The sequence below is a fragment of the Spinacia oleracea genome, chromosome 1 (genome assembly GCF_020520425.1).
Source record: "Spinacia oleracea cultivar Varoflay chromosome 1, BTI_SOV_V1, whole genome shotgun sequence".
NCBI lineage: Eukaryota > Viridiplantae > Streptophyta > Magnoliopsida > Caryophyllales > Amaranthaceae > Spinacia > Spinacia oleracea.
This window is the reverse complement of record NC_079487.1, coordinates 85,277,419-85,349,507: the sequence shown is the minus strand read 5'-3', so window position 1 is coordinate 85,349,507 and position 72,089 is coordinate 85,277,419. Positions and strand designations below refer to the sequence as shown.

General features: G+C 37.0%; 2 protein-coding genes and 1 pseudogene across 5 annotated transcripts; 1 reads left to right on the top strand and 2 right to left on the bottom strand.

Annotated features, from left to right (window-relative positions):
• Positions 1-19,610: 19,610 nt before the first annotated feature.
• On the bottom strand, positions 19,611-43,504 carry LOC110776746 (putative protease Do-like 14). 4 transcript variants are annotated; one of them, XM_056835371.1, is made up of 12 exons: positions 43,461-43,504; positions 43,069-43,151; positions 42,804-42,953; positions 42,574-42,716; positions 39,875-40,194; positions 39,637-39,697; positions 39,251-39,381; positions 38,173-38,293; positions 37,131-37,223; positions 35,084-35,202; positions 34,906-34,972; positions 19,611-19,987 (listed from the first exon to the last, which is right to left on the bottom strand). In XM_056835371.1, the coding sequence occupies exons 2-11, from the start codon at positions 43,139-43,141 to the stop codon at positions 34,954-34,956; spliced, it is 1,230 nt and encodes a 409-aa protein (XP_056691349.1). In that variant the 5' UTR covers positions 43,142-43,151; positions 43,461-43,504; the 3' UTR covers positions 19,611-19,987; positions 34,906-34,953. The 4 variants fall into 4 exon arrangements, with proteins under 4 accessions (XP_056691349.1, XP_056691348.1, XP_056691352.1 ...); XM_056835370.1 differs by having other exon boundaries at positions 43,433-43,478; XM_056835374.1 differs by lacking the exon at positions 43,461-43,504 and adding an exon at positions 43,377-43,449.
• LOC110775035 (uncharacterized) lies at positions 22,132-22,911 on the top strand. Its single transcript, XM_021979638.1, has one exon. The coding sequence runs from the start codon at positions 22,132-22,134 to the stop codon at positions 22,909-22,911; it is 780 nt and encodes a 259-aa protein (XP_021835330.1).
• A 6,172-nt stretch (positions 43,505-49,676) lies between the features above and the next one.
• LOC110776747 (putative protease Do-like 14) lies at positions 49,677-59,299 on the bottom strand (annotated as a pseudogene).
• Positions 59,300-72,089: the final 12,790 nt, after the last annotated feature.

The window sequence follows — 72,089 nt, the reverse complement described above, 5'->3', positions numbered from 1 at the left end:
CGAAAAGCGGATCAAGCGGCAAGGAGCCATTCTTGCAGCTGAGAAATTGGGCCTTCCTCCTCTCGTCTTTGAGGACTCCAATACTGATAGAGAGGAAGTAAACTCGCTAGTTCAGGACAGGGAGACGTCCACTCAGCCAGTGCCGAAGGCTGCCGGTGGTACCAGTCTAGATGGTGTGGACGTACTGGCCTCTGCCAATTCTCCCTCTGCCCAAACTTAAATTCTGCGTCCACTCTTCAAAATATATTTTTATTTAGCGCCATGAGCTCTTGTAATGGATAATTTATTTTCGCGTCATTTGCGCGCTTGTTGGTTTTTTAACGCCGTGGTCGTTTGTAACAGATACTTTTTAAATTTATGCACTATTTTGTCATTTTGATCAACAGTTTGAGCTTTGGCGCTTTTATTTATGTTAGGTACCTTATAGGTGTCTTTTGTTCGCCGTTCTTTTCGCTTAAAATCTTGGATGTCTTCATTGTTTGTTTGTATGATTTTGTTGCCGTCTTCGGCCCTAGAGAAGATATCAAAAAGTTTTATGTGGAGCTCCCATTTCCAGGTTTATTTAGTATTATCGATTGACACAAGTCAATCAATCAGTATGATTGCCGCTGAACTTGAACATGAGACAAGACGGAAGCTTATTTTCCTTTAATATCGTATATGGTATCCTGAGTTTGAGGAGGCGTCATAAAGAATGACGTGGCACATGTTAGAAGTAAAGGATGCTTCTCGTCCGTAAGTATACCACGGCCAATTTTTGTAGAAAACTAACATGAGAATTCAAGTGAATTTATAGTTAATTGACGACCGTCAATTAACTAGTATAATTGCCCCTCACTTGGAATTCTCGAATGTGTTATTGTTCCAATGTCCAAGTTTATTCATAGGTTTGATTTTCGTAAGTCAATCAATCAGTATGATTTTCGCTGAACTTGGACATTGAATGACAAGCACTAGCTTTATTTGAGACGTTTAATTAGAAGAACAAAAGATTGGGGATTTTCCCCCGTCGAATCTCTTAAGCGTCATATTTTTCCAATCGGGGTTCTTAAGTGTCAATGTTTCAATGTTCAATTTTACTTATACGATTGATTGACGCAAGTCAATCAATCAGTATGATTTCCGCTGAACTTGGACATTCGGTGAAGATTGCTCGTTTTAAGTTGTTCGATAAGAAGAACGAAAGAATGGGGGTTTGCCCCCGTCAAAATGTGGAAGTCGGATATTTTTTGCCGCAAAACATGTTAGAAGTACTTCCTAAGTGCTCGATTTATGACGTTCGTTTAGAAGAACGAAAGAATGGTGGTTTGCCCCCGTCAAAAGGTGAAAGCGGCATATTTTTTGCCGCAGCACATATTAGGAGTACTTCCTAAGTGCTCGATTTATAACGTTCGATAAGAACGAGAGAATGGGGGTTTGTCCCCATCAAAATGTGGAAGCGGCAAATATTTTGCCGCAACACATAATTGGAGTACTTTCTAAGAGCTTTATTTATGACGTTCAATAAGAAGAATGAAAGAATGGGGGTTTGCCCCAGTCAAAAGGTGAAAGCGACATATATTTTTCCGCAACACATATTTGGAGTACTTCCTAAGTGCTCGATTTATGACGTTCGAAAAGATGAAAGGAAGAATGGGGGTTTGCCCCCCTCAAAAGGCGAAAGCGGCATATATTTTGCCGCATCACATATTAGGAGGACTTCCTAGGTGCTTGATTTATGACGTTCGTTAAGAAGAACGAAAGAATGGGGGTTTGCCCCCTTCAAAAGGTGAAAGCGACATATTTTTTGTCGCAGCACATATTAGGAGTACTTCCTAAGTGCTCAATTTATGACGTTCGATAAGAAGAACGCAAGAATTGGGGTTTTCCCCCGTCAAAAGGTGAAAGCGGCATATTTCTTGCCGTAACACATATTAGGAGTAATTCCTAAGTGCTCCACTATGAAGTCCGATAATAAAAATGAGAGAATGGGGTTTTTCCCCGTCAAAAGGTGGAAGCAACATATATTTTTCCGCAGCACATATTAGGAGTATTTCCTAAGACATTCACCATTAGGGTGTTAATAGGTGATCAACCTATGTTGGTGCTAATCTGGGCCACTTCTTAGGCTTCAAACAATTAGGCTTTAATTTCATTTTCAAACTCAATCATTTTGCTATTCTAGGCCATTCCTCAGGCCATTAACCAATTAGGCTTTATTTCATTATGTATGAGTTAGTCATGTTAGATTTAGTGCGTATAAAACAAGAATAATATGAGATAATTAGAGTAGTGTTATTTATAACTTTGTAAGGAGAATTTAGCCAAGTACAAGAGAAATTACTATTCTACAAGGACCATAAGAGGCCTTTTTAGTAAGTTAGGAGATCTATGAGATTCTCATGAAGGACCTCTAGAGGCCGAGTGCTATTTTGAAGAAATATTTCTTTAGGTTGTCTGCATTCCAAGTACGTAGGTGTACACACCTAATTCGTGTCTCCTCTAATGGGATGATGATGATACTATTATCCTTGCTAGGTGGTTGGTGCAACTCCGTGCGGAAGTCCCAATTGCTAAAGTGTATTCTAAAATCCAAAGTACAATTCCCGAGCCCATTCCCATCATGGAACTCGGTACAAAATTCAATTTCCAAAAATCAATTTTAATATCCAAACACAATCTCACCAATGGACCTCTCCATTGGTTTTACAAGGTCCTTTCCAGTCAAAATGACATTAAGCAATCCAAATTCGGGCGCCGACCCACAAAACCGAGTATGCCGGGCCCCGTCCCATAAAACCGAGTCCAAACACGAAATCGGAATTCAAAAACGGCTTGTTTTTAGACGCAACCCAAGCTTTAACCTCCAAGAAAACACTACGTGCCAAATTCGTACAAATCGTAAAAAGGTACATCAATATAAAACAAATCAAGGACGGTGTCATCGTCCTTGTTTTGGCGGATTCTGGGCCACGTCACCAGCGCTGGGCCTGCGCCAGGCGCAGGTGGTTCTTGGATTTTAGCCGCTTAATCCCCTATATAAAGCCTCATTTCCTAAGCATATGGGGGAGGCAGATTTCTGATACAACGTCGTAATCTCAAATTTTTCTCTCAAAATCAAATACAAAATTCAAGTTCAAATCTACAATTTCCATTACAATTCCAAAATATTTAAGCAATTGGGAGCACTAATCGGAAAACTAACCTAGTCCTAAAAGGTAATTCCGAATCCCTAATCAAATCATTATGATGTTTTCTATTCTTCTACATTTCTAAATACAATTCCAAGGATGTTGTCATTTGAGTTCATGCTCATGACTAACTAGGAAAACATGTCAAAAGTGCCATCTTTGGGGAGATTTCATTCTTGAAATTCTTCCCAAATGATTGTCCAAGAACCTTTTCAATATTACCATGCAAGATTCAAGCTTTGATTTCAAAAATGATTAGTAGGTTGATGCTTTTATTCTTAAAAGTATTCCTTACAACAATCCCACAATTTTACAAAATCCAAACCTTTTCAAAAGTTCAAGGATGTTTATGAAAAGTGCAATTCCTTTTCTAAACTAGAACACATGAACATTCATCTTTTATGTTCAAATACAAGTCTCATTTTTAAGATTCTATGATGTTTAAGGTTGTTTGTAATCACTCCTTAAACTAGAGTCAACTTCAAACATTATGGAGCATATTAAAGGTGAGACCTTTTTAACATTAAAAGTTTTAAACTTTAAGAATTAAGTCTCCTAATTTCAATATTCAATTCCAATATTCAAGTTCAATATTCAAGCTTTATTTCAATAACCAAAATCAAAGATACTTATGATGAGCAACTCATCTAAAGTGGAGATTTTTAGAAAATTGAATCTGTGTCGGACGCACTTATCATTAAGTAGTCGTTTGGCGTTCGCATTTCAATATCGCACTTTCAATACCGCAATTTCAATACCGCATTTCAATAACGCACTTTCAATATCGCACCTTTATTTTTGCAATTTCAATTCCGCACTCTTTACTCACCTTTTTTAAGGTGATGTGGTTTTGTACGCATTTCAATAATTCCTTTATTTCTTGTGATGATGCTTTACATGTTTATTGCTTTCTCACCTCACATGCTAAATTCAACAACATACAAAAGGTTACATCACGCTTAACAAAGATAATTCTTGGACAAACCGACCTTAGGTTCCTTTAATTAACTTTAAAGCAAAGTGACCACATACAAGTAGCAATTTCTATGTTCTAAAATGCATGCTCCAACCAACTTATTGTCATAATTAGGATTATTCGAAAACGATCCTTGTCTTGCATTCGAATGCACTTTTAAAGATCGCCAAATAAGCGGTCCGTTCCCGTGCCCGAATCTCACCCATTCGGTTTCGAAGATTCAATGCCTTATCCACAAGGGTCAATTTTGGTCCTTCCGAACCGGACCTTTAAATATTGTTTGGTGGCGACTCCTTCGAAATTCAAAATCTAAACCCGTAGGGGAAAACAAAACCACGATGCGGGAAAAACAACCCCCTACAGTAGGATAGGCCGACCATGCATGTCCTGAATGCAATAGGTTCCGTCCTTGACTTCATTATATATATCATATGGTCCTTCCCAGGTGGGGGTCTATTTTCCTTGTTCGTTGGCCCGGCCTACAGATTCCATCTTCCAAAGATCAAAGTCCCCGACCATTAGCACTTGTCTTGATACTTTTTTTTTATTGTACTCCCTCGCCATCCTTAGCTTGTACAACTGTTGTCTCAAAGCAGTGTTTCCCCTGACCTCGGGTAAAAATTCTAGAGCGGCTTTCATCATCTCCCAAATATCATTTTCATCATAGAACATGACTCGAAGGGTTGGTTCACACATTTCTATGGGGAGGAATTCCTCGGCACCGTAAGCTAGTAGGAATGGAGTTTCTCCAGTGGAATTCTTAGTTGTTGTGCGAATTGACCATAAGACATTTGGCAGCTCATCGGCCCATAAGCCTTTGTCTTAGTCCAATTTCTTCTTCATTCCTTCAGAGATGATTTTGTTAAATGCTTCTACCTGGCCGTTTTCTTGTGGCCGTCCCACAGATGCAAAACAACCTTGAATCCCATGTTCGGCCAGCCAATCTTTCAGCTTGGCCGTCTCAAACTGCGGCCAGTTATCAAATACTATGGATTGCGGCACGCCAAACCTTGTAATGAAATTTCTCCAAATGAAGGCTTTCACATCATATATTTTGATGTTCTTGAGGGCTTCACCCTCAACCCATTTGGTGAAGTAGTCGACCGCCACAATTACATAACGCCTGCCTCCAGGGGTCGTCGTGTATGGTCCAAGCAATTCCATTCCCCATTTAGCAAATGGTATGGGACTAGAGATAGGGGTGAGCTGCTCAGTTGTCCTGTGAATGAGATGGGAAAATCACTGGCACTTGTCGTATTTTTGAACCATGACCAGAGCGTCTTCCCTCAGGGTAGGCAAATAATAGCCAGTTCTCAATGCCTTCTCGGCTAGAGCTCATCCTCCAATATGAGAACTGCATAACCCTTGATGCGAATCGGTAATAATCTCATGTACTTTTTCATGTGTCATACACCGCAAAAGAGGACGGGAAAAAGACTTCTTGTACAAGATACCGTTCTATAATTCAAACCAAGCATATCTCTTCTTCAGTTTGGCCACAAGGCGCTGATCATCTGGGAGAATCCCATTGGTTGTGTAGTCGACGATGACATCCATCCATGTTGACGTTCAATCAAGCACGACCACGCTAGGGACGAGGGGAAAGGATTCTTGGCCAATGCTCCTCCTTTCTTTGACCTCACAGAATACATTTCGAGGGGTGTCACAAGAGGCCGAACTGGCTAGCTTAGACAAGGCACGACTTGATTGTTCTGGGATCTTGGGATCTTCTTTACTTTGAATATTTTTAATTGTTCAATATCTTGATGCACAACCTACATATATTTGATCATGTTGGGGTCTCTAGCCTCATAATCTCCTCGAAAGAAATTGTCAAAAGCTACTCCATCCGGAAGATCTGGAATCTTCCCTGACTCTAAGTTGAAACGTCGCACGTAACTGCGAAGAGACTCGCCTTTGCCTTGTTGGATGCGTCCCAGATGCATGCTTGTCTTCTTTTCTTCTTTGTAAGCCATGAATCTAGCAGAGAACATCATTTCCAATTCGGCGAAAGTATTGATTGTTCCAGCCTTCAATTTTTCAAACCATTTTGAGGCAACTCCTTTCAAAGTGGTCAGGAAGTACTTACACCAAGTAGATTCAGTAGTTCCTTGAGCATACATATGATGCCGGTAGATGCACATTTGGATATGAAGTACTGTTATAAGCGTCTATAGCTGTCGGCTTTACCTTAGGTGAAGGAAATAGTGCCCTTGGTCCAAGTATGCATATAATATTAAGTCTAATAAATGCGGTTCAGTATTAATTAACAAGTTAATAATTCAGTGAGATCAAGTGAGCTGAATGCCTAGCTAGAGGTCGCTTCAGTTCAAGTGGAATTAATGATATTAATCCACAGCTTACTCTTGACTGAACCCGTAGGGTCACACAAATAGTACGTAAACGGATCAAGTATTTAATGGCATTAAATACTCCATCTATGGATATTCGGAATCGACGGATCTTGGTTTCAGTGGGAGCTGAGATCGTCACAAGGCAAGAAATGAATATTCCGGAAACGATGATATTGCCGGAAACGGAAATATGGATCGTATCGGAAATATAAATATTATCCAAGTCGTAGATGTTGCCGGAAACGGAAACATGGTACGTATCGGAAAATATTATCGGAAATGGAAATATTGCCGGAATCGGAAATATTGCCGGAAACGGAAATATTGTCAGAATCGGAAATATTATCGGAATCGGAAAAAAATTCCGGAAACGGAAATATTAAATATTTGTTCGAAACGGAAATTAATTCCGGAATAGGAAATATTAAATATTGTTCGTATCGAAAATGAATTCCGGAATCGGGAAATTAATCGGAAGCGTATCGTACGAATTAGCATCGGACGAGGCCTGCCAGACGAAGGCCCAGCACGAAGCCGGGCCATCGCCCAGCAAGCCAGTGCGCCACAACGCACCAGCCAAGGCTGCGCCAGGCCCACCGCAAGGCAGGCCCAGCGCGCGCCAAGGCTGCTGCAGCGTGTGGGCCTCGTGGCAATGGGCTGCGAGCTCGCGGGCTGCGCGCGCGCATGGCGCCCCTCGTGGGCTGTTGTGCGTGCGTGTGTGTGTTTGTGTGCTATACGAATCCTAAAGCTATCAGGTTTCGACATATGATTAAATTCCTAAACCTAAAAGGATGAATTTATTAAATAAGAATTCTATTAGGATTCTAGTTTAATTAATTCATATCCTAATAGGATTCCAGTTCCTTTTCCATACCTCAATAAATAGGTGCCTAGGGTCATAATTTATAGACACAATTCAAGTATTCAAAGTGATTTTTGAGAGCAAAAATTCAGTCATACAATTGCCTACAATAGCCGAAAATTCTAAGTACCTTAAGGGCGATCCTAGTTGGTCAAGCTTAAGGCGGATCCGGACGTGCTGTGGACTATCTACGGAGGGACGACATTTGGAGTCCTAAAGACTTGTTCTTGTTCGGTTCGGGCGCAGCTAGTGAAGGCACGCAACAAAGTGTATGCATCTAAACTATGCTAAATGATTATGTGTAAATAATATGCTTTCCTGGATTTATGGTTTTTCCGCATGATTTATGTTTTGTCATATGAATCATAAACCAACAGTGGTATCACGAGCCTCTTATTATTTTCATAATCTAAATTGCATAAACATGGTTAAATATTACAAATTTGCAAGAATTAAAAGGGGTGATTGATTTTCGTAATTGTTAATTAATTGCAAATTGCGTTTATTTAATTATACGTACGCAGTTTTTCGGCAGTTTCTTCGTTACTCATCCAAATCGAGTGATTTTTGTGTCAATTCAGCATGTAAAAGGCATTCTAAAATTTTGACAAAAATAGTCTTTTTCGGCCGAACCCAGAATTCTCAAATTCAAAGCCTAACTATGACTTTTCGGAGGTTTTAGTTTTTCGAATGCAAAATTTCGTAAATTTAAGATGTTAAATTAAATATTTGCGATTCTTGTTGATAAATCTTGAATTTTTGATTGACCTACTGTATATGTTTAACAAGTTTGAATGCCTAGCCTTGTTAATTATGCAATCTAATTTGTAATTATGATTAATTTGTTGAAAATTGGAATAATTTAGAATTAATTTGATTTTCATAATTAGTTATAATTTAATTAGATACCTATGATTAAAAACCACCATAAAAATTGTAAATTTATGTTAAATTTTAAATTTTTATGACCTAGACTTGAATCCATGTTAATCGGAAATCAATTAAATAATAAATTTTCGATTTTTCGCCCTAAAATTATGAAATTAATATTATTTATTAATTTGTCATTAATTTTGAATATAAAATTTTAATTTTTATGCGACTCGCTCATATAACTTGCACGCACAAAGCAATGGACGCTACGTGTAACCCTTAAGGGGTGTTGTATAGTGCGGGCATGCGACGACGAGCAAGGGAGCTTGTCGCCCATGCGGTACGAATGCAGCGAGCAAGGGCATGGTGCACGAGCACAAGGCAGCAGCCCTGCCTTGTGTCGTGGGCTGTGAGCAATGGGCGTGTGGGCAGGGGCGAGAGCAAGGCACGAGCAGTCGCGTGTGGGCAGCAAGCGTGCTGCGCCACAACGCGCACTGCCTCGCGCAAGCATGCGGAGCCTCGCGCGCAGCGAGCGCAAGCTCGCGTGCCACGAGCGCTACGCACAGCGTCGATGCCTCGCGCGCAGCGAGCGCCAGCTCGCATACTGCTGCCTCGTGCGATGAGCGCAAGCTCGCGTGCGGGAAAGGCAGGCGCGCAGCGAGCGATGGCTCGCATGGATCGAGTGCTGGCAAGCGAGCGCAGCGAGCGATGTCTCGCGTGCATCGAGCGCTGGCGCGCGCAGCGAGCACCAGCTCGCGTGATGCCTTGCGATGGTGAGCAGCAGCGATGCGACGCAGCGCATGGGCTGCGCGCACATGGCCAGCGATGGTTGTGTGCGTGTGGCCCATGGGCGTGCGTTGCGTGGGGTTGTTGCGTTGCGATTAGATCGTTTTGAAATTTTAATTTGAGATTTTCAGTTTACGTAATTTTAATTAATTTTAAAATTAATAATTTAAATTATTTTCTTGGATTTTAATTTTGAATATTGTAATTATAATAAATTTTATTTATTCTAATTATTTTACTAAAATTAAAATCATGAATTAATTTAAATACGACTGAAATTAAATTAAATTTATGGATTCAATTATAAATTTAAATGAGCTTTAAATTTTAATTAAATTTGTATGTTTCCGGTTAGACTAGAAATACATTTTTATGTTTAAAATTAGTAAAGCATATGAATTTATTGGTTTAAGTGGGAGCCCATTTTAGTCATAAACTCTTGATTAGGTCTACAAATCCTTAAGGTTAAAACAACTTGATTAGAATTAATAAGGACTGAATAATTTGTAGATTATTGGTGCCCTTGATTAATTGCTGCAAATGTTTATGTGATGCATAATGTGTTTTACTAACCAGCTATGTGGGCCATTCATGATAATGAATGGGTGAATGGTATATATTGTATATGTACTGTTTTGCAGGTTATGAAGTGACTAGTATGGCCCAAATAGGATAGAAAATATGGTCTGCGTACCATTAATTTGAATGTAATTGGTCTAAAGTACCAAAGTTGTTTTTCAATTCAAATATGGTCTGCGTACCATCAAATAGTTGTAATTAGTTTTAATTATAGCTTATCCTATTTGAAGAAAATGGTGCCTCCCACGGAGATTTTCAAGACGGACTTTGAAGTTAAAGCTTCAAGATGAAGTCGGGCCATACTAGATCACATTTATCTTATGCATGTTTTAAGTTATTTATTGCTTTTAAATATGTCTTAAAATACATGAGATCAAAGCTTGATTATGTTGCATGATTAAGGATTTTAGTTCACTTAAAATCTAACCAACATAGTAAGAGCCTTAAGTTCCAAACTTAAAAATTGAGTTAAAAGGTGTCATGCCAAAATATACACTTGTTTGGATATCCTTTACATCAATCTAGTAATAGTTTTCGCTCAGCGAGGTGTTACTTATTGGTCCTAAAGGGGCAAGGTACACAAATAATTGTGAGTACATGTTAGTTTTGGTGAAACTCAACGATATAAGTAAGGAGTCCTTTTATGTCGTGGCAAAATCGATAGGTTTACCTAATAAGTTCTTAGACGTACCTATCAACCAAGAATAGTTTCTAGACTATTAGCAAAAGGCTTTTGCTTACCTAAGATGTTTTAGGATTAAGTCGACAAACTGTGCTTAATTCTTCAATGATTTTAGGATCTTGGAATCATTTTATTCACACCTGCCGGAACAATAAATTCGAATAAAATGCTAATAACTTGTTGAAATTGCATGATTGCTTTAATTTTCAAGTTATTACTCATGATAAATGTTTAGACTTTGCATGCTTCAATGTATGTTTTAATTATTGTTTATAATTAAATATCTTGCACTGCAGTAAATCCTTTTAGAAAGGTAACAGTAAATTTCCTCGATTGGTAATGAATCCAAGAACGATTCACGGAAATGAGAGAAAATGAGCAATTTAAATGTACGTTTCTTTTAGTGACTTTTATGGTTGTTTTCGAGTATCAAAATCGAATGGCGAACCGATTGGTGCTTGTGGATTCAAAATACAATGTAGTTTTGAGATCATAAAGCATTGAGTTTAAACGCTCAGCTTTACCAATGGTTAACAACCTAAAATCTTTGTCCATTTAATTCTCGAATGAGTCTAGTCCCTAGACATTCGAATAGATCGATGCTTAGAGAACTTTAGAAGCTTCTGGTAAGATCATCTAGTTGAAACAAAATAAAGAACCTTGTTGGTCACATTGGACATGTCTAACAAAGTATAAAAGTCAACACTAAAGAATTCAATTCTTAAGACTATAAGAAAGGGTACAAGAAATAGGAAAACGAGGAACATATGAAAGGAATTTACGATTTCGTTTCTACCTATAAGTTTATGTTTAAAGAGAAGTGACCTAGCAATCAAACTTCCTTGGTATCATATACCGCTTGAGGTTCTTACTTCGGTAATAACTCAAACAATGGAAGCTAGGATACACTAATGACCTACAAGTGGGAAATGAAGCATGGCAATGCTACATTAGTTGTAGGGTCATCTAGGTTGTTTTAAGTCCTTTCAAGGCTGGAACTAAATGGCTATTTTGTTCCATAATCAACATACCTAAATTTCTGCTTCAAACACAGAAAGACTCACATTCAGAAGAACAAAAACAATTCTTGTTTGTTTGTTTATTTGAATGAAATGGTCATTTACGGGTTGAGTCAATTTGCTTGATTAAAACAAACAACTCTTTAACAATAAAAACTTTACTAGGATCAAATCAAACCCTTGATTTGAGTTCCACTAATCTTTGGCATTGTTGCTTAGACCATGTCAACAAGTTAACATTCAAAAGCTCTATTTTGATGGACTTTTGAAAGTTGATTGATTTCTAGATCAATTCAAGGCAAGCTAGTCTTACTTGTTGAAAGTAACAAAGGATATGAACTATTGTTAGAACGCCTAGACAATAGAGTTCAAAGCTAAAGAAATATTTTATGACTTTATTATTTCACATGGATTTGAGTGAATATAGGTTTATTTACTCAAAGTGATATAAACTTGAATCTGTTTGGCTAGTTCAAAGATTCAGAAGTATAAAATCCACTTGGCAAGAAATCATAAAGATCTAGGTTAGATCATGTTGATGATTACTTGAGACCAAATATGATCATCAATGATTATGTGTTGTAATTTCACAATCTAGGTCCATAAGATATGGCATATCTTAGTTGGAATAATCGAAGTCAATTAGTACTTGATTCGATCAATGATGGATCATAAAGACTTTTCCTATAATTTCTAAAACAAAATGCTCAACTACCACCAAACTAAACCAAATTCGTCAAAGCTATTGAAAAGTAATTTCAAAATATCTTTTCATAATATATCTAAAGAGTTCCTAAACTCAGTGGGAGCTTAGTGTTTGTTATTCAACAAACTAAGGCCCCAAGTATAGATATATGTTTCATTGTGATTTATTCAAATGAGACACATGGGTATTGTTTCTACCACGAATTTTTGAGAACATAATGTTTGTTTGCTCGAAATGATGTCCTTTTGGAGATTCGTTTCCAAAATGACAAGTGGGAGAAAATAGACCTCGAAAGTCTTCGAGGCGAACAACAAACATAGACGGACATTCCGGAGGCTTTTCGAAGTTCTGTAGAAAATCCGAACACGTATTCTTTAAGGACTTTAGAAGTGGCTTTAAAGAATAAATATCTCTTAGAAGACTTTACAAGTGCTTCAAGGAGAACAGAATATTCAAAGGACTTTCAAGTGGCTATTGATATTCTATTTGTTTGATGTTCTATACCCAAAGTAGGCATAGAGTTCAAGTCACTGGAACTATGATATTCTTCTATTGGATAGTGAAGAAACATGGAGTTCAGGTCACTAAAGCTATGCGATTCTTCTATTAGATAGTGAAGAAACCTACAACTTGCAGTCAAACTATTATCATATAGATTAATGAGTTTATAACCTGTGAGAAAGCTATGACGAAACCCAGATTCCCTAAAATGGTTAGAGGCCATATATAGACTCAAATGTTTTAAATGGTTAGAGGCCATAAAACATACTCAATGTTTAGATGACAAAATAAAAATTTTGTTGATTTGCAAGAATAGTTTCACACCTATTGGTTGCAAGTTTGTTTTAAGGATAAAAACCATCAAACATGGAATTGTGTTCACACACAAAGCTAGATTAGTTGCTAAAGGTTACAAGCAAATTCATGGCATGGATTGTGTTGAAACCTCATGCATAATCGTAATGCTCAAGTCTATAACTCAAGCAATGATTGCATATTGGTACATATGACAATTGGATGACAAAACGTATTCCTCAATCAAATGTTGGAAGAAAACTATGTACATGGCATGTCATAGGATTTGTGGATCCAAATAAATGCTTGAAAAGGAATGCTAACTTATGAAATCTAAGTACAGATTTAAGCAAGCAATTGGGAATTGGAACTGTATTTTAGTGAAGCTAATAAGCATTTTAGTTTCATAAAATATACATGATTCTTATAGATATATAAGAAGTTTAGTGGGAGTACGTAAAACTTATTTGGTCCTATGTGTATCACACATATCTCTCTATTGTGAAATAACATTCAAATGCTAATGACTTAGGTTTGAAATTATTCATCAATGATGGACCAAGGCGAAACTTAGTACATACTGGGTATTAAGATCTATTTACAAAGATCTTATGATATTGTTTAGTAATGGCATTTACTAAATCAAACACGAAAGACTCCATTGGAGATATTCGATCCATATGAATAAATCTAAGTAATGAATGTTTGAACTATGTATAAGCATTTACTAAGTTAAACATCAAAGAATCTAATGAGATTCTTCACCTATATTATATGTCAAAGAATTTAGTTGGATTCAGTATCTACTGTAACTGAATGAGCTAAAGTTACATGAATAGAATTCAATTGGGAATTATTCTGCAAAAGAATTTATCATGTATATCATATAATATGAGGATCGCCAAAAACGTATCGTATGACTTTAGGCATGACGAACATATACCAATCTCTATTGATCTAAGTGAAGATCAAGTAGATTGAGATCAAGAACACTTATGGTACTTGAAAAGGTACATAGGAATAGTTCTTGATTCAAGGAAATAAAGATATGCTAAATATTGATGCTACACGCATAAACACTGGCAAAGGATCAAGCAAGACCCTTTGGAGTTAACCATTGACAAGGACGAGCTAAAGAGCATCGTGTTTTGAAATGGCAACATGGATTGAAGACCATGAGTTGTTGCGTGGGAAATTAAAATAATAATTTCTATGTTCTAAGATATAGTTGGAGAGTCTTCCACATATCTGTGAACTGCTTGGATAAGTAGATCCAAACAAAGCATCACTAGCAACCTATACAGTTGAAGTAAAAGTAATTATTGCCTAAGAAGCAATAAAATAGAGTTGTTTATATGTGTTCTTCATTGAACTTGGGAAGATCACATGTCTGTTGACTTAATGGTTCTTCATTGCAAAATGCGTAGAACCACTAATGTAGCAAGAGAGACTAGATCACAAAATAAACATACTCAAAAGTTCTTATCATCATATCTCGAAGAACATTCGATGAAAAGGATGTTAAGATTGGCAAAGCGTGATAACTAAACCTATGCAACAAGTGAGAAGCAACACTCACGTTGTAGCACTGGAAATCAAGCATAGCTTTGAATTCCATGAACTGTTTTAAAGATGGGTTTGAGGCCCATGGTTGTAAAACAATGGGGTTGAACATTTATCATATATGAAATGTATTTTCATATTCCATTTAATCTTGGTTTAGTATTAAATGATGAGTCCCTTCAATTTGACGATATATTCAAGATAGACTGTCAGGACCAGTCCTGTGACTAAGAAATGTCTATCAAGTGAACTTGAATGTCAAAGGTTGAAAATGGTCCCTAGTCGGAGTTTTCTATAAAATTGGACGCATAGAAAACGTTAGACGATTAGAATGCAAGATGACTAGTAGTTCTGTTTCTTGAACTATGTGGACATGGCAATGTCATAATCATTTGCATAGATACTTACTTTGGGAAGACTAGTATCGGACAAGACCTATGAAACTTTACTGTAAGAGATGAAAATCTGTCATAAGTAAATTTCATTAAAATTATTAGACACTAAATCCTCAATACCTGAGTGATTTGAGATTACTTGTTTGAGAACTGGTTGCTTTGACGTTGACCAACCGTCGCACCGTAAAAGGAGGCTATAAAGGCAACGCTCAGGTAATCACCTATCAAACGAAGTCTAATCTCAAGATCGCAAGATTGGGATTGTCCTCCCATAAATCGGGATGAGATGCTTAAAAGTTGTACAAGGCCACTCGCAGAGCTAGAAACTGTGAAATGAATGGCCGTGCTCGGATGAATCATAGCCTATGATTATCTGTTTATTTGATCAGTTGAACTCTGAAACCGAGGAACACCTCTGGACATAATAAGGATGACAACTCTTACCTTATGTTCAAGAGCAAGCATCGAGCGACAAAGGAATTAGGAAATGCACACTTGTCCCTAAGGACAAGTGGGAGACTGAAGGAAATAGTGCCCTTGGTCCAAGTATGCATATAATATTAAGTCTAATAAATGCGGTTCAGTATTAATTAACAAGTTAATAATTCAGTGAGATCAAGTGAGCTGAATGCCTAGCTAGAGGCCGCTTCAGTTCAAGTGGAATTAATGATATTAATCCACAGCTTACTCTTGACTGAACCCGTAGGGTCACACAAATAGTACGTAAACGGATCAAGTATTTAATGGCATTAAATACTACATCTATGGATATTCGGAATCGACGGATCTTGGTTTCAGTGGGAGCTGAGATCGTCACAAGGCAAGAAATGAATATTCCGGAAACGATGATATTGCCGGAAACGGAAATATGGATCGTATCGGAAATATAAATATTATCCAAGTCGTAGATGTTGCCGGAAACGGAAACATGGTACGTATCGGAAAATATTATCGGAAATGGAAATATTGCCGAAATCGAAAATATTGCCGGAAACGGAAATATTGTCAGAATCGGAAATATTATCAGAATCGGAAAATAATTCCGGAAACGGAAATATTAAATATTTGTTCGAAACGGAAATTAATTCCGGAATCGGAAATATTAAATATTGTTCGTATCGGAAATGAATTCCGGAATCGGGAAATTAATCGGAAGCGTATCGTACGAATTAGCATCGGACGAGGCCTGCCAGACGAAGGCCCAGCACGAAGTCGGGCCATCGCCCAGCAAGCCAGCGCCACAACGCACCAGCCAAGGCTGCGCCAGGCCCACCGCAAGGCAGGCCCAGCGCGCGCCAAGGCTGCTGCAGCGTGTGGGCCTCGTGGCAATGGGCTGCGAGCTCACGGGCTGCGCGCGCGCGCATGGCGCCCCTCGTGGGCTGCTGTGCGTGCGTGTGTGTTTTTGTGTGCTATACGAATCCTAAAGCTATCAGGTTTCGACATATGATTAAATTCCTAAACCTAAAAGGATGAATTTATTAAATAAGAATTCTATTAGGATTCTAGTTTAATTAATTCATATCCTAATAGGATTCCAGTTCCTTTTCCATACCTCTATAAATAGGTGCCTAGGGTCATAATTTATAGACACAATTCAAGTATTCAAAGTGATTTTTGAGAGCAAAAATTCAGTCATACAATTGCCTACAATAGCCGAAAATTCTAAGTACCTTAAGGGCAATCCTAGTTGGTCAAGCTTAAGGCGGATCCGGACGTGCTGTGGACTATCTACGGAGGGACGACATTTGGAGTCCTAAAGACTTGTTCTTGTTCGGTTCGGGCGCAGCTAGGGAAGGCACGCAACAAAGTGTATGCATCTAAACTATGCTAAATGATTATGTGTAAATAATATGCTTTCCTGGATTTATGGTTTTTCCGCATGATTTATGTTTTGTCATATGAATCATAAACCAACATTAGGCTCCTTGGGAGCATTCATGATGTTAGCATAGAAGGGGGTAGTATAATCAAGTATCAAACCGGCTACTCCTTGCTGAATGTGATAGACAGGATCTTGCCGACGCGCATGAGAAGTTCTCCGTCGTCCGCTGTCCACTTGGCTCATACTGGTTCTAGCTGGACGTCGCGAATGAGAGATGAGAGGTTCATCATTCACAACTGGGGTGAAGCTGGTTTCTGAGAGTTTAGTTTCATGCGGTTGGTCATTTTGAGCCGGCACTCTTATTGACGGCCCTTGCTCGAGACGAGCTATCACTAAAATTCGACGGGGAGCCAAGGGTTGCTGCAAGGTTCTTGTCCACTCAAAGATTCTATCCCTTTCATTATTCCGGGTCTGGTCCTGTCGCCAAACATTGGACCTGGTGGTTCCATTATGGAATATTGCCCCCGTCTCAGATGACTGGAAGCGAACAACCCTAATTTCGTCCTTTATATTGTCCATTTGTGCCTTGAATCAGGCCAAGATTTCCTTAAGTTGTCCAGTTGACACCGGCAAGTCTGGGTTTTCTTCTATTACCGTATCAGCAGTTCCCTTAGATGTCTGCCGGGTGAAGGTTGGTTTAAGCCAGCATCTTCATCCTCGATCAGAACATGATCGGATGGGGGACTAGGACGAGAGCCCTGACCGGCAGAATGAGTGTTTCTATGGTCTCTCCTTTGAGGAGGATGTTCTTCAGCTGAAGTGTCATAGTCTTGTTCATCTAGATGAGCGCGCAGCGATTTGCCGGACTACTGGATGTGTGCCATGATATCGTACCTCACCACAGACGGCGCCAAATGTTGTGGGAGTTTTTTCCAATTGTCGATGACGAGGAGCTATTCAGTTTCACGTAGAGTTTGGTCTAACTCGCAGCCGGTCACGTCGCCTGCAAAACAAGAATGTTCCCGTGGGAATATTCCCTCCAATGCGTAAGTAAGATTAAGGGTTTTTAAGAGAGAGAAAGTGTAATAAATTTAAAGAGAAGAGAGAGAAATCAATACCATCAATAATGTATTAAATGCATCGAAAATCCAACCCCTTTCCTAGGAAAGAAGGGTATTTATACTGTTTACCTACTAGGGCAAACACTTAAGAAGGAAAAATATGATTGGCTAATTACTGTTAGGAATACATGTGTCCTTGATGAGATGTGCAACATTCCTTTCTTGGACCTTGGGCCAGACAAAATAAAGGAATATTAGTTAATAATTAACCCATTATGAAAGAATTGATTTAACTAAAAGAGAATATACACACATGTGGCAGGTGCCACGGGAGATCCCTTGTTCAGAGTACTTATTTATCTATCTTTGGTTTGTTTATTTTCTTGGAAAATTTGGTAATATTAATCCAACCTTTGGCCGATTTTCTTTTATTAATCCCACCTACGACATATTTTTTAATAATCCCACCTTTACTACCCGACGACTTTTATTGGGCTTAAGTGGCCGGTAATCGGTGAAAAAGTCAACGAGATGGTGATGAATTGATGATGATGACTGAATATATCGAGAGAGAGTACTGCCATGTAGAGAAATAATGCCGCTTACAACAGTTTTATGACCTGTTGGGCCCAATAAAAGTTGTTGGGTAATAAAGGTGGGATTATTAAAAAATATGTCGTAGGTGGGCTTAATAAAAGAAAATCGGTCAAAGGTTGGATTAATATTACCAAATTTTCCTATTTTCTTTTCCAACTTGAAACTAGTTTTCTCGAGATCATACTAGTAAAAGTAGAGTAATACGCTAATACCAAAACAGAAGTAAGAAGCAAATATTGACGTTGTTCTCAGTTTCTCACCATTAAGACAGAGTAGTACTTAGTTTTTTGAACTTATATAATTTCAATAAACTGAAAGTGAAGAAGGCTCACTGCAGCTTGAAACAAAAACCAAACCATCTGCAAGCTACTGGTTACCGTCCATTGATCTTTAATGTGTGGCTCCATGTCTTTTCTTACCTTGGTGATCGTGCCTTGACTTGCTTCTTTGTTGGTAGATGCAGTTTGTTTGTTTAGGTCTTTTAGTTTAGTAGAAGTAGGGATTGGGGCATTAGTGCATGTATTTTAAATTTCCTACTTGCAGCTTCCTGTAATCATGTTACTCATCTTTTGTTGAGGATATCTGATGGTAAATAATGAGGTCTTTTATGTGACTATTTCAAATTGAGAAGTGAATTTACTTTTTGCTATGATCTTTATCCAGTTCCAAGGCCATGAATGAAGATCAGAGGAGATTGCTAATCTTATGGGTTTTCTTAAATACTCAATAACTATATTGAGTAACACTTAATTTCCTTTGGTTGTTTATAAAAAGGCTGTCAAATTGTCATTTTTACAAGTTGATTCTGTTCTTTATTGGTACTCCACGAGAAGTCGGGATTACAAATATAATGAATAATATATATATCTTTGACATGACTAATACTAACTATTCATGCAACAACGGAGACCAAAATAGTTAAGGTAATCATGAAGAGATCTAAACTTGAAAGACAACTAATAGGTAATCATGTGCTACACGATCATACAACGTCAGATTTTTTGTGATTATTGCAGATTAAGAGCAAGATAATGTCGTTATCCAGAATTGCAATATCGTTGATGGAAAAACCTATTAGTATTAGCATAATGCAAGGCTACAAACAGGGGCGCAAGGCCTTGTTAAAGCAATTGAAGATGATAATGAAACAAAACTATAAAACCTACTATTTGAAATTGCATATTCAGAGATTATTAAGCAACACAAGATTAACAGAAGAGAAATAAATTTATGCATTATGCTAATTGTAATAACGTCGAGGATATAATCCTATTTTGCGAAAGAATTCTAGTACAAATATACATACGAAAATTTCATCGTGTTTAAGTGCAACACTTTCCAAACCGTGGAAATACGAAACATTGGCAAACTGAGAAAAAAACACTTATACACTTCATTAAAAATGAGGGCTATTTAACTTAAGGGTTAGTTTCACTAATTAAAAACAATATATTGTTCAGAAATACTACCTACTACCTACTACCAAGTACGAACATCAATATACTGTTCAGGAATACTACCAAAATCAGAGTGTGCCGAAGCTAGAATCCCAATCGGATGGATTATGGTTCGGCTGAATGAACCATGATTTTTATATCCAACGCCAGCAGCAAAGTGACCTCCTCTCTATAATAATTAGCATTAATGTTAAAACCATGTTACATCGGAGTACCAAGTATTATTTACATGTCCTAAGTATTATATTCTGCGGTGAATTCAAAAACTTGACCGCACTAGCATATTTTACCTGCAAATACAAGAACCGAACTTGATGATAAAGCAAACACGCTGCAAAGTGCTAAGTGCATAACAAATAACAGGTAAACAGCATAATATGGAGTAACAAACTCTAAGCTCGAGCCCAATTAAGAAAAAAATCATCGAAAAATACAACTCAGGATTGCCAAATCAAAGGAAAACAAATCCCCTCTAATTTACATCTGAAACCCTCATCAAATATACTCAGAGAGTCAGAGCTAAAAATTTATATCAGTATTATACATGTTTCACATTCAAGTCCAATCTCCGACCAAGGGACGGAATAAAATGGCATCTATCAATTCTAGTCTAGGACCCAAACAAATATTTTAACCAGGAACTAAAATTAAAGAATAAATTTAACCTAGACAACCCACATGTTATGATCCAAGTAATGGAGTGAGCTAAGTTTTAATGGAAATAAAGAGTGACCAAAACGATAGGCAACCCACAAAATGAAAAAAATTGACCAGTACATCCTTGTATTGCTCGAACCTAGCTTGAACCTCTGAAATTAGTAAGAGGTTGCAATTGAAAGGCGAACCTTCATCCACAAGCAAATGCAGAAACTTTCAACCAGAAAGTAGTAACCAGAAACTTTTGTGTGGGATTATTGTCTTTCAACAGAATCAATGGTCGGGTTATCAATTTTAACACTCTTATCTATATGACAAACTAAACCGAGCCTATAAGGGAGTTCCTTCTAAAGATACTAAAGCAAAAGAAATGAAAGTTAAGCATCTCAACATTGGAGGCCAGTGCCTCTATTGTTACTATTTGTCCTTGCTGCTACAAATCCAGTTGTTGCTACAAGGGATGAGCCTAAGGACGTGATGTTGCAAATGATTTCGAGAGAAGACATAAGATGGGAAAGACAAAATCAATGAAGTGCTACAATTTAATATTCCAAGCTTTTAGTCGGATAAGGGAAAGTTCTACAACTGTCTCAGCATATGCATTCTGCTACCCCCATATTTCTATTATCATTCCGACCCATCTTAGCTACCTCTATAAATCATAATTAAGATTGCAAACCCAACTGACTTTCCAACTCTTGTAGTCTCTCAAATTAGAAGCAACAGCTCAGGTTACATCAAACCACTTCTCCTAAACCTGCTTCTCACAAAAGTTATTACATAACTGGAGCTAATGGTGCAAATAAGACAAGATAACCCGCAAAATAGCGAGAAGCTCGAAACTCTTATAATAATTTAATACTTAAGCTTTATATACCCATTAGGCCATCACTGCTCCTAGGCACATTTATACACCTTATTATTTCTCTTGTATCTCACACTCAATATTGGCTCACTAAGAGTAAATAACATAGAATGTATAGTAGGCATGAGTGTTAATAGTGATGGGGAATTGTAAGCACTTTTATATTGAGGACAGAAAAAATAAATTAGATGTAGTCCCAACCCTAAAAAGGGGCTAAATAAGCAATTTGGTAAAAAAAATGGTAGTTTGCGACAATTTGGTAATAAAATATAAAATGCTTCGGCAACAATTTGGTAAACAAAATACAAATTTGGTGAAAATTTGATAATAAAAACAAAACCCAGAGAAAATTGGACCATAAATCTAGATTAAGCTTGTTAAATCTCACATGTGGATTTATAAGTTTTTTTTTATTGAGCTTACTATATGTTCCCTATTTTCTTGCAATCTCACATGTGGATTATTAAAGAAAAAGCATTGAATTTTAACCTTATATCTTAGTATGTAATAAAAGTTTTTTTGTGGGTGCTTAAGCTAGTGTATGATTCTTTTCATGTTTACCCTGTGGTATTTTATTGCCTTAATTCTTGTATGTATTGAACAAGCCATCAATTACTTCAATACTCACTTTCATTTATTTTACTCACTCCGCCTGTGAGTGTCGCGTATGCGGCAGTCCACTGCCGGTCCCAAGCCCGGATAAAGGAGGAGGGTGCGGTAGGTTGGTGGCGCCAGAAGTAAACCTAAGCCACATATCATGACATGAATCGACAATGGAATATCATGGGGGCGTCCCCTTCTCAGCGACGCGCTACACCTCTTAAGCCCGGGTGTAGTGAAAAATATGTGAGGGTTGCTAGGTCGTCGCCCAGAAGCGGCGCGCCACCCCTACACCTGGGGGTGGTGTCAAATATGCACGGGTGCGCTACACTTCCTAGGCCCGGGTGTAGTGGAAAATATGCAAGGGTTGCTAGGCCGTCGCCTGGAAGCGGCACGCCACCCGAGGGTGGTGTTAACTATCCAAGGTTTCATGGAAATGGCAGGGGTAAGGGTAAGGATAAGGGTAGTAGGATGCGTTTTGGGACTTGGAACATTGGCTCTTTGACAGGGAGATCAGTCGAAATAGTAGAGGTTATGAGAAGGAGGAGAATTAACATATTATGTTCGCAGGAGACTAAGCGGGTTGGAAACAAGGCAAGAGAAATAGCTCCGTGGGGTTATAAGCTTTGGTATTCAGGAAAAACTAGGGGTAGGAATGGGGTAGGTATCCTTATTGACCGAGAATATATTGATGATGTAGTGGACGTGTCCCGAAAGAGTGATCGAATTATGAGTATTAAGCTTGTGATAGGGGATGAAGTTGTAACTATTGTGAGTGTCTATGCACCACAAGCAGGACTAGATGCTTCAACTAGACAAGAATTTTGGGAGGATTTAGAAGAAGTGGTGCAACGTGTCCCTAGAAGTGAGAAACTGATCATTGGTGGGGATCTCAACGGACATGTAGGCTCGAGTCGCGATGGATTTGAAAGCATTCATGGTGGTTTTGGGTATGGGGAGCGGAATGAAGCGGGAAATGCTATTTTGGATTTTGCATTGGCATATGACTTGGGTATAATGAACACTTGGTTTGAGAAAAGAGACTTTCACCTAGTAACCTATAGGAGTGGAGATAATACGAGTCTAGATTGACTTCTTTTCAGTAAGGAATGCTTTGAGACAGTGCTACACCAATTATAAGGTGATTCTGGGTGAGAGTACAGCAACCCAACATAGACTTGTAGTACTTGATTTTCGAGGTAGAAGTTATACAAGGAGGAGAAGAACACTAGTGGAGCCTAGGATCAAGTGGTGGAAACTTCAAGTTCGTGGGAAAAGGTGGCAAGTGAAGTTATTTGGGCCAGGGATATGGATTTGGATATAGACTCATTATGGACAAGAATGGAGCACACCATAAAGGAATTGGCGAAAGAGGTCCTAGGGGAATCTACCGGAATCATGCCACCAAGGACACATCTTGGTGGAACGAAACTGTGCAACAAGCAATAAAGAGCAAACGAGAATGCTATAAAGAGTTGGGAAAATGTAGAAGTGATGAGAACTACGAGAAGTACAAGGAGGCTAAAAGGGTAGCAAAGGACGTAAGAGAGGCTAGAGCAAAGGTGAATCAAGATTTTACGCATGATTGGATACAAAAGAAGGGGAAATAGACATCTATAGACTTGCTCGAATGAGAGATAGAAAGACGCGAGACATCGGGAGGATTAAATGTGTGAAAGATGTTAATCAAAAAGTTTTGGTGGGAGATAAGGAAATCAATGATAGATGGAGGTTCTACTTTGATAACTTGTTCATTGGGGATCAAGGGTGCGAATATTGGGGATACAAATATCCCTCGGGATATGGTTAACCTAGACTTTATGCGAAGAATTCAAAAGAGATAAGTCGAAATGGCACTGAAAAAGATGGGACACAAGAGGGTAGTGGGGCGTGATGGTATACCTATCGAAGTCTGGAGATGCTTGGGAGAGAGAGGGGTTGTATAGTTAACAACTCTTTTCAACAAGATTTGGGGAAGTAATAGGATGCCATTAGAGTGGAGGAAAAGTACCTAAGGGTGATGTCCAGGATTGTGCCAACTATCGAGGAATCAAACTAATGAGTCATATTATGAAACTTTGGGAGCGAATTATTGAGCAAACATTGAGGAGAACTGTAAAAATTTTGGAGAACCAGTTTGGATTTATGCCTAGGAGATCGACTATGGAGGCCATTCATCTTATAAGGCAACTGATGGAGAATTATCGGGATAAGAAGAAGGATTTACATATGGTTTTCATTGATTTGGAGAAGGCGTATGATAAGGTACAAGGGAAATTCTTTGGTGGGCATTAAGTAGGAAAGGAATTCCGAGGAAGTATATTGGTATCATAAAGGAAATGTATGAAGGAGTTAGCACGAGTGTGAGAACTAGTGTTGGTAAGACCGAAGAATTCCTCATTACGATTGGAGTGCATCAAGGTTCCGCACTTAGCCTGTTTCTTTTTGCTATAGTCATGGACGAATTGACGAGGTCAATCCAAGATGGTATACCCTGGTGCATGATGTTTGCAGATGATATTGTGTTGATTGATGAAACAAAAGAAGGAGTGGAAATTAAGTTGGAGTTATGGAGACAAACTTTGGAATCTCGGGGTTTTAGGCTGAGAAGAAACAAGACGGAATATATGGAGTGTAAGTTTAGTGGAGTCCAAGATAGAGAGACAGGGGCGATTACCTTAGATGGGAAAATTGTCCAAGGCTCTGAAATGTTCCGTTATTTAGGATCTATTATCCAAAAGGATGGAGAATTGGATGGCGATGTGGCCCATAGAATCAAAGCAGGTTGGTTGAAGTGGAAAGGTGTCACGGGATTCCTATGTGATTCAGGCATGCCCCAAAGATTGAAGGGAAAATTTTACCGCACGGCAATTCGACCGCCTTTGTTATACGGCACAGAATGTTGGGCAGTGAAACATTGTCACGTGCACAAGATGAATGTGGCGGAGATGCGCATGTTACGTTGGATGTGTGGGCATACAAGAAATGATCGTTTGAGGAATGAGATTATTAGGAAGAAAGTAGGGGTTGCACCGATTGAGTTTAAGATGATGGAAAATCGTCTAAGATGGTTTGGACATGTAAGCAAAAGACCAAGTGATGCCCCGGTTAGGAGGATAGATTGCAACTTGCAAGGGGTAGGGGAAGACCTAAAAAAACTTGGATGAAGGTGATTGAGGACGATATGAGCTTTCTTGGGATTGAGGAAAATATGGCGTTGGATAGGACAAAGTCGAGGGAGAGAATATACATGACTTCATTTGACTTATACAGCTTTAATGTAATGTTTCTGGTTCTCTCTATTTTTTTATTTTTTTTTAAATTCTTTCAAATTTTTTTAATTCTACATGCTATTTTGAAATGTACTTATTTTACTTATTCATTTATTTTAAACTTTACTTATTTTTTATTATCTCTTACAATATTTCTTCTATAATATATATATATATATATATATATATATATATATATACACATTTTTCTCTTATTTTACTTTCATTAATTCCACTTTCTCTTCCTTGTTTTTTCTTTTTTACTTCCTGCTCCGTTCTGGTTTGATTGGTGACAATGACGATCTCCTACGACGATTCATGTTAGCCGACCCCAAATCATTTGGGACTAAGGCTTTGTTGTTGTTGTTGTTGAATCATAATTGACAAAAGCAATTGAAGGGAATACAGGAGAAAAATCTGGAAGCCAGTATAAAAACGAAGGGAAAAAAGATAGAGCATAATTGTTAACAACCGGCTGGCTTTTACAAACTTAATCTAAATTTGTATCGGATTTCATTTTTACTACCAAATTGTCGCCTAAGCATTTTGTATTACCAAATTGTCGCTAACCACCATCTATTTTTTTTTAACAATTTGGTCAATTGGCCCCTAAAAAGGAAATGGAGAATGTATTTTGAAATGGGTTCTTGGATTCATCTACCACATAGTGGGAGAACACTGCCATATTTTCAGACTCCAATGTGGCACTTGCATGAAGCACACATACTAACACAACTCAGGGACCCATATTATAACTTAGACCTGATTACAGTAACTAACTGCAAGTTCTTCAGTGTGTGAATAGAGAGATGGTCAAGGAAGCTGATCAGAGGATAAATATGGCAAGCCAGAAGCTAGGAGAACAAGAGAGGTTATGTATCTTAAACTCTGATTCCGTGTAGTAGTAATTGTAATTAATCCTTTAGCATTTTAATGTCCACTGTTGGATTGGAACTTTATTGTAGACTTTGATGAGCAGGCGTCTTTATGCCTGTTGAACAACAATCTGATGTGACCCTAGGCACGATTAACTTGCAGTGATGATGGAACAATCCCTTTATCCAAAATAAAGTATTTTAACCTGAGACATCCCTTAATGGTAAAATGGGTAAAGTATTGAGAGACGTAGGGACTAAAAGATTATAGGTTCCTTGTGAGATCTGGTTCCTCATCATTCACCTAATAGTTAGGGTTTGTACTTTCTTATAATTTTTCAATAAATTGATTATGAGTTTTTGTGTATGGGCTTTCCCACATTAAACTACTAAATGGTCTATTTTATTTTATTTTCTCAATCTCACTGTCTTGCTTCCCCTCTCACTCATAACCATAACAATGACCTACCTAAATTAATCGCCTACCAACAGTTAGTCTCAAATTTTTGATACTTTTTGTATGACATCTATATATATATTTCAATTCTTCCTTTCATTCTTCGTTCTCTATCTTTGACATGACTAAGGGTGCGTTCTGTTCACCTTAAAAAAATAAGTTTCAGTTCCAATAAGTTCAGATAAGTTCAGATAAGTTCCAATAAGTTTCAATAAGTTCCAATAAGTTCTAATAAGTTCTAATAAGTTCAGATAAGTTTCAATAAGTTCCAATATTAATAATAATAATAATATTATTATTTATTATTTATTATTTATTATTAATTATTTATTATTAATTATTAATTATTAATTATTAATTATTAATTATTAATTATTAATTACGGATTTTTCATGAAATACCCCCGAATTTTGGCGTAATTCACCAAATGCCCCTCGACTTTCAGAAATACATAAAATACCCCTGTTTCAATACTTATTACATGAAATACCCCTATTTTAAAACTAAATACACCAAATATACTTAATGACGTCATCAACCCCATAATCAACCCCTTAACGTGTAATTAAAGTACCTAATCCCTAATTAACACCCCTAATCAACCCACCCACTAACAACCCACCCATTAACCCACCAACCCACGTACCCATTTCTTTTTCTTTTCTCTCTCCCTTCCTTCTTCCATTAACTCACTGGTCTCTTCCCCTTCCTTCTTCCATTAACCCCTCAAAAATCAGCAACCTAGATTGCAGATTCCTCCCCACCATGCCCACCGTTTCATTTCTTCTATCTCCTCCTCCTGCCACCGTAACAACCACCACCACTGCTATTAAAATACCCCTCAAACATCAAGCAACCCAGATTCACGAATCAAGCAACCCAGATTCCTCCACCACCTTGCCACCGTTTCATTTTTTCTCTGAATCTCTTCAATTTACTCTTAATTCATTCCATATTTCTCTCAATTTATGTTTGAGCTGTAGTTATTTTTTCAATTCAAGCATTTTCAAGCATTTTTGCCGGACGATTTGGTAGTCTGTGGGATTACTTTTTGGCAGAAAATTAAATTCGGACGATTTGGTAGTTTGTGGGATTTCTTTTTGGCAGAAAATGCAGAGGATTGAAGAAAAATGGTCGGAATCGTTCAATCGAGTGATGATGTCGAAACTCCTTCACCTCTGCTATGAGTTCGACTCGGTGAACTCAACAGAGGTTCTGATTAGCGGCGAAATTACCGGCGGCGCCGTCGTTCCTTCAGTTAACGACGTCGACGGAGATTTCGGCTTCGCTCCGCTTCACACCGCTGCGGAAAACCACACTCTCCACTGCATTGAGTTGCTCCTCCGCAAAAGAGCACGAACGAACGTGAAAACAAAGTGCTGTTGCAGGTGTTATTGCAGGCACATCGGTTGGAAATGGTTGTGTTTGGAGGAGGTGACTTGGTCGTTTCTGGGCTGCGGGTTCGACGAAGACGAAGGGCAGAGTAGCAGCAAAGTAACTTCCATGGAGGGAAGGGAAGAGGAAGGGGGTGAGAGAAACGAAAAAGTAATTAGGGAAAAAAATGGGTTAATGGGTGGGTTAATTGGGTTAATTAGTGTTGATGACGTCATAAGGGTATTTCGTGTAATAAGTATTGAAATAGGGGTATTTTATGTATTTCTGAAAGTCGAGGGGCATTTGGTGAATTACGCCAAAATTCGGGGGTATTTCATGAAAAATCCGTATTAATTATTAATTATTAATTATTAATTATTAATTATTAATTATTAATTATTAATTATAAGTTTCAATAAGTTCAGATAAGTTCAGATAAGTTTCAATAAGTTCCAATAAGTTCAGATAAGTTCAGATCAGATAAGTTCTGATAAGTTCAGAGAAGATCAGATAAGTTCAGATAAGTTCAGGTCAAATAAGTTGAACAGAACGCACCCTAATACTAACTATTCATGCATCAACTGAGACCAAAAACTAGTTAAGGTGTTCATGGGTAAACTAAGCATGTGAATGGCAACTATCGCCTATCAGTATCCTCTAGTTCCAAAATTCTCACTCCAAAATCAAGAGGCAGTCATCTAATAGGGGAGCAAAGATTGGTAATTTACTATGCAGATTTTGAATGTGGCTCAATAGGCAGAAGGGATCTTTTGCCACAATCAGCAGCACTTCACATTTTTGCATTGACACTCTTATATTGACACCATGGTGTAAAAACTAGCCCGAGTTAACTCGTATCGCCCAAGTTAACAAGGTTTTGGAGGCTGGCGATACGAGATATCCCGAGTTGTAAAGGTGTTTTTAAAAACGGCGAGATCTCGACCGGTTCAACCGATCCGAACGAATTTTGTCCGCATTAAACGTTATAAACCTCACATCTACTCGGTTTTCAGCCGAATTCCCCATGTTTTCGACAAAAAGAAAGGGAAAAAGGAAAGAAATGGAGAAACTTCATTGAAATAGAGTAGAGAACTCCATTTCAAATCTAAAACAAGAGAGGAGAGAGAAGGTAGACAAAGGAATTCATTTTAATTATGTCACGTGTACGGTTTAGGGAAGGGGGACTAGGGTAGGTAGTGAATGGGGCTGACATGGGGCTTATTTTTAGATTTCAAATTCCTACGCGACAACCGCGACACGGTCCGCGACTAACGCATCATTTCCGTTACCGAGACTCCGCGACCGATCCCGCGACCGTGACCGATACCGCATTTTTTATCTATGATTGACACACACGCACCATGTACCCCTAAGATTAGCAAAATATTCACCACATGTCCTTGATCACTATGCATGTTAACTCCGTTCATGAAAGTGATCAAACAATCTGTCCCAAAACCACCCAATTAATATCTCTCCTCCACATTACCCTGTCTAATTTCTCTTTACCAAATTCTACAAGCAAATTCTTCTATTCCTAAGCCTATACTTTCAGAAACTGAGAGTCCATGACTCCATGCTTGAGAGGCATCGCAGAGAAGCAGGGTCCATATCTGACCTCTCCTTCAGTCATCAGACTCATCAAAGTGATGTTTAGCTTGCATCCTTATTTGCCCCATGGCTTCGTTTTGGTCTCCCTATGGCTCTTTCCAGAAAAGGCAGCTATTTGCTCCTCTTCTCCGTTTTGGCCAGTTGCTTTTCATTATTTTCATTTAAGTTGTAGGTCGGTAGGTGATTCCGAAAAACACAACGTACGCTTATGGTTCTAGTACAGTTTTCGTGGTTATAGTTTTTCTGGTGACGGGAATTTGGGGCCTCATAGCTCTTTGTTTGGCTGATGATCCAATTCTTCCATTCAATAATTGAACCACAGTTCTTAAGTAGGTAACAGACATGGTACACTAGTAGTCAAAGTACAGTGAATTGCAATGTGAGATCAATTTAAGCTGATTCAACCTCTGGAGTCTTTTTACTCACATGATTAAGATAAAATCAATTAATAAATGGGAAAAAAAAAGTCATTAATTATGAGGCGAATAGCCAAATATAGAGCTTCAGAAAGCAAGCCCTTTGCCACCTGGGTAAACAAGATATACTAAACTACCATTTTCTTTTTATTTCATAGCTCCCCGGAGCTCTTCCCTTTTTTTTCCTTAATGAATACAGCTATGTGCCTATAACATCTCATCCCTCCTGTCCCTTCTCTTGTTCTTCCTTACCCTAAACCTTTGTTCCATCAAAAATCGCAATCCCACTTTGCAGTTTTGCTATCTTTAGCCATCCAGTCAATCAAATAGACACCAAGTTTATACCGGTGTATACAAAAGTGCACCTAGGCACTAATGCCCAAAGCGACAGGGGACAAGAGCTTGAATTGGGGTAGGCAAGGTGCAGATCCGCATATAAGGTGTGCGCTTTGCGGCTTTGCGCTTAGGCTCTAGGATCCTTGTCAACTAAATGCACATTGAGCCTGTTTAAACCATGGCTTATTCATGCAAAACTTGTCACGAATTAAGGGAAAAAAATATGAAAGAAAGGTTAGAAGAAAGAGAGACTTGAGACTTTCAAAGAGCAAGGCGAAAAGGGGATCAAAATTATAATTACGTTAAACTATTTCTCATCTAGGTCAAGCTAAATTAGAAAATTGCTATGTTACTCAGACACGGGTGTCGGTGTCATGTCCGACACGGGTGTCGGAGTATCTGACACTCCGTTCCAAATATTTGAAGACACTCCGACACGGTCAAAGGAGTGTCTTGACTTGTTTTTTAGACACGACTAGTTTGCAAAGTGTCGGAAAAAAATCGACACTTTTAATAAAAACTGCAAAAATAGTGTTAAATAATATAATTTTATATATAAAAAAAAAGGTGAGAATAAAAATATTAATCAAGTTAAAGTTCCAAAGCAGGATAAATTTATTTAAAAGAGTTTAAAAGTACAAGAATTTAAAAGTAAGAAATAAATGAAAATAAAATAAAATGCTGACTTTGTAAAGCTGTCACTCAGTGGGCACGTGGGTTTGTTCCCCACTTCCCACCTTTTCCTTTCTTTTATTTTTTATTATAGTGGTAGGCCTAGGATATTTAAAAAAAGGGTAAAAAAAATAAGTTAGAAAGCTCAGTCCACCATCACCGAAAAATGACCCGAAGGAAACGAAGACAGCCATGGAAGACTCTCAAACAGTCAAATGCCGGTGAAAATCAGAATTGAAGAGTGCAATCTTGGCGTTTTTTCTCCAACAACAAAAGCCCTAATATAATTGTTCTTCTCTTGCTTCCCCCACCTTCAATTTCTAGATCTAGGGTTTCGAATTTTTCTTTCTCCTCCCGATTTCGACACTTCATATCGGACACTTTTTCGACACCGGTGTCGACACCTTCCCGGACACGTGTCGAGTGTCGTGTCACGGGTCGGGTCGTGTCGACACCGACACCCACCGTCAGATGGAGTGTCGGAGTAACATAGGAAAATTGCATGTAATTCCAATTATCTTTTATTTATGGCGAGAAATAGAGAGGGTTAAGGACAAAAAACCTCATGCCCCCGAGTTCAGTAGTTATAAAATCAAGAAAAGTCAAACTGCACTCACAACTCACAAGCTAAAACTTGACTCCAGCTAAACAAAAACCTGACAAACTGGTTTTTCAAGCCTCGAAGGTAGCTCATAGCCTCATACACAAATAACCATTTTCTTTTGTTGAATCAAACTCATTCCCAAAATGTTTCCATACCGTAGTAATTGATAGAAGGCAATAATTTGCAATGTGGAATAAGGAGAAAGAACAAAATTTCAGAAATCCTTTGTCAAACCAAGTAGTATTCAATAAGACACTCCTTCTGCTATTGCTAATAAACAACAGTGAATGCAACGTATCATCTGATTTTCTCCGACAAGGATAGCCAATGTGAGTAGGTCAATTGCCTCTCTCGCAGCCTTAGAAAAGAGACGAGGATTTCTTTATAATCTAAGCTTGCTCTAGTTGCTCCCCAATCGAACTGATGGTAAGCAATTTTAATCTATCCACCACGAAAATACAAAGACCTAAGGGCGCTGTTGAATTGGGGGTATTCAATAAAGGTAAAGAATGTTATTTTACATCGGTGAAGAATGTTTTTTTTGAGATCGGTAAAGAATGTCATGGGTTTTAATTCCCCAGCATTGGTTCTTATTTTGCTCCATTTCTCCTATGAGCTTACTGTAAACCCATTGTTCAAATCATGAGTTCCCAAAACCACCCCTCCCCACAAGGATTTGATTCTCCCCCTCTAGGGTACTGACATCTCAAAGGCTTAAACCCCATCAGGGCCATCACCACCAAGGTACCAACTCTGCTCCAGCATCACCACTTTTCTTCCAACTACCCTAAGCACTACATTATTACCCCAAGCACCACCACAATCAAGGGCTACAATGCCTACCCATCCCACCAAAAAGAAAAATTGACCTCTACCCCCTTCCTCCACCCAAAAGTGAAAGCATCATCGACCTTTGCTCAAATCCGCCACCTAACCTATCCCTCGGGCCAAAGCAACCACCCACCACTCAAAAGCACCATCCACTGACACAATCCCTCTGGCTGACAGTCAGGGCTGAGCAAAACTATCTGAAAATCCGATTATCCGAAAATCCGATCCGTATTTGATCCGATTTTTTGGATATCCGATCCGAAATTAACTTTCGGATCGGATATCCGATCCGAAAAAACGGATATCGGATAGTAATTTGGATATTGAAATTAGCACTTTCGGATATCCGATATCCGAAATATTATCCGAAATAAGTTGTTTTGGGCATATAATTATCCCCAAAGCCCATTATTCGAACAGTCCAACACCCACAAACCATTATCCTCACCTCCTTAGATATCAGCCGCCCAACTTCACTCTACCTACCCAAAACCTAATCACCTTCTCCTCCATATTCATCATTTTTTCACCGAATTCCATTTCCGCCATTAACATTTTCCTATAATTTTGCTTGCAAGGTGCCAAGCCGGCAATCACTCGCATTTTCCTATCATTTTGCTTGCAAGGTGCCAAGTAGGCAAGCACTAGCAGAGTAGCAACAAGATAGGAAGATCTACATTTTTTGTTATTTGTTATTGCTGACATCTTGTTATAATGAATAGAATTTTTGTGGGTTCATTTCTTAAGGTTTTTAGTTGTATTAGCTTGCATATTTTCTCAACATCGATTGTAATTTTTTGAGTTAATCGTCCGATTTAAACGGTAGTTGAATGTAGGGCTAGCCAAAGCATTTTTCAACAGCTTTGTTGGATATCGGATATCCGACAATATCTGATCCGAAAATTTTCGGTTATCGGATATCGGATATCGGATATCCGAAAATTTCGGATCAGATACGGATATCATTTTTTAGGTTTTTCGGATACAGATATCCGATCCGAAATCACATTTCGGATCGGATATCCGATCCGTGCTCAGCCCTAGCTGACACCACCATTACACCCTAAGTACCAAAAGAGACACCTCACCCAGCTCCGAAAAACCAAGTCTTTTCATCTTGAAGGCTATGGCTAAGAGAGATATAGAGGTATCGACGTAGATGACATGAGATAATGAGAGGCAACAACAATTACAAAAAAAGGAAGAAAAAGATGATGGAATACTCATGTGCTATGTTACTCCGACACTCCCTCGGACGGCTGGTGTCGGTGTCGACACGACCCGATCCGCGACACGACGCTCGACACGTGTCCGGGGAGGTGTCGACACCGATGTCGGAAAAGTGTCCGGAATACAGTGCCGGAATCGGTTCGAGAAAAAAAAAAAAAGTAGAACAAATTTTCAGATTTTGCAAAATATACATCCTAGGTGACCCTAACTCATCTTACCCGGAACCAAAAGCATTAGATCTTGATGATTTCGAAACCCTAACTCTAGCAATTGAAGGTGGCGGAAGGCGAGAGAACAAAAATCTTGTTGGGGCTTTTGTTGTGGAAGAAAATTCGAGTTGAATGCACTCTTTAATTCTGTTTTTTGTTGAAATTAGCTCTTGAGAATCAGCCATAGCCATTGATTCCGGCGTTTCTTCCTTCCCGTCCTTTTGTTCTGTTCTGTTTTGTGTTGTCGGTGACTTAATGAGTAGGTGGATTTCTGCGTGGTGGGCTTTAAAACTTCACCCTTTTTTTTCTTATTTTGTTTTAACCTTTTTTCTTTAATTAATTAGGTTTGGGAACTGGGAAGTGGGACAAACCCACGTGATGTCTGTCCCCAAAACTCCAAAAGTCTCATTTATCATTATTCACCCCTAATGTCTCATGTATAAGATTTCTTTTTCTTTTTGGGGAAATGTATAAGATTTCTAATTTCTATTGATCAGTAATGCTAAGCTGCTTTTTCGTAAAAAATGTTCTCATTATTCTTTTTCTTTTTTTTTCTATTTAACAACTTTTTTTATATATAAAAAGTGTTTTTTTTTAAATTTTTTATCCGACACTTCGTATGGAAGCCGTGTCTAAAACACAAGTCAAGACACTCCTTTGACCGTGTCGGAGTGTCTGCAAAAATTTGAATCGGAGTGTCAGACACCGTGTCAGACACGACACCGACACTCGTGTCTGAGTAACATAGCTCATGTGGCTTTGGTAGGAGGGACTTAGATGGCTGAGTGACAGAGCATATTCGAGGTTTAGAGGTTGGCAACCATTTTGACACATGCGTGGTTAGAGAATTTGTGGGTTGCTAATGCACCAACCAAACATAGAGATGAAGAAACGGGATAGTTAAGGGGTTTTGATACCTTTCCTCTCTTTCCACAAGAACAAAATGACCCTAAGATGCATGATCCTGCTTTAGAAAGCAAGAACAGTGAAAGTTTTTGCCTTCCTTTTCAGTGATAAATAAAACCAAGAAAGATAAAGTGCATTCTTTTAGTGCCATTAAGTCTCAAACAACTTAATTATGAAGTAAAGGGCCAATGTCTCTCTCTCTTTCTCTCAATAAAATTTAGGGAAATGACAATAAAGACAAAACTGAAGTTTTATATACAATGCAATAGATTAAAATAAGATGTTCAATTTACCTATAATATTCCCGTTGGTGACACGTTGTAATGATTGAAGTATCACCGTTAATTCCAATAAGGCCAACTGATGAACAAATGAGATCAAAGAAAAATATAAGTCACTTGCAGGTAAGGGAAGTATGAATTTGCGAACTTACCATAACACCGTCTTATGATACAACTAAAAAAAACTTACCTATTATCTGATGCAGACTCAACAATCATCAGTTTAAGAGTTAAAGGGGTAACATGATCGGCTCGTACCACAACCAAATCCACAACATGTCCGACATTATCCCACATTATCTCAAGAAGCTGAAAGCAGTGGGAGAAACAGGAAACAAGTAAGTGGCTATTTCAGTGTCGAAGGATGTGTGGACATAAATGCTCACGACTTATCACTTAAATAAACAAAATACATTTCAGGTCAAATCAGCAAATGATATCAAAGCATGTGCAATATGAGATATTCAGCTAAACTCAATTACATAATATTTTATCATGATGAAAGCAACAACATAACAATAAATCAACTACAGAAAAGTTCAAAGTAAGAGTTAAAGCTGATAATGTGAAAATAAATACACATCATTAGATATCAAACACAAGAAATGTTTCACAGTACAAATAACAATAATAGACTTTCGGAAAATTTGTTAGGAACCACCTTACAAAAGTTCATAAATATATATATACTGATGATGTGTATATATATACATATCTTTTGGCAAGACAAAACCTTAAAGTAACTATTTTTTGTCAAAAGAAACCTTATGCCGGAATCTGATCATTGACTAAAATTTCAGGCGTTGACCAACACATGGCGCGCCCTGACTGCCTACACCACTCTTTTCCTCCTTTTTTCCTCAGTTTTTTCCCTCCAATTATCATTCTCTCTCCTCTAATCCGATTCTCTGTGGCCTTAAGAGCCCATCAACAACATACTTTCTCTCTCCTAAAAATCTACAACTCCACAAATCAGCTAAACCAAATCCATGCTCAAATCTTCATAAGTAGGTTTTCACTTTTCACAGAAAAAGCTCCTCATCATCAACTTAATCTCTCTATACATGGTAAATCATGGAATGCTTCTGAGGTTTTGGACCAAAGGCCTAATGAATACACATATCTTTTGGAATCAAATGATTGAAATTAAAGCTTTGTTACTTCGACACTTTGGTTGATAGAGGGTGTCGGTCTCGGTGTCGGGTCCTTCGACACTTCGACACGACATGACACTCGAATATATAGTGGCCTAGTATGAAATTTATCACATCTAGAGTGTCGGATCCTCTGATCCCTTGTCGAGTTGTCGGACATGACACCCCAATAAGAGTATGAGAAAAATAAGATTAAAGCTTATTCCCAAATTGGAACACCACAAAATCAGTAGAATTGTACTCTAAATGTTATATGAAGGATTATTGCTTGATGAATACGCATATAATTATCTTTTAAGTGCTTGTGGGCAATCTCCGATGTTAACGGAGGAGGGTGCCCAGATTCATTAGGGAACTTTTTATCAATTGGATATTACTAAAACAAATTCATTAGGAGCCTAGGACTAATTCGATTATTTTGTGTAATGGGGGTGGGAGATAAAGTTGGTCATGTGACAAAATGCTTACAAGGTGTTTGAGGAAATACCTGAAAGAAATAGTTTTCTAACTTGGAATATTTGCTATCGAAGCATATTAAGTGTGGGGATTTTGATGGGCGAGTAGAATTTTTGATGGCATGCTGGTGAAGAATGTAAGAGAAGAAGCAATGAAGGGGGAGACATGTAACAGTACAGAGGAGAGAATGAGAAACAGAGGGGAAAAGGTGGTTTTAATTGTCATGTGGGTGGTCAACGTCGGAAAGCTAAAAGAATGGTCGGATTGCGACATATGGTTTGTTTTGACCAAAACAAAAACTACTATAAGGTTCCTTCTTGCCAAAAAAATTATATAAGGTGGTTCTCACAAAGTCGGACTTTTATAAGGTGGTTTCTGACGAATATTCCTAAAATTTTGCAATCAAAACCCCCAAAATAGTGTATTGACTAGATTTTAAAAGGCTAAAGGCACGCAAATGATATATTACACTAAAATGCAATTGGAGAGTTAAGGATGATCACCCAACACTTGTACAAGGTAAATTTCATTACTTTAGATACAATTCATACATTCTCCATTGATACTTCCATCTCAGTTTATGTAGATTTAACAAAAATATAAGGGCCTCGAATAAACAAAATATACCTGCAAGAAACAATTAACCACTTTCCCACCACACTGAACTATAACATCATGCAGACGTAAGCCAGCAGATTCAGCAGAAGAGCCTGATATTACCTATTCAGAGTCGCCAAGGTCACAAAAAATTAACAAGAGTAAATTACATTATATAAATGAATTCTGAAAGCTATCATAAAACAAAGGAAAATTATAAAGACCGCACAAAACAAAATAATCTATCTACAATTATACACATATACATGTGTGCTGGTCATAACTTTTACATGCCATTCAATCCTTTTCTAAGCATCAGTCACAGAAGATACTAAGGATTCCGCAAGTAAATAACCTTTTTCTTCTTTCTATCCCCCTAACAATATTCACACTCCATCTTATTTGGTCTTCCAACTTGGAATTGGCAGATTCCCCAAGAACAAGATTTCACCATTATATTATCTTACACAAGCATGTTATTGGTATAGCTTTTATAAAATAAATTTTCATGGAAGTGGAGACAAATACAATGATGTTATACAATATACATTATTGTAACAGATCTTAGTAGTTAGTATATCATTGGTCAAACATTATAAATTTTGACTGTAAAAAGTCAAACAGGAAGAGCTACCTTTATGGAAATGAAAGATAAAATTATAACACAGCAAACTAACCAATGTGCAAGAACTTTCAACGACTTTCTGATATAGACCATTAACACTCACACGATTAAATACAGAGGCCTGATGTATAATATTATCATAGATAAAAGGGAGCTAAAAGAAGCTGGAAGGTGCCTGTAATGCCTAAAACAATGTTTTTCTGACTGCGTAATATGTATCACTCCACCGCCAGAGGTTGTAATTACAATCGCAGCATGGACATTCCATCCTTTTCATTCAAATCCTAGCACTAGCTGGAACACATGATTGACGCTCATAGAAAATAAAACATTTATACATGATAGTGTGATACAAACATCACAAGCAAGACACGAGCAGTACACATTTCATATGTCAAGAAAAAGGACATTACAAATTTTCCTTTAACCACAACTACACAGATTTACCTTATCGACAATAACACCTTTGGAAATGCTAGGAAATCTCTGAATAACTTTCTCGGCAATACGTAAACGAGCTGCGTGGAAGGAAATTGCCTGCATTCCCAAAGAAGGTCGACGGAGTTCCCTGTTGAGGAAAGGGAAATGAAATTTTTCATTAGGTTATAAATGGTAATACACCTAAGTTATCCACACTACACACACGCAAACGAAAATAATACAATAAACAATACTACTTCCTCCGTCTTTTAATACTCGCAACGTTTGAACTTTTGCCACTATTCATATAATCTACTTTGACTATTCGTAGTGTTTTTTATATAAGATAAAACATAGTCATGTGGGATTTTGTTAGATTCGTCTCAATGTGTATTTTCAAAATATCAACTTTTTATAATTTTTGCATAAAGAGAATTTAAGATATAAATGATCAAAGTTGTGCATCGGCATGCGTGAAACTAACAAACGTTGCGAGTATTAAAAGACGGAGGAAGTACATTTTTCATAAAATAAGGATGTTCAGTACGAAGTCTATAGCTGATAAATATAATTTCGCAAAGTCTATACTCCTAATTCAAAAAAACTAGCTGAGTAAAGTCAGAGAAAAAAAAAGGGAGAATAAAATAATATACATCATAGTATCATCCATCAATAAGATATTCGAGATTTGTTAAATTAAAAAGAAATTTGAAAGAGAGGGAAGAAATTTTAATTAAAAGTACATAGATTACCAAGTTAAAACTTAAAATACATCGATAGTCAAGCTACCACGTAGTATTACGTGGCCTTAAAAACAATTTGAAATGCAACTAACACAATCACCCTCTCAAATGTATTATTACAGTTCACTTAACATCCAACTAAATGAGTCAAAACTAACAAAAAAGTGCACAACCTAAAGCTGCACGGGCTTAAAATATACTCTGTAGCCTGTAGGTGCCAATATAATTGCATACCATACTGTACAAGCAGATACATAATACAAATTACAAATTGCATTGCGGGTAATCTACAAATTACTAAGCCATATATCATCAATGTGATAAAAATTACTAGATTAGATAACATATTAATTTTATCATACCTATAAATCTTGTAGTGCTCCCACCATTTGTAAGCCATGTTTATGGGCATAAAAGGAGTAAAGCTGACGTCATGAAACGCGATGCCGATTACCTCTCCAGAAATATTGATTAGGGGGCTCCCATCACCACACTACATGATATTAGTCACATCATCAAGGATAAGAAACCATGTCTAGAATGATTCATACCATATTTGGCATAAGAAGATATCCGTACATAGACTACATACTGATATACACAATCCTAAGTTCCTAACTATTCGTATATATTCGTACTCTCTAACATAACGAAAAAAGATCAATAAAATTACACAATACATCCATGCATACACAAAAAGAAATTTATATAAGTATGTAGACAAATAAACAAAGAGAAAAGATCATACTCTTGTCATGCGGCAAGTCGACATGAATAGCTCACTACAATCGTATTCGCAACGATCAAGACTGAAAATTAAGAAAGTTTAAGAATGATTAATCAACATAACCATAAACTTTACCTACATGGTAAAAGCATAGATAAATTAATGCAATATATGAAACTAAGACTTAACCTTTGAACAATTGTTAGTTGTTACGTGCACTATAAAAGGTATATGTAAAATCAAATAGTTTTTGTCATACCAATATTCACCGGGAGCTGCCATAAGATCAAAAGGGGTATCAAAGTAACGCCCCACTGCAACAACATCATCTCCGGGAGAAAGGATCATTGATCTTGAATGAAGGATCATTGGATTTGAATGAGGACAGAGTTGAAATGATTTCTCCTCGGAATTTATGAGTTGGCTTGGATTCAAATGAAGACAATCTTCTAATTGTCTCAATGTTGCACTCTGAAGTGGGGAATCCGACTTATAACTTAATACTACAAGGTTGTAATGGAAATGATATGCACAAACTTTTCCATCAAATGATCTACCATCTGAAAGCTTTACAAAAACCTGCAACAATGACAATCATTCACAAACAACTTCCAATTTCTTGAATCTGATACAATCATTAAGTCAAAACACCATCAAATTTTAATTATTTTGATGCATTCCTGTTGAACCAACTATCGATTGTTGAATAAAACCTATACCTTTTTTTGGCAAGCAAGTAAAGAATATATTGCAATCCAAACAACCATTCACAACCAAGGGAAATTGGTGCCTTTTATGGACCAAAACCGGAATCCCAAAAAAAATTAACTAGGCTACCAAGCCTAACAAACTGCCAAAATAAACCAAAAAACAGGAACAAAGCTTAGTGACAAATGCTGTCAAACCAAACTTTGTCCGGATCACTACTCCTAAATTTTAACGCTGTCAATCTATGCTTAATCTCACTCTTTATCTTCTTTACAAACGTATCTATACACATAAATTGTTGCTCCCAGAAGACAGTATTCCTGGTTTTCCATAGCTGATATATCACAGCTAGGAAACATGCTTGCAAGACAGCTTTCCTAAATTTTAAGTACTTCGTTAGTTTCATGCCTCTGATTAAACCACTGAGGTTCTTGAAACAGTATCTAGAACCAGTCCAGTCCTGCACAGCTTTAATGCATCTTCTACTTTACATACAATACAACCGATATGGTTTTGAGACTCATCAGCAGCACAGCACAGAAGGCACAACTGGTCTGAAACCATACCAAACTGTAATAATCTAGCCTTGGTCTTCAATCTCGGCCATAGAGCTAGCCAAGCAATGAATTTATGTTTGGGAATAGCTCAATAGCATTTCTTTCCCAAACAAACTTATCCCAATTACACCTCTCCCCCTTGGGTTTTAAGGCCTCATACATTTCATTAATAGAATACTTGCACCCCTGCCCTAGTTGAACATGAGTACAAATACTTTTCATTATTTTCCTTGACTGTACAAATCTGTTTCCAGTACCAGCTGCAAGTGATCTGCCTGCTTTTTCTCCTCGCGCCCCTGGCAAACCATTCCTTCTCACACTATCAGCATAAGAATCGTTTCTATTTTTGGTGTTGTAACTGTCTCCCAACCTTCTTCAGAGGAATTATCAGTCTGTACAGCTTGATCGTGATTAGAAGGGTAATCATCTCTAGAAGCAATAATATCAACAACCTGAGCTGGTGTTTCAACAAGGGCTGTCATTGCAAGTTGCAACTGCGGCTGATGGTTGACTGATTTCTTTAGCAGGAACAGTGGATGGGGCTTCTAGTTGAATTCATCTTTAAGGTATCCACATCTGAATAAATCTTGATGGCTCTCTAGGTGTTATTTTGGAAGTGGGTCTTCTGTGTTCATTACAGTCATGAGTCATGACCCACGATATTACATGCTTGACAAAAAGGAGGGATCCGGTATAGAGAACCTTTTGTTCAACCACATTATCATGAGGGTTCTCTATTGAAATGTGATCAGGAAGATGTTTAGTAATATCCATTTCAACTAACAGCCTAGCATAAGAAACTCTTAGCTGTTTAGAAATACATTCATCGGCATAGAGAGGAACTCCCAATAAGCTTCCTATTCTACTCAAGGAGTTGGGACTCCAACAATTCAACGTATAGGTAAGTATGAAACCTATACTTACCGATTCATAATCTTCATCAAAACTACAAATTTCTGAAAATTCTCACTTTCAAAGATACTATTTATGTATTTGAGTGCTTTTGAGGAAAACAAGTAAAAAGGTAAAACTTGTCCCAACAAAGACCAAGTGCAATGAGAACAAAGTTTCAATCACAAGTCTAATACAACGCTTGATTAATCACAAAGATAAAAGTTTTTCCATAAAAAACTAATGCTCACAAAGATTGGAGAGAAAAGATCTAATATATTCATAAAATCATCAAAAGTTGCCCATGGAAGTAGATTCTCTCCCATTTAATAATTTATGAGGTTGCTCCAACTTTTTTAGTTACCCTAAGAAATATTTAATAAGTCCTTTGGCTTACGGACGAATAGCCAAGATCATTTCATTTCATTTATGACTATTTGAAGTTGAACTAGTTGCATGACCGGTACTCCGGTAGTGCAAAGTTTGCACAAAGTTTGAAGTTAGATTTTGGTTTATAACCTATCGACGGAAAGCTCTTGAGCCCAACTTTCATATCTAGCTAGAATAACCTTGAGATGATGTCTAGGAGAGATGATAGGAGTCAAAAAAAGTTGGCCAATTAATCAACAAACAACCAAGCACTTGCATTCCCTTTCAAAGTAACCTCATAGGCTTCCAATGCATTCTCTTAGGCCATGATTACCCTTAATACACCTAAACCATGTTATTAAGTTATAAAATCCAATCCAAATAGTTGTTTTGGGATAAAAGAATGAAGTTTACACATGAAACGTTCACCAACCTTAAGTTTGTCTGCAAGAATGTTTTCGGCACATGCACATTCAGTTTGAGGTCTAATAAGATTCGCGGAAGTTATAACTATACCAGTGTAATCATCATAACTCTCAATAATTGTTCCAGAACATTGATACAATTCCTCCTCGCCTACAAAAAAGAATTTCCACCCAAATTTATGGCATGTAATTCTAAACAAACAAACAAACAAAAGAGATAGTATGTGATAAAAAGTACCTGTGAAAGATACAAGAGAAACAACAGATGGGGAAACCGTAAGAGCGGCTCTCTTGAACTGAATATCAAAGTACAGATTCGTCTCTCTCATCGAAAACTTTAGACGAGGCTTAACAGTCGGATGATTTGAGCAACTCTTAACATCCGGAGCTGTATACAAATACAAAACAATTAAACCTCATTCACAAACCAATATTTGACTACATTAATGTAAAAAAAAAAATGTGTGAACTTTTATTGGAAAATGAAAGATAGTAGAGCTCACTGAAAGACTGAGCAGTTAGTCTAGGTACCCTCCTTGTCCAAATATTCCACGTCTCTATCAAGTGTTGTCTCATCACTCTTCACCTGGAAATCAAAAACACTTGTTATAAGAAAAAGGATTATGCGAATGAGGGATGACGATGAACAGCGATTGTGAGAAAATCGGTATCATATGGAAAAGGATTATGCGAATTTCAAGTAGAATTATAAGAAAAACAACACCAAAACAAACTCAATAGTATATTTAACAGCTTGAAACCCATCAAAATGCTAACAAAAAATCCTATCAGAAAAATCGATACAAAATACTTGTAGATAATTATCGAAAATAGCAGCAGCAGCAGAGAAGGAGAGACTAGAGATACAATTGCGGGAAGAGGAGGATGCAATTACGGGAAGAGGAAGGAGATGCGACTATGCGGATTATTATTAGGTTGCAAATTTGACAAAAACAACCTTTTATAACCTTTTTTTTTTTTTTTCAAGAAATAACTTTTAAAAATAATTTTGCTAAATAGGACCTTAAACTAAAAAATATTTGCAAGAGACAACCTTTTTGTCTTTTTCGACGTTGAATACTCCTTTCCGATATTGACTTTGCCGGTTTTGCTAACCTCGCCCTTTTTCCCCTTAAATCAAAAGGTAAATTTGTCAAAAACCTCCTTTTATAACTTATTTTTTGCGAGAAACAACCTTTTAAAAAAATTGCGAAAAATGAGCTTAAATTAAAAAAATGGCGAGAGACAATCATTTTAGATTTTCTGGCATTGACCACTAATTTTCGGCCTTGAGGTTGACCACTAATTTCCGGAATTAAGATTTTTTTTTTTAGTTACTCTACTAAAAACATCAAGGATATTGTTAATTTGATTGGAAAATGGTGGTGAAATTAGGTGTTTTTTCTTGTATGCGAAGGTTATATGTAAAATGCTAAGCAATGTATTTTTGTGTTGTGACAAGTCAATTAGCTTTAGATTATCTCTACCATATGCATGAAGTTTATAAAGGTAAGGGTTTCGAAATAAGGAGATATTTAAGTATACAATTAATCAATTGTAATTTTTTTTTAGGTTTTAATCAACTACTTTTATATGAGAGAATATGGAGGGAAATGGGCGTAAACAAGGAAAAATGAAAACATGTGACTTGCACATGAAGTCAAGGCCGAAAATTAGTGGTCAACGCCAGAAAACCTATAATGGTTCGCAATTTTTTTTTTAGTTTTAAGGTCCTTTCTCGCAAAATAAAAATAATTAAAAAGTTGTTTCTTGCAAAAAATGGGTTAAGGTCGTTTTTGGCAATTTTGCCTTTTGGTTTTAAGGGAAAAAGGGTGAGGTTAGCAAAACCGCGAAATCAATGGCGGAAATGAATAGTCAACGCCGGAAAAGACAAAAAGGTTGTCTCTCGCAAGTTTTTTTTAGTTTAAGGTCTTTTTTAGCAAATTTTTTTTAAAAGGTTGTTTCTCGCAAAAAGTTGGCTATAAAAGGTTGTTTTTGGAAAATTTGCCTTATTATGTGATTAGAAAAAAAAAAAACGATAAATTTATCAAAAACTATCTTATAAAGAAATATTGTAATTAACGGGTATTATAAAAAATTTAGTTTATAAGATATTACCTTTTAGTAGGATTATAAGCACTGATTAAACATTCTGGAGTTGACGTTACTAGGTGTATCTCACATGACATCTCATGAAAAATGTATAATTAAATGGCACGTGAGATATATATGGTAAAGTCAATCCCTAAATTTTGATTCAACATTCTTAATTCGAAAGAAGGTATTATCTCAGAATATTTTTTTATAAGGTAGTTAATTAAAAAATTATTTTATAAGGTAGTTTTTCACACAAAGAAACCTAATATATAAGGTAGTTGTTGACAAATTTGCCAGAAGAAAAAAAAAATGTCAGTTAAAAGTAGAGCTGGCAAAATCTGACTTATCCCAATTTAAACCTTACTTAATAGGGTTAGATCAAGATTTTAACCCTGATTAACTAAATGGTTCAATTTAACTCAAATCGTTTAATTAAATGGGTAGGGTCGGGTTGAAATTTTCAAACCGAAAACAACCTGCCTAATTATATAACTAATTGGATCAGACCCGCATAAAATTTTATTTTTGTGTCTTTTTAGCTATTTTTCAAATTATAAATATTAAAAACTTAACTAACGTCTAGCCACCGTCAACACTTATTTTTCTTTGTCTATCTTCTCTACCTTATATCTATGATCTTTTCCCATGTAACATGAAGAAAGACGAGAAGATAAAGTAAACAATGAGCCCATTTTTAGTCTCTAAGAGCGGCCTCTTCTTAGACTTTGATGACCGATTTTACTCACATGATTTTCCTTCGTTCATTTATTATAAATTATTATTGATAAATTATTTCACCAACTATTCAAGTTCAAGCAAGTATGTAATATAGATATGTAGAATGTTATTTAAAATATTTTATTTCTCATTTTTCCTCCAACATTGAATAATTATTTGAGGTTTTGATTCATTTCAAATACGTATTGGAGTATTATTTTTGCCTCGAAAAAATCACCCCCATAATTATAAAGTCAAGTCAATTTACACTTAAAGAGAAAAAAACATAAACGAGTTAACTTCAGGTCAATCCATTTATAAGCTCGTTGAGTTGGGTTGAGAATCTCAGCCCGTTTAAGTAAACAGGTAGGGTTGGGTCGGGAAAATCTAAACTCGTTTATAAATGGATCGACCTGATTCCGGCACAACTCAACCCAACCTATTGCCAGCTCTAACCGTACATGCTTCAAAATTTGTTTAACTACACCAGTATAATGCTTTATTTTTGTGTTTTTTAAGGCAAAATTGTCAAAATGTACCTTCTTTTTGCCTCACTTTGTGATTTGCGAAGTAGTACCTTATTTTTTCAGCTTTGCCAAATAGTACCTTAAATTAAAAAAGTAGTATAAAAATGACACATTAGAGCAACTTTACTACCAATTTGTCAATTTTCCGACCATTAACTCATGGTTCCCTCCAAAACATTGTGCGTGTGAAACAAACAAACCAAAAAATCACGCGCCTCTCTAACTCTTACAACAATACCAACCAACAATCTCAGATCCAACTCAAGTTTTTTTTTTTGGGGGGGGGGGGAATAAACTGTTTTTTTTGGTGGGAAATTATCTGGTTTCAAGATATATCCAAAGTTATGATATTCCTTCTTTTTATCTCTTGAAGTTTTTGGTGCAAAATTGGAATCAATCACAGCAGCAGAACGAAGATGAAAGAGATAAATGGTGTGCTTGAGGTTTTATATTTTTACTGAAAATGGTGGTTGAGTGAAGTAATGAGAGCAGAGCAGTAAATGGGAAGAAGAAAGGGCGCTGGAAATTCAAGGCAAAACTTTGAATTTGGTTGATTGTTGAGAGAGTGTTCACACGCGTATTTTTCCCACCAAAATTGTGAACAAACAGAGTTAATGGCCGAAAAGTTGATGTGGCAGGATAATTGCTCTAAGGTGTCTTTTTTAATATAACTTTTTAATTTAAGGTACTACTTGGCAAAACTGAACAGATAAGGTATTGATTCACAAAGTGAGGCAAAAACAAGGTACTTTTGACAATTTTGCCTTTATAAAATCTTCCTAAACTTAGTTTTGGTTGTGTCGGTGAAAAATAGTTGATGGGATTAATACGAGGCTCTTAAATGATCTAACAATAAATTCTTGGGGCAATTGTTGCCACTTGCCACCATATTCATAAGTCGTAATGATATCTTTGTTTTGAAATGGATTAGCAGTGGAGGTCTTGACTTCAAAACTACAGCACGGGAATATATATATATATATATATATATATATATATATATATATATATATATATATACCCGTGCAACACACGGATATTAATCAAAGTTAAGTTATAAAATAATTTGTGAAAAATCTAAAAAGCTTAGGATTTAGACAAAAATATTTAAGTTTAAAATAAATACAAAAAAAGCTTATTAGATTTTAACGGGTACCCGTTATTTTTATCTGTACTCGTAACCGACATTCAAATTTTGGATCTAGCACCCCTTGGCCGATTTTATCACGTGACTATATTAAATGCGAAAAAAAGTTCTTATACATTTGATGTAAAATTTTTAATCGACATATTGTACTAAAGAAGGAAAAAAGTAATTAATAGCATAAAAAATTTAGGGTTTTTCTACGTTGTACCCCTGTAGTTCATTGATATTTTCTACGTTGTACCCCTGTAGTAATTTGTCATGGGTTCGAACATGATACTAACAATGTAGTTCATGACAAATTACATTATTTTCTCACATTTTTATGGGCAAATTTGAGGTTTTAATGGTCTAATTCGACCATGAAAACTCTAGATCTGTAGTTTTCTTGGTCGAATTTGACTATTTAAAGCCATGATTAAGAGGGGTTATGATATGATATGATTATGGTTTTGGTGCGTTGCGTGGTGGTTGCGTGAATATGATAATCATCTCCCTCATCGGGGTTTTGGTGGGTTGCGTTGGTGGTTAATGTTGCACGACTTCGAGGCAGTTGCTTCCTCTTCTCCTCTATTTCTTTTCCGCCTCCTCTATTCAGCTACGCCGAAGCGTAGGTTGTGGTGGTGGTGGTCTGGCGGTGGACGACAGAGATGGTATTAGTCTGGTTGTAGAGATGGTGGACGACAACGATGGTGGTACTTCCTGACGGTGGACGGCAGAGGAGGGAGATAGGTGGTGGGGAAGTGAAGGGGGGAAAGGGAATGGGAAAGTCTAGGGGGGTGGTGGGTAATCAACCTAGAGGGTTTTGGGTTAACTCAAAACTGAAAAAGGGATAAAGGGAATGGTGAAATAGACCTAACAAACAACAACAAAGGGAATGAATGAATGATATCATCACATTCACTTTCCCTTAGATTATTACGCCCAACCAAACGCCCCCTAAATCTCCAAGACAATCCATGACATTTCTCACGTGTCACGATGACTTGACAAATGACATGACATCGCCGCCCCATGTCATACGCACAAATGTTTGCTTATTAATTGTGTCCTCACACAAAAAATGTTGTTACCCATCCTTGAACCCAAGAAATCTTATATGTTAATGCTAAATTTTATCCATCACTCAAACGATACAACTTGTGACTTTAGAATAATTAAAAATGAGGAAAATCGTTATTTTCAATGTAAAAAAATTTAATGCCCAAATTTATGTATTTGAGTAACAATGTATGATACAAAAATTGTTCTTCATTTTTATTCTTTTACTTATCAAATCATATATCTTTTCTAGAAATTTATTTAGAAAAAACACACACCCATGAAATTAACAGAGAAAATAATAGGGAAAAAAAGCGTTTTCTTTTAGCTAATCAAATGTGTTTTTTATTCCTCTAAAATGTATTTTGACTTTGTAACTCAATATATACAATTATAACTTAAAACAATTCTTATGAGTTATAAGTAAAGTAGTACAAAACATAAAGTTTTACACAAACAAAGAAAATTTCTCAAAAAAATAGTTCACCAATTTTATTCTTAAACTGCATATTTAATGAAATTCATATGGCCCTGTTCGTCAAAACTAGCGGTAGCGAGTAGCGGGTAGCTGTTAGGGTAGCGGGTAGCAGTCAAGAGTAGCGGGTAGCGGTTCATAGTATGAGTGTTTGGCAAAACTAGCGGTTGAAATTGTAAAATACGTTAAAGATTATTAATTTAAATCAAATACTAATTACACTTTGACAAATTAATAATCATATTTAATGTCGCATTTTAATAACAATAATAAAATAATTATAACATATTAAAAAGGTGCAGAAAAAATTATACTTATACGCATATTTTTTGGAGGACGTATTCAAATTGTGACTTATGATACCTTATCTTCGTATATGTTACTAAATAACCTTTTGTTTCGAATACCCTTTGTAACAAATATATAAGACACGAGGGCAATGTAAATTACAAATGGGGGTAGGGGAATTCGAACCTGAGACCTATTGTATACAGGCCCTCAATCTTAACCACTAGGCCAAGACAGACACAATACTTTCTGGTGGTTTATAAAACTTTAGAGAAAACGATATGAGTTTTAGTAAAAATAACGGTTGAAATTATAATAAAAATGTGATGAATTTTTATTTTTTTAATGATAATAGTTAGTACGGGGTAGTATATATGAATAATATTCAACTTGTGCAATGTTTATGTTACAATTTTATAAAGTACAACAAAACACATATGCGGCCTTTTAAAAAAAAATGATAACTATTAAGTAGAAGTCAAATATTACAATATTAAAGCAAACAAAAAAAAATTGAATGGAAAAATACAACTAAAACGGCAAATCACTCCACCGCTACTGTAATCTTGGAACGCTAATAATTTTAGCGTTCTACATAATCTAACCAACCACTACTTCTCATGCTACCCGCTACTCAGACCGCTAACTTGCCAAACACGCCTATTTTTATCTAGTAGCGTTTTGACTTGGTCAAAACGCTACCTCAATCGCTACAGCCGAACACGTTATTCTCAATTTGTATATACAAAGAAACTTATAAGTAAATTTGAAATAAATTAAAAAAAAAATCAAATTATATGTAACACTACGGAGCATCGCCCGGACCACTAACTAGTTCTTTTATAAAAGGGGTAAGTATCCAACAATCAACATCATATCTAGAAGACTTACAGGGCCATTAAGCTAGCTAGATTTGAATGTGTCTTTTTCATTCATTTCCTTGGCCATATTTGCTCCCTGTACAACTGTAATAACTGTTTGCGATCTTGATACAATGATGGGTTGCACTACTAATGTATGTACCTAATTCTTATCCACGTCCAGCTACTCTACGTTCTAGAAGACTACATCCATGTTCTAGAAGACTACATCTTCTTATCCGTGTGCTTTCAAAATATACATGATCTTCTGCTTAGCATTCCTTTCAAAAATACTCGACTTGGAATTCCTTTCAGAATAAATACCTTCCGCTTGGTATTCACATACTAGCTCCTGATCTTCTACAATTAGCTGCATATTTTACCTGCAAGCACCAGAATTATATCTTGGCAGTACAGAAATCAAACCTCCAACTGAAAAACATTTTCAAGATTATTAGAAAAACAGCGAGCTCAAGACCAAACAAGAAAGCTAACACCCAAAAGCAAACTCAGAAAAAACTTGCAAAAGCCCTAGTTTAATAACCCTACTATGGAATGTATGGATGTCACTTTTCAACCAAAACATAATAAAGTAACACCATAGTAGGCCAAAGGACAAAGAGAATGCCATGAATAACATCATACTCCAATTTAAAGACCCTATGCAACTCTTTTCTCACCAGGAAAACATACTAGCCTTAAAATCACATTCTTTCGCCTATTGACGCTCAGAATTCCTACTCACAGATGAAATTTTATTTTAACAGACAGATTTCCCCCCATGATTTTATCATTTTATCCAACATATTGGAAAAATGTATCCATTGAGCTTACAATGTTGATAATAAGCAGATTTCTGAAACTAGAGTAAACAAAAATAATGATAAACAGACTCACTCACTCCGTTATTGTTCAAGACAACAATGAATCAAAACATCATCTAATTTACTCACATATAAAAACTAGCAACAAATATTTTTGAACTTTCCTTATGCAACTTTGACAATATCATATCAAGTAGAGTGAGTAAGCAATTGGAGTAGAAAATAGATAAACATAGCAGCTTTGCAATTAAAAGGCCTTCTAAAAATGGAGGCATACTACAGTGTATAAAGAACATCTGAGCATTCGGTTGTACTGTTTGTACTTCAACCTGACTTAAAAGAAACGACAAATGGAAATGTGCGAAACTAAATTACCATCTTCAATCAAAACTAGATGTTTTACACAAAACACATTAAATCAAAACGAGATGTGATCATTTACCCAAAATATTTTCCTCTGTGATTCATAGTTGCACTTGAAATTTATCACCATTTCTCTCGACGAGGCCAACTGAAGAGTAAATGAATTAAATACATAAGAGTACAGGAAATAGAAAAGCATGAAAATATATACCGTCTTGTGACATAAGATGATGACACCAAAAATACTTACCGATTAAGTTTATCTGATGTAAGCTCACCAATCATCATCTTAGGATATAAAAGAGTAACACAACCTACTCGAGCCACAACCAGTTCCACAAATTTTCCTACATTATCCAATATTATCTCCAAAAACTGAAAGCAACGAAGAGGTGGGAAATAAGTAAGTGCAATGTGTCCAAAGGTCTATGGATGCAAACAAGTTATAACATACAAGTTTCAAATAAAACATATCTACTAAATGGACGGCGTTTGGTCATATCAGTAAAAAAAAAATGTCAAAATACTTGCAATATGTGATTGTCAACTAACTCAGTTACACTTTCTTATGTAGTTGCAACATGTGATCTTGATAAGCATGAAATTTTATACTTCACTATTTAACCGGAAAAGTTGACTCTAAATATCTCCCTGAAATTTAGTAGAAAGGAGAACCCATACCAAAATGAACCAAATGGATCAATGGGTATAAGTTGTAACCGAGTTTAAATACAACTTCCGTAAGCACCATATATACGCCATATCCAAAAACCAACAGAAAATGACGATTTAGACTTTAAGATCATCACCCAACAACCACATATAAGCCTTAGACACAATTCATACATTGTCAATCGATACTTCTATCTCAGTGTACTTCTCTCATTTTCTATTTTGATTTTTATTATTCTTCCAAAACATATTTGCGATTGTATTTGTGATTGGTTTTCAAAACAACCAAGCCGACCCCAAAATATTTTGGGACTAAGGCTTTGTTGTTGTTGTTGTTGTATTTGCGATTCTTCTTTAAACCGACCTATTCTTGTTTTCGTGTTCCCTATTTTTCGTGACTCGTTACCCTCCCCTTTCACTTTCTCATTTTTGCGTGTTTACTCTCTTTAACATAACCTTTTACTTTCCTTACTTCACGTTCCACAGACGGTTCTTTTATGACGGTTCATGTTAGCCAACCCCAGATCATTTGGGACTAAGGCTTGGTTGTTGCTGTTGTACTTCTATCTCAGTTTACGCGGACTTGTAGAACAAACAACAGCAGTAATAAATGAAATATACCTCCAAGAAACTCGGAACTTCTTTCCCTCCACACTGAATTATAACATCGTTCGGACGTAAACCAGCAGAATAGGCAAAAGAACCTGGTATAACCTATTCAGAGTTGACAAAATCGTATCTTGAGCAAATTAATACAGATAATTCAATCAAGTTGAACAGTTCCAATCTATAAGAAAATAATGGAATAGTTAACAAAGGCAACATAGATTAAACCAAACAGAACTGCATATGCTGTTTGTAACATGGGTCATCTCCTGCCAATCATTGTGTATTGTAACACATCATTTACTAAGTATTAAGTCGTAGGAAGATATAACAACACAACAACCGTTTCCTTAAACCTCACTAGTAATAATAGGTCCTAAATTAAATCATATTCCTTATTGGGGTACAACGAAAGGATTATACTAGACTTAAACATAAGATCACAGGTAGCTCAGGAAAATAGAACCTTAACACGTACTCTGTACCCACTAAAAACAATAGTAGTAATTATAAAAATAGGAAGAACAAAAAACCCACTAGCAATACTTTCTAACACGCATCATTCCATAGTGTTAAGAAATCCAACAAAAAGGACATTGGTTTATAACTATGGTCATATATCAAAATCAAGACAGATGCATAAATCTCAAATGTCAAGAAAAAGACATTGCACTATTGCAAGCATATTCCAAACAAATGTTACTAGACAGACTGACAGAAATTACCTTTTCAACAATAACGCCTTTGGAAATGCTAGGAAATTTCTGAATAATTTTCTCTGTGACGTCTAAATCAGCGACATAAAAAAGTTGCCTCAATTCCCACAGAAGGTCGACGAAATTCCCTATTGAGGAAAAAAAGACAACTCTCTATGAGGTTCATAATTGGTTATACAAGAAATAAACAAGCAGCAGCATATTCTTGTAGAACTTGAAATATTTTGCATTAAGTTTACGCATCATGTAGACAACACCACTCTGCACAATCCATACTCCTATTCATTTAGTCATTAGACTAATGATCCTAATGAAAACCCCAAAGAAAGTGAGGATAAAGGAAGATACTTTAAACACTATATCCCAACGCATGGTAACATATTTCAAGCAATTAATGAGAATCGCTCACTTAAAAAGCGAATGGAAAGTGGGGGGAGGGAGGACATGATTGTACTAGTAGGGACATAATTACCAAGTCAAAACATTAAAGCAACAGCTATAGAAAGCATCATGCATGGACCAAAAAGATAATTCAAAGTTTCAAACTGATAGAATCAACATCTTTAAAGTGAATTTGCTAAATCGCTAAGGTCAATTGATTGATCAAAATATAACCAAAAAAAATTATCCTTAAAAATCCAGTTCAACAACCGAATTATTTTTTCAGCGTGAATAAGGATTTAAGGCAAAGCAGGTGCAAAACATAAAATCTTATAGAAGAAAAAAACAGGCATAACAGCTGCAAAATCAGAGTAGTTTCACATTTCTGAACTCTATACCCTCGGAAGTCGTAAGCTTTTCCTACCACATAGCCCATTGCAAACATCAAAATATAAGAAGTTTAAAGTAAAATTGCATCCTATCACCCAGAATTTAGGGCTCTGGGCCGAACATGATCAGTATAAAATGAAGTAATAGATTAACAAACATTTTTCACTTTCACATTACCCATCTCTCTTGCAGAGCTCCCACCATTTGTAACTTGTAAGCAATGTTTATAGGAAGAAAAGGAGTTAAAAAGTCGTCAAAAAATGCAATTCCAATGACATCTCCAGCAAGATTGACAAGTGGACCTCCATCACCACACTACAACAAAAAGTAAGTATTAGTTAAAATATAAGCTACCCATGACTGGAAGAGTGAGCCATATAATCACAAAATACCACACACTCGCATAGTACAATAATATGCATGTATACCTATTCAACAACACAGACCCGATCATGATAACAGAAGCTCTTTCTATATACTTAGCAATTAAATGGAAGTTCACGAAAATCCCCCATCATAATTTAACAGCAAAAGAGTCCGGAGAACCTAGTCTTGAACAACTAAACAAGGTGAAGTTGTCAAGATTTTCACATTGGAGTACATTACATAAAAGGGTGTAGTATGTCACACAAACACAGTCTACTCACTGTATATACATAGGCTAAATGATCACGTTAGACCTCTTACTCTAGAATGTATATATAAAAGTATACACAAGCAAACATACGTAGGCACATACATAAGTAGAAAGATAGGCAAAGTGATAAATAAAGATAGATAAGGCAAAAAGGAATACCCTTGTTATGTTGCAAGTTGTGTTGAATAGCTCTTTGCAGTCGTAACCACAACAATCAAGGCTGATGATACATAACGACGACATGAATGGTTGATTAATATGACCAAAAGATTTAACAATATGCTCAATGCAAAGCACAAATCTAATTTGCGTAAAAGATAATTCAATGCATTAAAAGGAACCACAACTTAACATCAAATAAGTGTCATGAGCTATATTTTACTTACCAAAAAGCACCAGGGGCAGCCATGACTTCGTATGGATGGGTAAAATAGCGGCCCATAACAACTGTGACATCACCAGGGGACAGTTTAACTGAGCTTGAATTGCGACGAATTTGAAATGATGGTTTGACATCCATAGAGTCATCCACAAGTTTTAGTGGTGCACATGAGACAAAATACTCGGATGTAAATCTGATAGCAGCAATGTTGTAGTGAAAGTCGTGGGCACACACTACACCTTCGTATGATCGGCCATCTGCTAGAATTACTTGCACCTGTAACAGTATTCAACTCTCACTATCTAACATAAGTAATAAATTTAAGAACTTAACAAACATGTATGCAAAAAAACAGAAATGGAACCTTGAGATCGGCCAATTCATTTTCAACAAAATCATTTTCAGGAACATTATTTTCAGCAACATTATTTTCAGTAAATCGCCTAATAAGATTGGCTGACGTGAAGACAATACCGGTATTGGTATCATCGGTGGCAACGATGAAACCAGAGCCTTGATTCATCTCCTTCTCACCTGAAAATGAAAATGAAAATAAAAAAAAATTGGATGAAAGGTGATTAAAACAACAAAAGCCCCCCTAACATTTCTCTCACCTAGACCTGATAGAATCTTCTCAGATTGGAGTATTGGACCGTTAAAGGTAAGTTTAACTCCAAAGCTGCCTCTATGTTCATACGTGACGAAGAAAATACCACAATTCACATGCCAACTTGGGATTGGCCAATTGGGAAGACCTGGATATCCTAAACAGAAATTGTTCCTTTTGTTAGTTTGTTGGAACAAGAACTCAACCAGAAGGAACCTTAAACTCAGAAACATAATCCCAAGTTACTCTTGTCCCTTCAGCACAAAAAACTCATAATCCATCTCCCACATCCTAGAGCTCTACCCCAGGGCTACTGAAGTCTAGGATGATCCCAACACAGAATTCCTCCTTTGGCGCAAAAACAATATCCAAGACTCTTCTCCCCCTACTTTCTCCCCTCCTGGAACTCCCAGCAATTCTCTTTTCATATTTGCTATTTGGGTAGTTATATGGAAGAGAAGGAATACAACAGTAGAACCATCAATCAAGGTATCAAATGGGTCGTTGCTGAATGGTTCCTCACTCAAGCTCAAACACAACTCCCTCCTGCTTCCAACCCTTGTGGTTGGACTTCCACAAAAGAAAAACCAATGTTGCACTTCCTTTATCCAACCTTGAAGGCATCAGGATTCAGGAATCTCTGTGTCTGTAGGCGTTGTCATGGCCAATGTATTGCAGGCCTCTCACTCAATTAGCTAGTTTATGTTATAACTAGCTAGAAGCTTAACTGACTGCAATTCACGAGGCTTTGAAATGTGGGCTAAGGATAAACGTTGGAATGAAGTAATCACTGCTTCAGACCTCAAAAATTGCTATTGATCTTCTCCATGATCCAGGAGTCATATACACTATACACAGAGCAACTAATATCACATACGAATGCAGGGCTCTTTTGCAATTTAAACCAGCCATTAAGGATCTTGTTTGAAGGAAAGGCGGTTAACAAAGTGGCAGACATTTTGGTTAAAGATGCTAGACAACCTTCTGGTTGTAATTCTGCCAGGATATTCATTTCACTCCCCCCTGTGTTGTACTGATGAATTACTAGCAGACTCTATGAATTGATTCTAAGCTGTATGTCTAAGGGACAAAATATTTGAATCTAATCTAAATAAAATAAAAAATTAAACAAGAAAAGCAAATATGATCAGAAATTCAGAATTACCCGTATATGATACAAGGGAAACCACGAAAGGAGATGCCACGAGAACCGCCCTTCTGGTGTGAATATCTAAAAATGTGTTCCCCTTCATTTGCGAAAACTTAGGCCGCTTGTGAAGCAAATTCTTTTCGTAATACATAATATCAGGAGCTACATAAATTATTATAATAAACACATTCAAAAATCAATCAATAAATATGAGATACATAATATACAAGAAATGAATTTAAAAAAAGCTCACTGTAATAGTCAGGATTATAGTCCAGTTCTCTTGCCCAAGGATTTATCCTCTTTGCAGATACTTCATAAACCATTCTTCACCTAGAAATCAAAATAATACTCTTATTCACCACTTTGCAGTACTCACATTATTAACTTGAAATTTAAAAGGAAATCTTCACATGAGTTAAAATGATAAGATAGCAAATCTTCGAAGACTGTAACTCGTTTTCTGCAAAATTAAACTAGTTCAAAGACTAATTAATCCTCCTTTGATTAAATATTCCCTCCGTTTCGTTATAATGGTTACACTTACTAATCCGATTCAACCAACCAATAGAACTTCCACCCAGTTCATAGTAACCAAATTCAGCTTACACAATACTCGTAGTTAAACAACAATGAATATAGCAAAGTAAGCATGCTTTGGAACAAACGAATTGAGACCCCAAAACTATGACTGTAGATTTAAAGTTTCTACCAAACTTCACAAAGATTCAAATTTTATAAGTTAAAGCGGCGAAAACTACGATTTTGCATATGTAGATAACGGAGTATGCTAGACAAAAATCAACGATTTCAGCCAAAAATTTAAACAGTATAAATATATAATTAAATATAAAAAAATTGACAAAAAATTATAAATAAATATAACGGATTTTTCATGAAATACCCCCGAATTTTGGCGTAATTCACCAAATGCCCCTCGACTTTCAGAAATTCACCAAATGCCCCTCACAAATGACTTAATACCCAAAATACCCTTACTAATGATGCGCCGTTAGTCCTCCGTTAACCTAATTTTCAAATTCACCAAATACCCCTATTTTAATACTTATTTCACCAAATACCCTTATTCAGAAACTTAATTCACCAAATACCAATAACTTAAAATTACTCATTTTGATGCTCAACGGCTAGTTTTTGTGTTTGAAAATTAGCCGTTGCTTATTGTTTGCTTATAAATACTCTTTTTCTGACGGTTTATTGTAGTTTTCCTATTATTTTGTTAATTTCATATCATTTTTGTCATGAGTTTTCTTTCAAAATCATCATCCACACCCAATGAGTCCACATATGTAAGAGTCCCAAATAAATTTTGTTATCATGGGAGAAAATTTGACATCCGAATATCTGATACAACACTCAATCTGAAGCTCCGGTACAACACTAAAACATAAAACACTCCTAAAAACACCTCAAAACGTCGCAACTCTTCAAGAAAATAGCTACTTCTTTTGTACCTTATTCTTTATGTGACCAATTAATTATATTTACCATGCAATCGGAAGGTATTCCTTTTTCAATATGGGAAATATCTTTAACATATGCAAACAGATTAAAAATAAAGCTCTTATTAATTTTATTCTAACGCATATGTTCCAGCTACCTCGGCTTCTATTGCTTCCATGCCACATATTTAACGTTAACTCCCTTTTGTCTCCTGTCTCTACTGCCTCCAAACATCTTTCTTCAATCTCCTAACTTTCTCTCAACCTTACAGTCGAGGCATAAAGGTTTTCCCACTTTTCTTTTGAGCTAGGTCCTATTGACATGGTCAGATTTATGGACAAATGTCTATTTTTGGATTTGAGGGAACAAGAAAAAAAAAATGAAACTAGTGAACCAGTGAAAAAACATGAAACTAGGGAACAAAAAAATGTTCCAAAGCTCATGAACCAGTGAAAAAACATGAATCTTGGCACAAAGATTTGCCTCCAAACTCAAGATTTTCACATCATGAATCCAAGTTGAAATCGAGGTTGTGATAAAAATATATGTGTTATTGAACTTGATTTCTTAGTTTCTTTACCATTCGGACAATAAGAAAATTAAGGTGTTAGCTTTAGATTGAATTACTTCAGCTTCACTTACATAAGATCCCTTTGAAAATGGGGTTTTTTGGCCTTTTGCTCAGCTAAAGTGCATTGTCTTTACTGGATGAGGCCTGAACTTATTGAATCATAATTGAAACTTACTGAGTGTTGTATCGGAGCCTCAGATGGAAATTTCCTCCCATAATATTAGAAATTGTTTGGGACTCTTACATATGTGGATTCATGGGTGTGGATGATGATTTTGAAAGAAAACTCATGACAAAAATGATATGAAATTAACAAAACAATAGAAAAACTACAATAAATAGTCAGAAAAGGGGTTATTATAAGCAAACAATAAGCAACGGCTAATTTTCAAACATAAAAACTAGTCGCTGAGCATCAAAATGGGTAATTTTAAGTTATGTGTATTTGGTGAATTAAGTTTCAGAATAGTGGTATTATATGAAATAAGTTATAAAATAGGGGTATTTGGTGAATTTAAAAATTAGGCTAACGGAGGACTAACGGCGCGTCATTAGTAAGGGTATTTTGGGTATTAAGTCATTTGTGAGGGGCATTTGGTGAATTTCTGAAAGTCGAGGGGCATTTGGTGAATTACGCCATAATTCGGGGGTATTTCATGAAAAATCCGTAAATATAAATAAAGAAATTACTGGAACATGCCTTCAAAGTTTGCTTCAAAACTTGGAATAGAGCAAGAGTGAGAAAGGGAGACGGCGGTGAAAAGAGAAGAATATGTTTTCCCTCCCAAACTGAGTTAACATGTTTGGGTCTACGTTTTAGACTTTATCACTAACTGGTTATTGCCGAGCGATGCTCCGGTAACTATTGCAAATATGATGGTGCAAGGGTGTGCACAGTGCTCTTGGTGCACTGGTGTCCAAACGACATGCAATAAATATAAAACGCGGATATCTTGTTGAATCCGGAGAAAAAAAGAACAAACGTTGTTTTTTTGATAAAAAAAGAACAAACGTTGTTCTTTTGTTAAAAAAAAGAACAATGACTGCTCTGTCCCTTTTTTTTCGTTCTTTTGTTTTTCACTCCATTTTTTTGATATATATACCTTTTTTTTTATAATTTTCGAATCAGAATTTGTGAAGAAGAGAGAGTAAAACTATGAAAAGGAGAGAGAAACTGTGAAGAGGAGAGAGAAAGTAATGGAAAATTCTCAGATTTTGGTTGATTTTTCTACTTCAATATCAAATTCTATTGATTCTTCTTCTTCAAATTTGAATTCCTCTGCTGATAATCCGATTTGTGAAGGTAATTTTTCAATTTTTTTAAAACGAATTACTTATTTATGATGATTTTGATTTCCATGTTCATTATTTTCATCATTTCAATTTATTTTGATTTTTTTGATCATTTCGATTTCTGCATTTCTCAATAACCTTGATTAATGTATTTTGATTCTATATTTTGATAATTTTGATGATTAATGTATCTTGATTATATATTTCTGATGATTTTGATTTCTGTTCTTTTCTCGATTTTATATGTTCTTTTAGTCTTATCTTTTGTTCTTTTATATATTGGTTCTCATATATGTATTAAGAGATTGTAATAATACAGAAAATAATTATTGAACATGTTGTTCTTTTTTGCTTTAGCTTGTTGTTCTTTGTTCTTTTTTGCTTTAGCTTGTTTTTCTTTTGATATTACACACTTCAGATCAAATTGTTCTTTTACCATTTTTGTTGTTCTTTTATCTTTTTTGTTGTTCTTTTTTCACATGGTTAAAATAAGTGTTCTACATGATATGTTCTTTTCTGCTATTTTTAATGTTCTTTTTCTTTACTTTATTATGTTCTTTTATGCTCTATTGTTGTTCGTTTTTTTATTGGTAATGTTGTTTTACATGGTTAAAATAAGTGTTCTACATGATATGTTCTTTTCTGTATTTATAATGTTCTTTTTCTTTATTTATAATGTTCTTTTAGGTTCATCCTCTTTTTGTTCTTTTGAGGAATTGCTCTGTTTATTCAGCCTCTCTTCTTGTTCTTTCAGCTGTTTTTGAAGATTTAACATCGTTTGTTGCTGGTCAAGTAAAAGCTTCCTTTGCTCTTCAATACTGTACTTTTTGAAAAAAGAACAAATATAAAAGAACATTAAGATTTATATCTAATAAGCATAAAAGAACAGAACAACAAAACCCAAAAAAAAACAAAACAAACAAGTGCACCGTTCTTATCATGAACATGGCTTGTATTTCTTCTCCTTCCCCCTCTTTTTTTTATTTTTTTTATTTTTCATTTTCTATATATATAATATTTCTCCTATTGGATTCATAACTTCTCATTTTAGAAACACATTCTTGAGAGAGAAAGAGGAGAGCTTTTAGTTTCTCCCAACAAAAGAGAGATTTTATGAGAGAGAAAGTTCAAAACAAATTTTCTCCTCCTTTCTCTGAAATGTGATTTTAATTGAATTACGTTTACAAAAAACTAGTTTATTAAGCGAAATACTATTTCAATTTCGCTATTTTTTGAATTTTATTATTCATTCAAAGAGGTTTATGCTGTTGATGAAGGTGCATCGGGTGATTAAGGTAAATTTTCTCGTTCTTAATTCTATGTTCTTTTTAAATTTTAATGTTCTTTTCTTATAACTTTCTATTTCTGTGGCATCAAAACACTGTGTTCTTTTTTAGAATCAGCAATTGTTCTTTTTACATATTTATAGTGTTGTTTTCAGATATCTTTTGATAAATAAAATAACGGAATTAGAACATAAATTGGTTGAAAAAGAACATTTTCAGAACTTAAAAGAACAAGAAAAAATATAGATCTGGTTTTAAAGTTCATCAAAGGTTCGTCGTTTTATTTTTTAATTAGAACATAAATTGGTTGGAAAAGAACATTTCCAGAACTTAAAAGAACAAGAAAAATTATAAATCTGGTTTTAAAGTTCATCAAAGGTTCGTCGTTTTATTTTTTAATTAGAACATACTGTAAATTGGTTGGAAAAGAACATTCACAGAACTTAAAAGAACAAGAAAAAATATAACTGCTTTTTATATTTGTACCTTTTGTCTGATTTGTCAATATTAGTGTTCTTTTTGTTAATGTTCTTTTTTTTACGGTTTTTATTTTTGTTGCGTTTTATTGTTATTTATGTGCGTTTTGGGACAGGTGCACCAAGAGCACCATGCACACCCCTGCACAATCTGAGCGTTGGGTAACTATATGTAATTCGAGAACTAATCTGGATTGACTAAATAAAAGTAATTATAATAGGTTGATATTAAATACTTACATAATATATAATATGAGATAAATATTTGTGCATACTTTATTTTTATATCTTATTTATGTAAGAGTGATTAAATATAAAATAGAATAGTCTTTTGTTATGTGTAATACACTTTTTAATTGCTCTAGGTAAACTTACATGAACTGGCCTGCTAAAAAAAAGTAATCATAATTACACTTAAATGAAAAAAAAATATATAGTTTAGTTTCATAAGAAAATTATTAAAATATATCATTATGGTAGGCATTAAAGTTTTAATACATGGTATTAATAAACATAACTTATATGGTTTGAATTGCTTAAATATTATAAGTTGTATTATTGGATTAGTGGTTGAATATCTAACTTATGTACATTAGGTCATTGGTTCAAACATTGATATTTGCATTTCTTCATCTTTTTGTAAGAAAAATATTACATATGTCAATGTGGCTATGCCATGCCACTTGCCATCTAATAGTGGCGACATGTGGCGAGATGGCATGAAATGCCATTGAGATTTAATAATAGTATAGATTAGGATCTCGCTCTTTCTAATCACCCTTTGGAATCTAAGGTTAAATTTTAGGTAGGTTAACTCACCTCTAATCCAAGGTTGATTGTTCAAACTAATAAAATAATTAAAAATAAATTATAAGAGTTTTAAATATTAAAAGAAATAAATTGGCTAGCAAGAATATACATAAAGTAGGAAAATAAATTTACTAATAGCAAGTTGTTTCTTTCACCACGACTCCTCCTCGTTCACCGACCTCCTCCTCTAGCTCTACCGAGTCAACATTAAACGAAGATAATTAGATTGTTTATTCTCCCGTCCTCTCCTCTCTCTCCACTTTCACCGATATAAATAAAAAGGTTTATGGTCGGTTTACCCCCAAATTAGTTGATAAAATAATGCCCCAAAGTCCTTATCAACTGGTTTTTCAGAGCTAATGGAGTTGGAATTAGAATTTGAATCATGCTCTAAATTGAAATCGCAGTTACTGGCATTTTTTTTTGGTTATTAGGGTATAATTTTATTGCTCGCAATCAAATTCGAATTCGGGACTCTTTGCATTTCCTTTACTTCAGATGGCGTGGCATCCAGCTCCGACATCACAATCGTAGGGGTCTACTCCGACTCTCCGAGGAATCATTCGGTCGATGAAACAATCCCTATCACTATTTTCATCCTTCTTATATTTTCCGTTTTTATTTACCTTTTTGTTTTTCTGATATTTCGAGTATGATTATTTGCTTGCTTCTCCGTTGTTAATTGCACCTCTTGCCAAGGCACCACTCTTCTAAAGGTAATAAAACAATGTTTTCAAACAATGAATTTTTTTTATATTTATTTTTTGTTTTGTTTCTATGTTAAGCCACTGGCTATTAGAAATTACTCCGACTAGTTAACATCGTTTGATAAATTATAAATGACATGTGAATTATTTATGATGAAATTTCATTAATAAAGGAAAGAAAAATTATCGTGGTGTTAGGTGATACCGGTGAAAGAGAAAAATTTGGAAAAGACGGAAAATAGTAAGAGAATAATTAATTAATTTGTACTTTTTTATAGGAAAAATTAATGAGAATAAGTCAACCTTTGCTCTGTTTATTATTAATAAGTACAACTTTAGATTGTATCTAATTAAGTTAACCTTTTATACCCATCTATTTTTATCAATTTGCATTAAATTTTGACTGGTTATAATAGGTAGCAGGTATGACGTGCAATGGTAAGTATGACATGTCAAGTTTTTATTTTTGTTTCTTTTTTAACTTTATTTTTCTCTTTTAATTCCATCATTTATTCATTTTGGTTCTTATAATTCCTTCACCTTCAACTCCCCTCCTCCGCTTCCCCTTTTTCATCGTCCCACTCCCACCATGCCAAAACTTCAGGTAACATCATCATACACGCCATATTTCATGATAACTTGCAATTCAGTAATATAATGAGGTTAGTTTAACAAATTACGCAAAATTATTCAAGAATGGAAGAGATAAATTCAAGCGGGTTTGTGTGTTTTGTGGAAGCCGTTCTGACAAGAAATTTAGCTCCCAAGATGTTGTTGCTGATCTTGGCAAACAACTGACAATTTATTTCACTAAATCCCTTGTGTTTTTTTGGTAATTTTAAACTTTATTTCACTTAAAAAAAATTAAAGATTTTATCATTGTTTCCCTAAATCCACAATTCTAAATACTCCTTTTGTTGCGGTTGAGGACTTGGAACGGTTGGAAGGCCTCACCTGGGAGTGTACTTCTTGGATCCGGTTGTAACCTGCATAATAGAATGGGTTAACTAGCCTCAGGGGTGGTCCGAGTATCACCCCTCCGAAGCTTAAGTCAGTAATGTTGATTGCTTTGCAATTAATGTACTTTAGAATGATTGGTGGAATTGTTAGGTTATGAATAATACAATAATATAATTCATGCGGGAAAACCGTAAAGCCAGAAACCAAATTAATTGCCACATAGTCAATTAGCATAATTTAGGTTACATACAATGTGATGCGTGTCTTCCCTATAGCTGCTCCCGAACCGAAAAAAAACAAGTCTTTAGAGCTGACAGGCTAAAGTCGTATCACCTAATAAAAAATAAACCTAAAATCACTAGCTAAATAGCAAGGGAAGTCAGGATCGAATCCATAGGGAAACAAGCGTTCTTTCTACTATTAATCAATTAATCTAGACTATTGGGAACAAGAGTTTGGTTGATGGTTTGCTAAGACTACGGCAATAATTAAACAATTAAGAATCAAGATATTAAGGAATCTAGGGCATAGGTTCACCAACAAATAACAATCCAGGACGATAAACAATCACGATAATCAACAAAGTAATAAATTAGACTAGCATGCTCTCTCGAATCGATACTAATCATAGACTTAGAATTAACGGGCTCTCGCTACGTATTAACTCTAATTCCACCTATTGACACAAGCCTAAACATCAAATTGCATCTCTCGAATCTTAACTTGATATTGCATGACTATCACAATTAAACCTGCGCAAATCTAATTGCATAGTGAAATAAACCAATCAAGAGGAATCAATTACAGTGCCAACAATCACAATTATTCAATCATCCCTTCATATTATTCATGGATCCCCAACCCTAGAAATTAGACTACTCAAGCATATTAACAATAAACAAAGTGATAATCATAATTGAAAGCATTATTAAAGCAAGACAATGAATAAAAATAAGAGCAATACCTAATTCAAGAACAATGGAAAATGAAAGCTTCGATTTTTATTCAAAATTAAACTAAGTGTTTGCATAAATTTAGAGAGAGAATTCAACTAGGGGAAATAAAACTAAGGGTTTCAATACCAGGAATTGAGATCGCAACTAAAATAAAGAAGCTTAGTATTTATAGTTTGCCCAAAACAATAAAGGAAAACCGGAAAAACAAAGCGCGAAAAACCGCCTAGGGTTGTCGTCGCGACCAGCTCGAAATCCGCCCGTCGGGCGCAGGTCTGCCCGCCGGGCGGAGGGAGACACTCTAGAAATCTTCGGCATGCGCCCGGTCGGGCAGCTTCCGCCCGCCGGGCGAAGAGAGAATCTTCCATTCCTCCATTTGATGCGCGCCCGGTGGCGACCGGGCAGATACCCGCCCGTCGGGGGCCCTATGACTGCAGCAACCATCACTTACTCGCCCGGTGGGCGAGAGGAGATCAACCGGGCGGAAAGCTAAACGATCCGTCTTTTTTCCGTAACACCGAGTCTAACTTCCGGGGCTCAACCATGAGCATCTAAGGCTCCCGCAAGTCGATGATAATCGTCCCGAACTCTCTCGGGATCGCGTAGTGGCCTAAATCATCATGAAACGGGTCCAAAAAGACCAATTTCTCACTAAGTAGTCCTGAAATTCAAGACACACTCGAAAACACATATTAGTACTAAAAGCGGCTCCTAAGAGCTCATTTGACGCATAAAAGTACTAAGGGACGGGGGTAAAAACACTATATAAAACACACATATCAAATCCCCCCAAGCTAAACCTTTGCTTGTCCCTAAGCAAAGAGCATCAATGAGACATAAACGATTAACTCACCCCAAAATCTACGCAAAAGGATGGACGATAAAACAAGAGTCAAATCAAAGCAAGCAAATATCATGACCGAAATTTCTAGTCCCCACAGTTACACATCAAACCGGTACAAAATTCAAGCAAAGCTCACAAGACATACGTATAAAATCAAGATCGGGGCTCACCAAGTGAATCACTCCTCTCGTTATGTGGCGGGCTAAGCGAACCAATTGTGTCCCGTTCACTCACCTTCCCATTATGAACATGCATACTATCAAATGAATAGTAGCCCCTCCCAACTCACAACACTAGTGTGTTTGAAGGTTCTCCTAAACACTCAACCTACACCCGAGTCGACTCGAAATGCGCATATGCTCTTTGGCCCTTGATAAACGACTATTTTCAACCTATTGTTATACACACATTGCACGATGATCAAAAAGGTCTTTATATAGGCTTGTAATGTTGGCCGGGTATAAACAAGGGGTAAGGAATATTCTGGATATGTGAGAGTATAAAGTCTAACTTGGGGAGAAAAAATAACCAATCAATATATCGAAATCATCTGCGGAAACCATAACTCATCAATAACCAAAATAACACCATAAGGGAGGAAGTAACCAACAAATTTCGAAGTATGAATCAACTTCTACCCTTTCCCTTGCTTTTCTAATACTACAAAATAAATGACATTTTTTTTTTGATTTTTTGATTATTTTGATTTTTTGATTTTTTTGATTTTTTTTTGACTTATGTATATAACGACGAAAATAAAATAAAAAAAACTAGATATGTACAAACCATAATACCCATAACCACACACTTTAGGTGCCAACTAATGGTTACACCTCTTTCCTTGCTAACTTCCCAAGTACACAAAAATACAACCTTGAGTAACCTAGGCTTTTAAAGCCAACCATCTCAACAAAACGAACCGATACTAACAAATGATAGCTCCCCCAAGCTAGACTCGGGACAAGTAACCAACGGGGCTAATATGGGCTATTTTGTGGAGTTAAAAGAAAGAAGTGGTCAAGGCTAAACATGGGAAAGAAAAAACAGGAACAAATGTATCTAAGATCGTCTGAAGGCTTCCTAAAGAATGGTCTTTCATCATGCGCAAAGTGCAAGTGTGTTAAACATACTAATAGTCGAAAACCAAAAACTCAGATCAATGCAACACCAGGAATTAAGCACTCTGAAAAATCAAGGCTCAAAACCTCACAGCTAACCACAATCCAGTATTATACATATGAAAAGTGGGACAAAGTTGACCTTTGACAAGAGTCAATATAACTGTAGTTCATACATCAAACAGTCAATCCATGATGCTCACCTGTCTTATCAGCTTGAATCATCAAAATACATTTTTGAACCAAAGGGGCACAGGGAATTAATTGTCTAAATCTCATTGGTCAACACGTATTTTTGTATTTTCTATTTTTTTCAAAGCAATAAACTAATCTAGAAAGAAATAAACATACAAAAGCACACCAAAATACACCAAAATAAGTAAGAAAACACGAAATGAAAAGAAAACATACCTAATATGTACAGGTAATGTGAAACCCCCCCAAACCAAATCATAAAATGTCCTCATTGGCTCAAGGGGTACCGAACCATCCTCATCATCAACAACATCACTGATGGCCTTGGCCATCATCATCATCAGCATATCCGTGGCTAGGGCCCTCTCCATACCCACCGTAGTAGTGAATGGGTGTAAAGGTGCCCCTAGCGCCCGGGACTCCATAGCCCTCCGTCGGGTAACCAAACCATGAAGGATGTTGGGCCTCCTGAGGCACGACACCCTCTCGAGAAAAGTGGTCATATATGGAGAACATGGCCCTCTGGTGGTCACTCTCAAAGTGATCGAAGAGAATCTCCAACCTATCCATACGCTCCTCCAAAGACCCTTGCTCCCCCTGTGGAGCCGGACTACCTCTCTGTCTCGCCCCCCTCTCTCTGCGCCCACCCCTAAGGAAGTAGGTACGAGGCGCGGCCTCGGGCTGTGGCTGGGGCAGGGTCTCAGGTATTGGTGGCGCCTGCTCACCTACATACAGGTAATGGGACTGACCCCTCTCAAAACGGGTGAGCCCGGAAGTGTCCGGTAGAGTAAAGAGGGCGTTCCTCTGGAACATCCATGACATCTGACCGGGAAGAAGTGCCCCGTACTCAGAGTGTACCCTGTAAAGACTCCCAAAATACTCTATGTCCAACAAATTGTTCCCCCGGACTGCATCATGGTCCCTCTCAGCAAAGTTTGCCACCGCTATGGCAATGTGGGTGACCAGACCCCCTAAAGCAATATCGGTCAAGTAGCGGTCGGTGGCAGTAGTAAGCAGCTGAGTGGCCAAATGATGGGCCAAATTCATCCTATAACCATTATTACCATCCAACAAATACCCCCCAAGCACCTCCAGCTACGTGCTCCTCACATTCTCCTTTTGATCCCGCCCAAAGATAGTAAATGCTATAAACCGGAACCAAACAAAAGGGACGGGGTGTTGCACGCTAGAGGCGTGCAAATGTTGCATGCTATTGGGATTGAATTCCCCAGTCAACTTCCCCCACACAGTACTATTGTTATGCCCCTCCCCGGGGAACCTATTGGGCTCAACAGACAAACCAAATATCGCACCAAAATCTTTAATAGGCATATCAAAACTTGTATTCAACAATCGAAAAGACACTCTAGTGACACTCTAGTGACATCCTTGTATCCATTCTTTTTGACATTAAAGGAGCTCAGAAATTCAAGAGTAAGATCTCTAAATGTCAACCTAACCATAGAAAACATATGCTTCATGCCCACCCCATGAAATAATTTCTTAACATCCCTCTCAATGCCCATATCATTCAAATTTTTTTGACATATAAATCGAGTAGGGACTACCTTCCGAAGCTTGAGGTGTGCAAGGGCGAGTTTGTTGTTCCTCACTAACAAGGACCATGTCCGGGAAAGCCGGATCGAGTGCAAACTGAGGTGGTGGTGGTGGTAGACGGCTTGTGGAAGCCTCCTCTTGCCTCCTAGACGCTCCCGTGCAAATCCTCTTTGGCCTAGAACCCATGGTTGAAGATTTTTGAGTGTTTGAGGTTTTTGGTGGAATTTGGGTTTTTAGTTGTGAGTGAAGGAGGGTGAAAATTGTTTGGTGGAGGTTGAAGAGGATGTTATGAGGATGATTTTGGTATGTGGATTGATGAATTTGGGTGAGAGATGAGGGAGATATGGAGGTTTGAAGTTCTTAGGGTTTGGGGTTTAATGGAGTATGTGAGAGGATGAAGAAGATGAGTAGGAGGAAAAGTGAAAAGAATAGGGAGAATCCCGTGTTTAAGTCTCGATTTTTCTCCTCTCGCCCACAGGGCCAACGCCCGCCCGGGAGGCCTGCAGCTCGTAGGCTGCCCGACGGGCACCGGTCCGCCCGTCGGGAGTATGGCGACAGTTTACTTCCTTTCCGCACGCGCCCGATCGGGCGGCCTTCGCCCGACGCCCACCGGGCGGATGTCGATTATGCCGGTGGGCGGATGTCGATTATGCCTGCTTCGACTTTTCTCAATCTCCGTATCAAACCGCCCATCGGGCGCCTGGCTGCCCGTCGGGCGCCTGGCTGCCCGTCGGGCGAAAAGAGAAAATTCCCTTTCCTTCAACACGCACCCGGTCGGGCGGCTTTCCGCCCGTCGGGCCATTTGCGAACTTGCTCCTTACGATGTTTTCTAATGATTTGCACTTGGAAGCTAACACCTGTACATCATCAAACACCCAAAACATTGAAAATACCCTCTCCTCACCTCTCTAAAGAATAAACTATAAAACACACAAAATTAAACTATACTATCGAAAGCAATAAAGTACGGGTTGCCTCCCGCAAAGCGCTGGTTTATTTCTAGGTCCGGCTCGACCTTGTTACCTCGAATATGCAGTTTATGGGGCGGAGGGATTGAGGTGATGAACCTCAACCACTCCTACAGTAGCCCCATCATGGTACAACTTCAGACGTTGCCATTGACTTTGAATCGCTCACCATTATTGTTCTCTACTTCAACAGACCCAAACTTGCTTACCATAGTCATGGTGAACGGCCCATACGACCTAGACTTAAGTTTTCCAGGAAACAACTTAAGCCTAGAGTTGAATAGTAGTACCTTGTCTCCCACCGCGAACTCTCTATGCAGAATGTGATTGTCGTGCCACCGCTTAGTCTTTTCCTTATAAATCCGGGCACTATCATAAGCTTGTAGTCGGAATTCATCTAGCTCACCCAATTGAAGTAACCGCTTCTCACCGGCTAACTTTGCATCCATGTTGAGCTGTTTGATTGCCCAATAAGCCTTGTACTCCATTTCTACTGGTAAGTGACACGCCTTGCCATACACCAACCGATATGGGGAGGTACCAATAGGTGTCTTAAAGGCGGTTCTGTATGCCCATAGAGTATCATCCAGCTTATCGCTCCAATCCTTCTTAGGCTTCGCCACCACTTTCTCAAGGATATATTTGATCTCCCGGTTGGAGACCTCAACTTTCCCACTCGTTTGAGGGTGGTAGGCTAGCCCAGTGCGGTGATAAACTCCATACTTGCACAGGAGCGCATCCAGATGCTTCTCATGGAAGTGCGACCCTCCATCACTAATCAAAGCTCGCGGAACTCCGAATCTAGGGAAAATGACTTTCTTGAACAGAGAAATGACCGTCTTAGCATCATTAGTAGGTGAGGCAACGGCTTCCACCCACTTCGACACATAATCTACAGCAACAAGGATATACAGATTACGCTTGGACGATGGAAATGGTCCCATGTAGTCAATTCCCCACACATCGAAAACCTCAACCTCAAGAATCCCGTTATGTGGCATCTCATACCTCCTCGAAATAGTGTCGGCCCTCTGGCACGCATCACAAGCCATAATGAAATCCTGTGCATCCTTGAACATAGTAGGCTAGTAAAAACCACACTGTGACAACTTAGCATTAGTTTTTGACGGTCCATGGTGACCACCATAAGGTGAAGAATGACACCTACTGATAATACCTTGGACTTCCCATTCTGGAACACAACGCTTGTACAACCCTTCAGTAGTCTCACGAAACAAATAAGGGTCATCCCAAAAGTAGAACCGAACATCATGTAGGAACTTCTTCTTCTGTTGATATGTAAGATCGGCCGGAAGAATACCCCCTACAATGTAGTTAGCAAAATCCGCGAACCATGGTGACTGACTGGCAAGTGCAAGTAAGTGATCATCTGGAAATGAATCATCGATCGGTGTAGACACTTTACCATCATTGTACCTCAATCTAGACAGGTGATCTGCAGCCACATTCTCAACCCCTTTCTTATCGCGAATCTCCATATTAAACTCATGTAGCAGTAGTATCCATCGAATAAGCCTAGGCTTGGCTTCCTTCTTTGAGAGAAGATACTTAAGAGCTGCATGGTCAGTATAGACTATCACCTTGGACCCAATCAGATAAGTGCGAAATTTATCCAAGGCATAGACTATGGCTAGAAGCTCCTTCTCAGTAGTAGCATAATTAACTTGAGCTTCATATAAGGTCTTAATTTCATAGTAGATGGCATAAAAACCTTTTCTTTTCTCTGACCCAAAACTGCCCCAACTGCATAATCACTTGCATCACACATTATCTCGAACGTAAGATCCCATTCGGGAGAACGAATGATAGGAGCCGAAATCAGTGCCTGTTTAATCCTGTCAAAAGCCTCAAGACAAGCATCAGTAAACACAAACGGGGCATCCTTGAGGAGGAGCTGGGTCAGTGGTTTAAAATTTTTAGAAAAATCCTTGATAAAGCGGCTATAAAACCCCGCATGACCAAGAAAACTTCTAACACCCTTCACATTAAGTGGAGGGGGCAATTGTTCAATCACTTGGACCTTAGCTCGATCCACCTGAATGCCCTTATCAGATATTAGATGCCCCAAGACCACCCCTTCAGTAACCATGAAATGACACTTTTCCCAATTTAGGACTAGATTACACTCTTCACATCTTTTCAACACCTTAGTCAGATTTAACAAACAAGAGTCAAAAGAAGTACCGTAGACACTAAAATCATCCATAAACACTTCCATGATAGACTCAATAAACTCATAAAAGATGCTCATCATGCAACGTTGGAAAGTAGCAGGTGCATTACACAGGCCAAAGGGCATCCTACGATATGCAAAGGTACCATAGGGACAGGTGAAGGTGGTCTTTTCCTGGTCGTCCGGATGTATGGGAATTTGAAAGAAACCAGAATAACCATCCAGATAACAGAAAAACTTGTGACAGACTA

Coding starts and splice junctions, on each gene's coding strand:
- LOC110776746 (XM_056835371.1), bottom strand. CDS start 43,141: ATGAGACAACACTTGATAGAGACGTGGAATATTTGGACAAGGAGGGTA. Junction 39,382..39,636: donor CGACTTGCCGCATGACAAGA/GTATGATCTTTT, acceptor AATATCATGTAG/TGTGGTGATGGGAGCCCCCT. Junction 38,294..39,250: donor GAGCACTACAAGATTTATAG/GTATGATAAAAT, acceptor TTTCCTCAACAG/GGAACTCCGTCGACCTTCTT.
- LOC110775035 (XM_021979638.1), top strand. CDS start 22,132: ATGCACGGGTGCGCTACACTTCCTAGGCCCGGGTGTAGTGGAAAATAT.